This window comes from Pteropus medius, unplaced genomic scaffold (assembly GCF_902729225.1).
Source record: "Pteropus medius unplaced genomic scaffold, Ma_sr-lr_union100, whole genome shotgun sequence".
NCBI lineage: Eukaryota > Metazoa > Chordata > Mammalia > Chiroptera > Pteropodidae > Pteropus > Pteropus medius.
The window spans coordinates 9,308,989-9,381,077 of NW_024349801.1; the positions used below are offsets into that span (position 1 = coordinate 9,308,989).

The window sequence follows — 72,089 nt, forward strand, 5'->3', positions numbered from 1 at the left end:
TCACGGTGAACCAAGGAATCCAGCAGGGAGGGCACTGGGGAATCAGTACTCTGACTCTCTCTCCTTCTGCCTTTGACTGCCTGTGAGAACCTCCTATGGCTAAATCCAACTTGTAGCCTGAGGTCCAGGGAGTCCACTACTACAGCCCATAAAGACGAGCCTCCCTGAGCACAGAAGAGGGTGGAGAAGGGTGGAGACTGGACCTAGAAGAGCAAACTCAAATTTTCCATGTATATTCCTATGTATAAATGCTCTGACATGACGAAACAGGGATGTGACTGGGCACAGGATGGGGCATGGGGATTTATTTTAGATAGAGTTCAAGGAATACCTCTTTTAGGGAGGGACATTTGAGCTGTGGCCACAAAAGAAGCCACTGATGCACCGAGAAGGGGTGGATGGTTCTTGGCGGAAAGAGCCAAGTACAAGTGCAAAGAGCCTGAGGTAGAAATGAACTTGTGCTGGGAAAGAGAGAGTTTAGTGAAGGTGAAACTGAGTTGGATAGGAGGCAGGCGGTAGGAGACGGAGTCGGAGAGGCAGGTGGTAGCTACCTCATTAACAGCCCAGTCTTGGGTTCAGTTTCCTGAGAAGAAAACCCTAAGATGAGGGTTTTAAGTGTAAACAGCTGTTGGGGAGATGACTGCAGGAGACACGGGGAGGGGAGTGGAGAAGTAAAAAGGGAAGGGAAGGATTCCAATAAAGATAATGTTATTTATAATGTTATTGACTACCACACCGGCAAGTGGGGCTTGGTCCCTTGGGGCTTCTTGTGGAGGGGAGGAAGCAGGCTGCTTATTCATCAACTCCCATCTATGGTTCCTTGTGGGCTGCTCTAGGAGGTGGCACTCTCTGGCTCTTCTGAAGAAGAGAGAATCCTCAGGTGAGGAGTTGGGGGTGTCACAGTAGGATGCTGCTGGAGAGAGGGTGTGCACAGAAAGGGTGAGTACTGGGTGATTGGAGTGGGGTACCCTCAGAGTCTGCTAATGTTCTGAAAATCATTTGGACTTCTAAGTGTGATGAGAAGCCATCAGAGATGATCAATTATTCATATTTTCTCTCCGACTGGGCTGAGTTGTTACAGCATAGGGGTATAAATGGGTTCTTTTTTAAAATTAAGATATATTTTACATATGGTAAAATGTACCCTTTAAAATATGCAGATCAGTAGATTTTTAGTATATTCACAAAATTGTGCAACTATTACCACGATCTAATTCCAGTACATTCTCATCACATCCCAAAAAACCCCACGCCCATTAGCAGCCATTCCCCAAGGAGTGGGTTTATAAATGGCGGTGTGGGCGGCTGGTTGATAGCCTCAGTGTTTATAACAGAAAATCTCGGTGTAGAGGAAAGGGCATTGGCTCCTGAGTTAAGCACCTTGTCTTTGATTACCGAGCCTCTCTCTAGCCCCATGTCCACAAGTCACTTCTCTCCTTCAATGTTTTTAGCTATAAAATGGAAGTAGCAGTATCCACCTGCGTAGCTTATCTGAAGATTGGAGGAGGCTCACAGTCAGTACTCACACATGTTCCATGCTGTAATCATCACATGTTATGTGTAAATGAGGGTCAATGGAATGGTCGCTTTGGAGAGGAAAGGCAATCGCCTGAGACTACAAAGCCCAATGTTTGGGAATAATATGAGAGTTAGAAACATAAGTGGAATGTGAAGGTAGATGGAGAGTTTGGGTGAGATGAGGCAGGAAGTTAAGCTTTCTGAGAAGGGATAGTTGGGAGTGTTGTATGGAGTGTGGTCTTTCAGCTGAGCAGCCACGAGAGACAGAGAAATACATTTCTATAAAGTTGGTAGCACTTTCATTTCTGATGTTAGTAATATGAGTCCTCTATCTTTTTTTTCTTGGTTAGTCTAGCTAAAGGTATGTCAGTTTTGTTGATCTTTTCGAAGAAACGACTTTTGGCTTCATTGGTCAAGGTTTATTTTTGAAGAGAGGTTTTCACTCCATATCTGCTTCTAGTTAGGGGAAGTTTTTGCTGATTTCTGTAAGCACAGATGTACCACACTGACAGAGGTGCAGTGTTTTAAAAGTGATGGCTCTGTTTGTATTTGGTGAGTGGATTTATGCATGCATAGACTTGCACAGAAAATTCTCTCTTTTGGTTAAGTAGAGTTGGCTATCTTCTGACAGATGCAGCCTTGGGCTGATAATAAGGGAAAATTATTGCTAAGAACACCAAAATTTGTTACAATCATTTTAGTGCTTATCTTCTCTGCCAAAAACAAGTTAAACCAAATATAAATCTCCAAACGTAAACATCTCCTTTATGTTGTCACCTTATTCTCCAATGCTTTCTCAACATTTATCCTCTGCATACAGAGAGTACATGTGCGTATCCTTTTCCTTATAAGGCCCATCTCATCTCACTCCATGACTCCACTAAAGACTCCCTCTGCGAAGTGAAATTAGAAAAGAAATCCTGCCAGGTAACTATGTAGACATTCTCTTTTCCAGATATGACTGTTTCCTCCCTTCGTCATGGCTGCCCTACCATCTAGCCAACTCCTATATAGCCTTTAACATCTCTCAGAATAGAAAAGAATCAAGACTATTAGGCTTGTTTTCATTAGAAGAATCATTATGAAGGTTCTGAAGTAAGTGGACCTTCATCTGTTAATTAGAGAAGAGAAAAATCATGATCTTGTGTAGAAGGCAGGTAAGTCATGCATAAGGGATGGTTTGGGCAAGGTTTAGTGGCAGGAAAATACAGACTGAGAGCAGGGCATCACAGGGCAGCTCAAGATTTAAATTTAAAGTCTAAAATAACCTTCATCTCCATGCCAGATACATATTCATGTGTGCATGGATATGTACACAGACACACAGACACACAGACACACAAGCCTTCTTTTTGGCCCTACAAAAGCATATCAGTACATTTGACCTCTGGTCCTTTCTATTACATTTTCTTCCAATGAAAATAAAAATGAAAGCGAAATGGAAGGACCCAAGGTCTCATCCTTGGGAATCAAATCAGACTCTATAGGCATCCCATGGCAGAACTCAGGAATGATTGATGCTCATCCTAAGCCTTGTGTTAGCAAAAATGAGTCCTACATTTTGTGAATTGGTTATCATGTGTGTGTGTGTTAGATCGTCTATAATGACAAGCACCAATAATTCTTCCCATTCCTGTACACATATGCTACTACTTATATCAAGAGGAGGAATTCTCTTCCTTTGAATCTCAGCTGTCCTTCTGCCATATGGACCAACTGAATGCAACAGAAGGAATACTGTGCTTTAAGTCTCAAAGCTTCCACTCCCACCCTTTTAGGACCCAACTGTCATGTTAAGAAGACTGGGCTAGACTGATGAAAAATGAAAAACCATGTAGAGAGCAGAGGTTCCTTTGTGTTTTTAAAGGTCTTGGGTAATTTGACTTCTTAAAAAACATAGCTTTCGTTTTGAAACGAAAGTGGAACAACTGTGTTTGTGAGGGTTAGACAAGGATATGAATGAATGTTGGCCTGAAAAGTCAGATCTGCCTGTACATAGATTCCAGAAACACTCTTTCAAGACCTGGTTCGTGATGCTCTCGGAATGTCTTTGTTTTCAAGAAGATGAATGTAATGTTTCTTAGAGAAAAGATGAGTCAAGAGCTGGGTCAGATGGTCATTTCATTTGGTCTTGAACATTTCTTTGTATAGGGAACTGATCAACTATCAAGGTAGAAGTTATCTTTAGAGACCTCTTATGTCTGCAATCCACGATCTGACAAGATTCCAGTAGAGCCACAAAATAAGTCTAGGTCTTATCCATCCATGTTCCATTCCCTCCCCGCCCCCCACCACACGCACACACTAATCACTCCAAAGGAGAAAGTCAAGAAACTAGGCAGAGTTCATTAACTTGCACAAGTTTCCTGGGTAAATACCAATTGGATGTGAAATGAGACCCCAGTGAAAGAGAGAATGGGACTCTCCAGATCCTGACTTATCCAGCTGAGAAGGATGAGACTTTCAGGGAAGATCCAGGTTCATGAATTCATTGATTCAGATTTATTCCATTTATACTTGCCTTTCATTTATTGCACATACATGTGTCTATTTCCAAGCAGGTGCAGACATTAGGAAATGTTTTTAAAATACATTCATTCTGATCTTTAAAAAACCCTGCAAAGTAAGCATTTTTTGCCCCCATTTTACAGTCAGATTCAGAAAACAACTTGTGAATGGTCACACATTTTAGTCATTGCCAGAGCCAGAAATCTAGCAAAGTCTTCATATTTCAAAGATCATCTTGATTATGCTACCCTCGTGTTTACCAAATGTAAATCAGTTGCCATATCCAAGTTTCATGTATATTATAATTTACTTAATATTTTAAAAATGTACTCACTCTTTAAAGAAATTTATTTAAGGAGACTTTGCGCAGTTAGTGAAAAAAAAAAAACAACCCAACAGGACTTGCCACAAATAGAAAAGAGCAATGAAAATAAAACCCAGTTGTTGAATTCTGGCTGAAGAAGAGGCCGTTTTCGAGGGTTCGAACCTGAAGCCCGATATCTCTCTTAAAAGGAGAAACTAGCAAGTGTCACCCAGAGATGTTAGAAACATACTGACACCCCGCTTAAACTTCACCCTATGTGTATCAAAGAGAACAAATGAGGATTGAAAAGAGTAGTAAGTTCTCAACAGGAGCTGTGTTTTAAGTGTCCTTCTTTGAGTTTCCACCTAAAATCAGCTCCTATACCACTTTTGAGTAACACTACTCTGTATAATATCCCCTCCCTCATGAGTTCCTTTAAAGGAGGTCTCAAGAGAGACAGACAAAACAAAAGACAAAAACAAACAAACAAACAAAAAAAAGGACAAATACAATACAGTGTAAAGAGTATTATGTTATTATGTTATCATGATCTCCAAGCTTTTTTGACCAAATACCCTTATTATAAATTTCTTGACCATACTTCCCTGCATTTATTTATATTTCCTTTTCTTAAAGTAATATATGTGTAGTGGTATGCTAATATTATATGTACATTATAAAACATACAAAGGCAAGAATTAAAAAATAAATGTGTTCATAATTTTCCCCCAATACTCCCAAAGAAGGCCTTGCATCGCCTCATTTGAGAGACTCTGGTTTTAGGTAGAAGTACAGGGAGCACAAAGAGAGGGCACCCAACCCACTCACAGGGACGAAATGGAGGTTCAGAAAAGGGTCTCGGAAGAGTGTCACAAGAAGTAAATCCCGTGTCAACAAGATGGAAAAAAATGAGAAATGGAATTCAGAACCAAAAGGGCCAAGCCTAGTAGGCACGCACACACGTTACATTGCGCATTCTGCCAAGTAGGGAGCAGGGAAATGGAATGAGAGAAGAGGCTGTAAGGAAAAAGTAGGGATAATTCATGAAGAGCTTTATAAACTAAGCTGATTTAGGGCTCTGTCCAGGGGCAATGGGCCACCATTGAAGGGTTTTAGTAGAAAGCAATCCAAGCTCAAAAAGATTTTTCGTCTGTTCATATACATACATACATGGGTGTGCAAATTCACTCTAACTTCCACACAGACAAGGTAGAGAACCACCAGCCTATCAGACGACCACTTTGCAGCACTCATTCATTCATTCTTTCTACACACATTTATTATGGGTATACATGTGCCAGCCACAGTATTCGGATGAGATATTCGGTGGTGAACAACACAGACACATTCAAGTCATCAGGACAGATACGTTCAGTCATGTGAAGAAGATAGACTAAAACAAGTGAAAAAGCTAATTTATTCATAATCTCTAATTACAGTAAGAAATAATGTGACATCGAGAGAGTAATAGCCTTTGGAAGGGCAATATCCTGAGATAAACTTATCAAGGAAGGCCTCTGGGAAAGAGAAATGGAAGCCAAGATGTGAATAATATGAAATAACCAGTGATAAAGGGATTGGGGAAGAATTGTCCAGGTTATGGGAAAGTCACAGACGAAGACTGTGAGTATACAAAATCTCGGCATGCTTTGGAAACCAAAAAAACAACAAAAAGAGGCCTGGAAAGCTGAATTAGAGTGATGGTGCGAGGACGAGGAGCAAGACAGGTCTCATTAGATAAGCAGGGACTTGATGCCTGGCCCAGCCTCGCCGGTCAAAGAGCATTGAGAAATGAAGTTGGGTGTCTGGGAGGGAGGGAGGAAAAGCACATGACATTTTTAAATTCAATATTATTTTATATTAGTTACAGGTGTACAAGTGGATAGCATAGTGGTTAGACATTTATATAATTTATGAAGTGATCTCCCCAATAAGTCTACTTACTACCCACCTGGCATCATGTATAATTATTATAATCTTATTGATTATATTCCCTATGCTGTACTCCACACCCCTGTGACTGTTTTGAAACTACTAATTTGTACTTTTTAATTTCTTCCTCTTTTCCACCCAGCCTCACAACCCTCCTTCCATGTGGCAACCCTCAGTTTGTTCTCTATATCTATGAGTCTGTTTCTGTTTTGTTTGTTCATTTGTTTTGTTCTTTAGATACCACATGTAAGTGAAATCATATGGTATTTGTCTTTCTCTGTCTGACTTATTTCACTTAGCATAATACCCTCTAGGTCTATCTATGTTGTTACAAATGGTAAGATTTCATTTTTTATGGCCGAGTAATATTCCATTGTGTATATGTACCACATCTTCTTTATCCAGTCATCTATTGATGGATACGTAGGTGGCATCCATACCTTGGCTATTGTAAATAACACTGCAATGAACATAGGGGTGCATATACCTTTGAAAAGCTTACTCTGGCTATTGGGGGTCCTGGTGCTTCCTATAGCCAGTCTTTCTCTAGGTGTTGGCTTTGGACTAGAATGATAGTGATCAATAGACACGGGTAGGCATGTGAATGATACTATTGTCAACTTGGCAATTGTGAGGGTGAGAAGAGGAGAATTTGGGGAAAGACACAGAGAACAAGCTCATGATGTCCCAATAAAACCCTATCGGCATAGACTAACAGGGAGACACTCAGCCTCTGGGCTGTACAGGGGAAACTGTGTCACGTCAAGGCAACATAGGGCTCTTAGCATCTTCTGGAGAAAAGCTAAGTTCCTCTGATGATCCAGGGTGTCCTCAAATCCAGACGCAAAGGGTGGCCTCTAATCATTTCTCTTTGTCTCCAAAAATTTATGCACGCCTGATGCTGCCTTCCAAAAGAGCACTGAGCTATTAAAAACGCTAATGAAATCTGAAAATGTGGTATTGATCAGTCACCACTGGGCTCTGGAGTGACTCAGGGAGAGCCCAATGCAGACATGAATAATCTTACACATCTCCACCATCGCCCTTAAAAAGGTCATGTTGCTAGTGCTACTCACCAAGAAGTTTTAGGGACCAAGAAGTTTTGGGGATCAAGTTTCTAGTGCTACTCACCAAGAAGTTTTGGGGATCACCTGGGAAAGGGGTGGGGTAGACTCCAGCTGATTACTCAGGCCAGACCACCCCTTGGTGGAAACCAGCTTCGGAGATTCCTTGGCTGTCCCCATGAAGGTGATCCTCAGCCAGATCCGGCTCCAAAGTTTGTTTCCTTCTAGTTTCTTCCACTGCCCCTGAGTATACTGTGCCTTGAGCTGTCTCAAACAAAGAGACAAGGAACTGGCACATATTCAGGAAGAAAACACCTACAACTACCAACTGCCAAGTTAACAGCTTTACATGGTTTATCTCATTAGAGGCTTATAGCAACGTTTCACTGTGTGGAGTATTGCCCCTGTTTTATTAACAGGAAAAATTAAGTTTAGTGATGTCGAGAAATTTATCCAAGTGTCTCACAGCTAACAAGTGGTAGGTCCAACTAGATCTCAGATAACAAAATCACCAGTGTACATTTATAGAGGACTACATGTGCTCACAAATAGTCTACATGGTTATGCATACTGACCCATCTGGTCCTCATCTTAAATCCTCAGGAGGTACAGGACCCATAGCAACCCCTATGGTGAAGGCAGTTCTATTATTCATATAGCCTGAGGTCATCTGGATAAGAAAAACTGGGATCTGAACTCAGATATTCTGGCTCTTCTCCCTGCCTTAGATGTGCCCAAATAGGTGTCCTTTTCATTGTATAACTTTGACCACAGAATCACTTAGAAGACAGTAATTTTAAAGCCAGCATAAAGCTCCTTAGTGAGAGTCAAGAATGAGAGATAATCAAACAAACATTTTCTATAATGAATGTCACACAGACCCAACTGACTGGGTTTGCATGTGTTCACATATGTCATCCATGTGTGAGTATTTCAAAGGACAGATAACATGGAGTCTTGGAGACATGTCATGTAATTATGTGTGATCTTCAACACATGGCTTAAGCTTTCCGAGCCTCAGTTTTTTATTAAAAAGAGGCCAATCACTTCTGCATGAGATATAGCCATGGAAGTATTTTATAACATCTAGTGCATAGAGGCATTTGACAAATGTCAATTCCTTTCCTCTTTCCAAGGAACCAGGGTATAAGAAAAGGAGATAGAAGAGGAAGGTGAAGAAGAGAGAAATTAAGTGGCATGGAGAAGTTTTCTTTATGTTCAAAAAGGAAGCTATTACTGAAGACACAGTTGCCAAAAAAGGAATCCAAAATAATACAAGAGAACTCAGAAGAACTAGGCAATGTGTGGAATAAGAAGAGCAGCTTGGCAGAAGAAATATAGTAGGAGAATCCCTTGTTAGTCAGATAGTAGGAAGAAAAGAGCTGGCTTTCTTCAGTCTGCCTATGCCTCACCCAGACGCACTGGAGGCCACACACAACAAGGACAACAGGCTGTCAGAATGAGAATCTCTTTGGGGAAGGATGAATTGGACAACCAGTCTCTTACATATTCACTTATCCAGAGTAGAGAGAAATAGAGACAAAGAAAGAGAATGTTCGCTAGAGACTTCACTAGAGACAATTGGCCAACAAGTGGTAGAGACAAGATGAGGGGAATATATCCAAGAGTATCAAGAAAAAAGATATTTCAGAGCAAGAAGCCAGGAGGGAAGAGGGGGAGGTTCAAAACAAACAAACAAACAAACAAACAACCTTAGTATGATGAGGAAAAAGACAGAGTGGGTGAAGGATTCAGGGTGGTTTTTTGGGGGGTTATGCAAGAAGAAACATCAAAGAGTTGTTCAAAAAGCATGGGCTAGAAATGTAAATTCTCAAGGAGTTTTCTTTAAGGCAGAACAATAGTGTTAGGGAGCAAAGCTTCTGAGGCCTGTGAGGGTAGGCTCAAGGTTTTGTTTATCTCAGGGGTCTTGCTGCCGATCACAGTGCCTGGTACTTAGTAGGGGCTCAAGGGGTCAATACCTATGAATCAATACCTATGGGACAAGGGTAGTCTTCTTGATCCCCATGGACCCTGCTATCCTGGACCACAAAGAGAGCCCAGAACCCTAGCAGCAGTGTAGGGGTTTAGGGTACTGGGTTGGAGACAGAAAGCCCCCAAGTACTCCAGTGTACAGGAAAGAGATGCCCAGGGATCCAAAGAGAGAAGCCCTTCACTCCTTTGCAGGTACCTAAAGAGCTTGGAGTGCAGGTGTGGGCTCTGAGCTAAGGCAGGAAGAAGAGAAACAAGGAGGGGGCAGTGGTGGTTGGAAGCTTTCTCTCGAAGGGCGTTAAGCCTGCCTGGACCCCTTTCAGTCCTGCTCCCCGCTAGACAAAGCAGCTTTTCACCCCCTCTCACTTTCCCAAATGGATATTTTTGTTTGTCTTTCTCTCGACCTGGACTCTCAGTTGTCTATACAGGCTCACCAAGATATTAGCCCTGATCTCTCTGGGGAAGACAAAGGACCCTTACTGAGTACTCCTTATCTGCCTGGCACTGTGCTAAGTGCTTTACTGCCTCCTCCAGTCCTCGCAATAACCAGAAAAGATGTCCTGGGTCCATGATGAATTAAATGACAATTAGAGAAGATTCACAACTCGTCAAGATGACCCAGATAATCTGATTACTGCCTTTCTACCTTTAAACCTCCCCTTACAAAGTCACATGGGCATTCAGCCATGTCAACATTAATTGTTGGGCTGGTGATAGTGGTGGTGGTGGTGGTGATGATGAGGAAGATGAAAGTGATCATTTATATTATTTCACTGCAACAACCCTGACATTTACAGATAATGAAACAGACTCGGAGAGTTTAAATAATTTGCCTAACGTCACAGAGTTGGTAGATGAATCCTTAAAATGCACCAGAAAACTCTTTAAAATGCACTACCCTGCTGGCACACAACGGAGGAGACTGGAGGATGGGGGTAATGAGTTCAGTTTAAGAAATACAATTTCCCCCATACCTAGTTTATTGCATTCAGGCAAATTACCCATTATCTTGGTAACCAGTAACCAGAGCAGTGATCCATCACCTATGGTTTTTCTGCTGCCATCTTTCACGGGGCTGTTTGCAGGCTCATTTCCCTTATTCCAGATTCTCAGGATCACATCGCAGAGGGTAGAAAGGAAGTGAACAAGTCTGACAAGAGAACCAGCTTGGCAAAGAGCACTTGGGAGCAGAGAGTAAATCTCAGCTATTTAATATCAGTTTTCATCTCTTATCGATTCATTTTATTTTCCTTTTACAGAACAGGAGCGTCGCTGCAGTCTAGCTCATCAGTGGCCTTTAAAGGTTTTCTATTGATCTGTGAAACTATTGTCTCGGTTTGCATTATCCCTTTTGGAGACACCCTTTGTTTTTTGGTCATGTTCTATATTTAGTTTGCATCCCAAACATGGCTTCTTTTCTGGGAGTAAAGAGCAGACATTTTGGACCCCAGGAAGCAGATGGATTTGATTTCCTAATGCTTCTGGCACCTGTTTTTGGGCTCCAAGAAGTCTCCGGCTCCTAAGAGTGATGGCGAATGTTGGCAGAGAATTGAGGGTCTAACGAGAACCTGATGACCTCATTCTAAAGGGGTAAAGTAAGAGTGAAAACAAGGGCTTCCATTTCTTGAGTACTTTCTCCATGATTCAACCTCACAATAATCCTGAGAGGTAGTTTTACAGGTGAAGAAACTGAGGCTGAGAAATATTTAGTTGTTCATCTGGACATTCTCAGCTGTGAATCCTGATTTCACCAGTAACTACGAGCATGTTGAAATAATCTAGCAAAATTTTCACAGAGCTTCGGTTTTCTCATCTCCAAGATGAGGATCATGATAGAACATTCTAGAGTTCCTATGAGGTCCCCACTAGGTAATATCTCTGAGGCACTTAGTAGAGTGTCCAGTAATACTGAGCGGATATTTGGTGAATGAGGGGAGATCCCCTTCAACCCATTTTTTCAAAATAAGATCCATCCATCTACCCTGTCCCTAATCATTAGATGAAAACTTTTTTTTCCCTAAAGGTAGCAATTCAAGTGAAGTCTAGATTTCAGATGAAGAGAAAATATATTTTATAATGGCTAGTACAGTGTCTGCCATATAGAAGGTGTTCAATAAATATTGGTTGATTCATGTATCCATTCACCCCTGGGACCTGAGGAACTATATGTGTCCAGAATCTTCCAATTTCCTTCACCTATACCTTCAAATACAATCCTCCCCGCAAACACTCTTTATTGACTCTTCTCCAATATTTTTTCTTCCAGCTGACTTGAATCTTCATTTTCCCCAACCTCTCCCTGGCTTTTGATAATGTGCATTAGCCTCTCTTTCTTGCCAAAATGCTCTCCTCCCTTGGTTTCTGGGTCATTTCATTAGTTCATGCATTTGTTTACTCACTCAACAGTTTCTATGTGTCTTTGTGTGCAATGTGAGAGACTAATGGTAGGTGTGACTTCTACCCAAGAAGCATTCAGACTTAACAATAGATTCTGGTTCTTTTCTCTCTCTTCCACCCTTATCTACTTATCCACCTTTCTTAATTCTTTTAACTCCTGCTCAGATGTAATCTTATCTATGAAGACACCCTGACCACCCTTCGACAGGGACAATTATTTTTCTCTGAATTGTTTCCATTCCTTCAGCCTACTTCCATCATTGCCTATATCCCCTTGATTTGAAATGTTTTTGTTTAGTGCCTGACCTTCACTATGAGTTTCTCAGAGGCATGAAATAGGCAAGGCAAGGCTCAATAAATATCTATTGAGTCAAATGGAATATTTTCAGTAATTTCTTCACTTTTTTGCTTGCTTCCTTTTTCTCATTCTGTCTCAAAAATGGAGATGTGCTTCAGAAGCCAAATAATTGTCTATTCATGCTCCTTGAGCTTGTCTGTTGATCATAAAATGAGCTTGGAGAGATATATCTTGCTTATTCTACTGAGGTCGTCATCCATCATTTCACATGTAACCATATAAAATTAAATTTGTCTTTCTCACCTGAGCCCTCCACCCCCTAAGTCAGTATTTATATATCACTTAGCCTGGTGATCTCCTTGACTCCTGTCAGTCATCTCTTGTATTAGTTGCTTATGGCTACGATAAGAAATTACCACAAACTGAGTGATCGAAACAGCAGAAATTAATTCTCTCACAGTTCTGGAGGCTAGAAGTCTGAAATCAATGCGTCAGCAAGGCCATGTTCTCCCTGTTCCATACTTCTCTCCTGGCTTCTGGTGATGGCCTGTAACCCTAGGTGTTCCTTGACTTTCAGTGGCATCACTCCAGTCTCTGCCTCCATCTTCACAGGCCCTTCTTCCTTCTGTTCGTATCTTTACAAGGCCTACTTATAGGGATCCCAGGCATTGAATTTAGGGCCCACCTTAACCCAGGGTAACCTAATCTTAAATAATTACATCTGCAAAGACACCATTTCCAAATAAGGTCACATTCTGAGGTTCTGGATCGGCATGGATTTTGCGGGGGACATTATTCAACCAAGTACAATTTTCTATCCATTTTGTCTAACACCACCAAAATCAGATTCCCAAACACTATTTGGTTATATACTTCCAGGTCTCAAAAACCTAAAATGACTTTATATGTCTTCACTTCCTTCATCACCATAAGCTGTCTAAGCAGCCTGTTTCCAATCATGATACACAGTACCTTTATTTTAAGTACTTTAAAAAAATTGTGACTCTGAAAGACTATAAACTCCATGGGATAAAAGCCTGATGTCTTTTTTTTATCTCCATTTCCCAGAATATTATGAAGTTCATGCATGGGTATTTAATAACTATCCATTGAATGAATACATGGCGAGTTGAGTTATCAGTTTCAAGTCCTCTACTTGACTTTGAAGAGTCTTATTACCTGTTACTGCACCATCTGCTCCAGTCAGCATTTGCTGAGTAAAAATTAGGTGTTCTCAATAAATACTGGTTGGTTGATTGATTAATCCATCAACCAGGTTTCCTGCTCTGAAGTATTTTTAAAGTTGGTCCCCAAGAGGCTGGAGTTGAAGGCATAAAAGGGGTAAAAGGGATAGACAGTGAAGACACTTGATTAGCATTCCCACCTTAGAACTTCTGGGGCCTGCTCAAGGTTTCCATTTATCTGAGAACCCACTTCTAGCCCTTCTAGGAGAAAAGTAACAATTACTTTGGAACCACTAATGATGGGGTCTGGGACACAGAAATTTAGACATATTAATAGCAGGTAACATGGCTCTTTTTCTGTGCAGAAAGTGTCCCAGGAAGGCAGGAAGCTGATCCTAAATTGAAGAAATGTCAAGCACCTGTACTCTCTCTTGGATTACCCATAGGTCTGTATTGGTGAATGAAATTTGTGAGAGCTACATGGTCACACACCTTCTAACACATTCCAACTTGGTGCAACTTGCAGCCATGTCTCTAGAGAAAGGGGGGTCTAAAAATCTGGATGAGATTGCCCCTAGAATGAAGGTGAGACTACTGGAAGCAGTTGTTTCTGATGTAGCTAACCTTACTGTGCATCGGCTTCAGTAACAAAATGTTAATTACTACCTAGGATCCTAACAAAAAAGGAAGGAAGGAAGGAAGGAAGGAAGGAGAAGGAAAAGAGAGGGAAGGGAAGAAGGAAAGGGAGGAAAGGAAGGAAGAGGGAAGGGAAGGAGGAAGGAGGAGAGGTAATTTAATGGAACTAATCATTTACCAAAGGGGAATTTGGTCAGATCATCCTGGCCATTCCCCACCTGAGTCCAACCCATCCCCACCCAAAAATTGATGCGACCTGAAACAATGAAATTCAGACATCTAGAAAGTAAAAAGTCTCATGCATACCCTATTTTATTTTCTTGTGTTTTTTTCCTTTCCTAAGTGTCCTAAATCACCCAGTCTCTTAGCACTTATTCCTTTGGGGATTACAGAACTAAAGCAGGCTTTATTTTGTTTCAGTTCCCTTGTATCCATTTCAATAGAATTGCTAATACCACTCATTTTCAGATTTTGCATGCTTAATAGATTGAAAATATGAGGTCATGTGTCCAAAAAGATAATCATTCTGGGCGCTGATTGAATGGTTTCATTGTCTTGGAAATATATGGAAGGCAAAAAGGACTTTTGTTATGGCTTTACCTGATGAATGTGTGTGTGTGTGTGTGTGTGTGTGTGTGTGTGTGTGTGTGTGTGTGTGTAATTCCTGAAACTTCGCATGACTGGATTTGCCATTCCAAAATAACAGAAAGTTAACTTTGCTACAGGGGAAGTGAGATTTTAGTAGCAGATAAATTTGTATTTTCAAGAAATGCAAGCCATGCAAAAGCCGTATTGAGTATTACAGCTTAGATCTAAGTGAGTGAGAATTTATCACATCTTCCTGTTAATTACCTACATCTATTAGTTTCCTAAATTCTCCACACTTGGAGTTGGAGGGAGGAGCAACACCTTCCTATGCCTTTCTGCAATAAGAACACAGTGTCTTTTCATTCCTGGAGGCAGAGAGGGCCCTAACTTTGGGCACTCCCAGTGGAATGTGGAGTGAACTAAGGGTCACCATTCTTATAACTCTTTGAAGACCCAAAAGAATTGACATGAAGCATTCTGGGAAAGAACATCCAGCTTCAGACTCAAAGCAGGAAACAGCAAATGCCTAGAACTAGGAGCATGGATCATATGATTCTGGATGAAGCAATCCATGCATTTCAATTCTTCATGGATTGATTACTGCTAAGCTAGATGTGGAAATGCCAAAAGTGACCCCACCTGGGAATTGTGCTTGGAGAGCACCTCGTCTGCATGGCCCAGCTTCCATATGTCTTTAATTTCCCCACTAAATGGTTGTCATCTAACCACCATTGCACCCAAGACCACAGTGGACTGGGTTTAGGTCACCACTTCTGGCCAAGCAAGTTTTGTTACCTTTTTACTTTCTATCTTCCTCAGCTTGCACTACTCACTCCCACCATCCTTCATCATTAATATGTATCATATAACATTAACCATTTGACATTCGAAGATTAGTTCAATCTAATCAAAAAACTACGTGGAGAGACATAGCCTTGGGTCTGAGTCTCACTAAACCACTTATTAGGTGGGTGAATCTGGGTACCTTCTGAATCCCCCTGAGCCTTGATGTCCTCATATAGAAAACAGAAATAACAGCGTTTACCCCACCCAAGCTGTTGAAATTATAGGTACCTATGCCATGTGCCATAGTCCAGGGTTCAGGCAGGGAAAGCACCTTCTCTCCTAGACTTTCTAAATATTGTTTTTTCACTTTAAACATAATCTTAAGTAAAATTGATAAAACGTATTCCGGATTATCTGGATGACCTCTTATAGTTAATAACTGCTCCCACATCTTAGTGTCAGTGATTGCATACAAGTTGGTACTATACAGTACCACCAAGCCAATATATGATTTGATTGACTGTACTAGTGAGAAAAGAATAAAAGAGAAGTAAATTCAAAATCATGCATTACTGTCAAATTAATGCCACCTAGTTTCACAGTGCTCAGTATAAATGGGAAACAAGGGTGAGATACTTGAGTTATCACACCTTGTAGGTATGGTGAACTAATCTGGACTGAACTGAACATGTGTCTGTACTATAGTGTTCAGTTTCACTTTTACAAAGCAAGTTTTGAACCAGCTTGGTAAAAACCATATCCTCTGTCACATTTAATTAAAATTGTTAGTCTGAATTTTAAATATATTGTAGCTTTGTGTGCATTTAAATTATTAATTTGTTTCGCTTTATTGTTTCATAGGAGCAATAAGTATTAGGTTAAACAGAATTCTATTTTCTAAATATATAAATAACATTATACTTAAAAGAATGTGTCATTTTTTTTTTCTGTACTCTAAATGGATTCTGTGCATAACTAAGTTAGGGAAACGTTCTAATAATATATGTGAAATTCTACATGGTGAAAAGCCCAAAGAAGGTGCACAGAATTTCCGTTTCCTTTTAAGGGGTGTGTGAGATGGAGGCGTATCTTCAGCATGCTGGAGGATATAAAGAACAGAAGCATAATGGATAATCATAAATCTATATATTTATCGCTTTACGTGCGTGCACAGGAATATGCTAAAGATGTTGCATATACTATCTTTCTAAATCTTCATAAGCATTTGAAAGCATAGGATGTTATCCATTATATTATACCACCTTCCTGCCCTCAAGGATTGGACAATCTACTCAGGAAACGATTCATGAATATAAAAAATTAATAGGCGGTTATGAGTGTCAAGTGCTAAGAGAAAGGTGTGCGTGAGCACCAAGGAAGGAGGAATCTGTTGTCTAGAAAGTTTCATGAAATAAGTGTCAGAATTGAATTGGCAAGCTTGCTGCAATGTTCTATCTGTTCTCCTTCTGCCCCCTATTCTGGACCCCAGGAGGCAACTTTTATAGATGACAGCAACGGTTTCTCTTGCCATCTGGCTTCCCTTTGGGGTTCTGTCAAATGGTGCCAGCTTCTTGTTTCATAGAATCTTGGAGAGAAGCTTTCTACCTCTAGAAGTTATCTGCTTCTGGAAGTCTTTCAGTGAGTTTCATGGCCAGATCATCAGTAGGACTGGATATCTAGGATGTAGGGTCCTGTAGTAGTCCTTGACAGATCAATTTTAAAATAATTTTCATGGGTATCATTTTTAATATGTTTAATCTCTGGGTTATATATCATACATCGGTGTAGCTACTGGTATCCCCTTGGAAATGCAGCTTTCAGCTCTTCAGTGTGTAACAGTGCACATAAGCTAGCCACCCAACAAGATCAGAAAGTATCAAGGTGAAATTGGTCAGAGGAGAAGCCAAGCCAAGATCTTGGCAAAGGCCATGAGCAGGTCAGAGCAAGGTAGGAAGAGAGGGGTCTGGCTCTTTATTCTACAGCCACCTCCTGCTTGGTGAATTAGCTGCTTCCCTAATTAAAACCAAAGCCACTTCTAGGCAACCCTTTTCATACAGCTGCCCTCTCTGGGTTTTCAGATTTCTTCTTCCCCTTGGTCCTTCAAGCTGGGGAGTAACGTACCTTCTCAACTCCCATCCCTACCATGGTTGCCAGCCCTGGGACCTTGTGTTATCCCCATTGATTTCCTAAACCCTGTTCTCACCTCTGTGAAAAGTCCTTTTATCAAACTCTCCTATTACCTAGTTTGACTATTCATGTGCTTCCCTCTAACTTCTGAGACATGGAAAGATGGAATGTTGGAGGCCACTATTAGGGACTTCATGGTGGGTGGGAGGCAGGTACGAGGTGAACACTGAATAAAAATCGTGATAATTATTAGTATTAGAATTTTCAAGTCTACTCTGGTCATGTGCCTAGGACTAGGACTTTTAGGTCCCTAATTCCTCTTCATAAAGATACCATTGCATTGTTTTTCCCACTTTCCATGAGAGAAAACAGAGCCTCTGCTTAAGTCTAAGGCAGCTTACCTACTAAATGGAAAAGTCAGAATTCAACTCAGGTTCTGTCTAACTCTATTTCTCTATGTGCGTTCAGAATTCTGTCAACCGGTGAGAGTAATGGTCTAATGGGGATGAGATACCGGGCTCAAGTATCCAATTCTCTCTAGGGGAGACTCAAAAAGAAGAAAAGATTCTATGCCCACCTACCCTTAGTTTCAAGGGTCCTCCACTCATCCCACTCTTTAGAGGAAGGGCCAGTGGAGACATCCACTTTTTAAGACTGGCTTTCTTGAGCTCTTTTCTAGTCCAGAGAACACTGCACCATGTTAGCTGGAATGCCCTCTCCCCACGCAGCCAAAATCAGACTTTAGAATCTCCGGGCTCCTCTCAGTTACTAGCTGTCCATCTTGCACCTGGCTGGTTTGCATGCCTCCAGGCCCTGAACTCTGGCCAGCTGCTATATCTGAGCTGGGGCCCACCTGCTCCTCAGAGAGCCGCAGCCTACTGAATGAGCGTATATTAATGTGATTTCCTTGTGGTTAAGACTCTGAAAAGGCCTAGTGTGGCTATCAGAGAAAATCAGGGCATCAGGCATGCAGACCTGGCAAGGAATGTGCTGGAAAACCTGGACATGTGACAAGATTTAAGAGAATGGAAGATCTTCGATATTGATAATATTTATTGCATTTTTTAAATGTTTTCTTTACATGTTCATTATTAAATTTTTGCAAAAGTTGGAACATTTTAATGAAGGGGGAAAAGCACTCACAGTCCTTCATTTGGAAATGACTTCTTGAGTATAGTCTAGAAATTTTTTTATATATTTGTATAGAAAAAATATGTACACATACTCTTTTATTACAAAGTATATATCCTGTTATTCAAAGTGGGGTTTATGACCCATAGATCTGGAATCACCTGGGAGTTCATTAAAAATGCAGAATCTTAGGCCTTACGCCAGACTTACCAAATCGAAATCTGCATTTTAACAAGATCTCCAGGTGATTGAGGGCACGTGGATTATAAAGCTGTACGGGACTCAGAGGTATGAATGTACCATGAATCATTTCATTAAGCCCCTTTTAATTCAAAATCATGCTCTGCCTAAATTTTCATAGTTATGTATTCCAATGCAGATAAATATGATGCAAAAAATCCTTTTGCACCCATCTTTGAGCAAATAATAATGACAATTATTACCATTATTACTATCATTTACTGAGTGCTAATTACGTGCTAAGTCATGTGTTGAATACTTTATAAGAATTATCTTACCTCATCTTTATGATGGTCTACAAGGGAGAGGCTATTCTCATCTAAAAGTGATGTTACTAGAGTATTTTTAAAACGCAGTTTTTCAAATAATAATGATATTTCTCCTATGACTCATGGTCATGATTATAGAATTTATTGGGTACTTTCTCTATTCTTAAGGCTATGTTAAGTACATTATATTCATTTTTTTAAATTTAAACCTCAAACAACCCTAAGAGACAAGTATTATTATTAATCTTCTTACAAACCGAGGTAAATAAGGCTCAGAGGTTAAAAATTGTTTCCAAGGTCATATATCAAGACCATAGCAGAATCACAATCTGGGCCCAGGTCTGTCAGATGTCACTGCTCGAACTCTCAACTTCATGCTTGAGGAGGAATGTGCTAATTTATTTTTTCTAATTCTCCAGTGTATTTTGGGGGCCTCACCTCCTGGTCACTGCTGGGCTCTTAAGCAAGCCATTCTTTCCCCCAAAGCCTTTGTGTGTGAATAGACAGAGGGGATTCACAGCACTGCAGGGATGGGCTTAGGGGAACAGAGGATTTTTTTTTCCTAATCACAGCTCTATACAACAGGGCTGCAGGCATCAGGATCCTCAGACATTCAGACTCTGGCCCGTGGCAAACATCCCAGGACTTTGCAGGGAACAATGGGCACTGAACTGCAGGTGACCCGACCTGCTAATCACTGCCTGATTACCAGCTAATCAGTGCCTTGTTTGGGACACTGAATCTCAAATCTGTTTGGACTGGGCTGGGCCCTAGGAGGCAGTCACCTGGTTAATGCGCCAGGGGCGAGGCAGGGGGTCATATGTTCCAGCTTGGAGTGGCCAAAGGCCGCCTTTGGGGAAATGGTCATGGGGTCTGTCTCTCTCCCTGGCTGATCCCAGACAACTACAGCTCTTGTCAACAGCATGGAAGTGAATAGAGGAGGGAGAAATTAAAAGCCAACCTATGGAGGGAAAACTAACCAACCCTTCCAGGCACAGAGAAAATAAAAGACTCTTTTTCTCAGATACTCTCCAGAGGAGGTCTCAGAGATAATTCAGAGGAGGGTATTTTAACAGCCACCACCAACACCCCTCAGGGTTACCACCAATGTCACAGCCACCACCATCACTAATACTACACCCGGCACCACCACAACTTGTGCTGCTGCCATCATCAGTACCAACACCCCCACTGCTGTCATTACCACCTACAAGACCACCACCACCTCCAGCATCAGTACTATCATCACTATCATTGCTTCTCCTGTCACTTACATCATTACCACCACAAAACTCTGTCACCACCATGATCACCACCACCACGATCATCAGTACCACCCATCGGCACACTCACCATCGCCTCCATTACCATCACCATCTCCAACATAATCACTCCCACCATCGCCATTACCATGACCACCATCACTACCATCACCGTCACTGTGATTATAGCCACCACAACCAATGCTGCCACCACCATGACAACCATCACTGCCACCATTATCATCATTGTCCTACACTTACCTGTACTCCCACCACCATTAACATCATCACATCATCACTTTTCCTACCTCCATCACCTCCACCATTATTCCCACCACCAAAAACAACACTGCCACCATCACCACTGCTACTGGCACCATAAAACTGCCACCATAGCTGCCATTGCTACTACTGCTACACACTGCCATGTCCTAGGAAAGCAATTTTGAGTAGTATTTTTAAAAATGCTGATTGGAGTGTCAGACAAATTTAGGGTTTACTCCATGAAGTGCTAGATATTTGAGTTTGGACAATTAATTTAATTTGACTCAATGTCCCCAAATGCAAAAATTGAGATCATAATATAGCTAGCTCATAAGATTATGGCTCATGCAGCCCATTTATCACAGTGTTTAGCACGTGATAAGCACTCAACAAAAGCTCACTGTCATCGTTATTATCATTACTTCTGCCCAAACTTCATTTCAGCATACAGCTTCGCTTCTCACATCCTTGCTTGAGAATAGATGGGGAGAGGACAATTCACCCTTTTATCCCTGATATCCTGAGATCCTCCAGGCTGCCTGTTGTCCCTTAGAAGCACGGGTCTGATCGTGGTGGCATGGGTTGAAGAAAGTTTCAGTTTGAAATCAGTTTGAACCCACATCTTCTTTTTAAAAGCCAGAGACTTTGAGAACTTCTCTAACTTTCCAGAGACTCCTTTTCCTTTTCTGGGGCAAGGAGAATGATAACCTCTTCCTTGAAAGATTGTGAGGAGATTGCACGAGACACCATAGGGAAAAGCCGCTAACAACCAATAGGCATAGCGTCAGCATTTAATACATTGAGTCATTTGCCTGATATTTTAGCTTTGAAAAAATAATTATCAGGAAGTGGAAAACTTATGCCCGGCTCTAATGGGGAGCTAAAACCATCTCTTCCTCTCCCTCTTCCAGATAGAGCTGAGCCCTACACCTGACCAGTTCTCTGGCTGTACTAGTAAGGTCTAATAAAAGGTTACCTTTGCCCGGTTGCTTCAGTTCTAGGAAGCTGTTCAATGTTTCACTGTATTTCTCCAAACTCATTTAAAACAGTTCATCAGGTTAGGTCAGTTGAATTATTGCTCCTTGGGAGTTTTCCAAAACCTGGATTTCCTTCAGAGGGAGTTGGATTCTGTTCCATTCTTGGAATTCAGCTCCTTGCCCCTCTCTGTGACCCCTGATCACAAACACAGTGTAAATAACCTGCTGTCTCCTGCACTAAGAGAGAACTCCCTGGCCTCTTGCTTGCAGAATGGAATTGCTTCTCTCAAGCTTCTCAGAGCAAGAATGAAAGACGAGCTTTTTCACTTCTATGGCTATCGGTCACTGATATTTTGGTAGTATACATTAATAAAATGTATATGCCCCAAAATGTTTGCATGATAAAAGAAAGAGGGAGAAAAATCTCATTTCATCCTATCAAAATTGGTTCCTGCCTATCCTATGTGAAATTTACTTATACTCTGTGAACCATACGACAGTGAAAGAACTCTTAGCAGAATTTCCACCCATGACCATAACAAAGGCTGCACATGGAAGGTCAAGAGAAGCCGGGATGAATTACAAATTCACATACATAAATAGCTAAGAATTAACTTTGGCAAGCCTAGCACGTGGCCGAGCCCACACCAGAACCTCTCCCACTAACAGCAGGACAAGTGGACTGTCTGCCAGGAATGTGCTTCACATGCAGAGGTTTTCTCCTTGTAGAAGCCCCGATCCAGCTTTCAAGTGAGAGAAGGGACACAGGAAAGAAAATTGACTGGCAGACTGTCCACAAATTTCAATTCGAATAGTTTTAAATCTCCCCCTCTATCTTACAATCCTGAATCGTTTGTGAGGATGGGCTGACCCTTCCGTTTTCCTTCCACTTCCTGATAGAATTGAATACCTTCTTGAGGACAGTTGCCACGTTGACTGTTTCATTGCCATTTGATCCTCCCAACAAGCCCAACTGGTTATCTCCTTAGTTTTCACCCAACACTGTATGTTTAAGAACTTTACGTACTGCTAATTGGCAATCTCATCTAATTTCTTCTAACTGCTGCATACATAGTATTCCACAATGGGCCCCACAGCTTTTCAGTTTCTCATTTTCCCATCTGTGGACCCCCTGGCTGCCCCGCTGGTCTACAAACCACAGGTCTCGACTCTATGATATTCTCTTATATTCCCTCTCATGGACCCAAGTGAGGATGATTCGGGATATCCCACAAGTGGAACTCGATTCTAATGTATGTGGATACTCAATTTTATGAGATTATTCTTTAGGATGGCTTCACTCATCTATATTTCCAAGAGCAGTATGTGATGAATCAGGTGTTTCCACACCTCATGACGATATCCAGCTTTCTCATTTTTGCTAGTCTGATGAGTATAAAGCTGTATCTCGCTAGATTGGATTTTCATTTCTCTGGTGACTAATGAGTTTAAATACCTCTCCATATTTTGTTGACCATTTGAATTTCTACCTCTGTGGGTTGCCTGTCATATCTTCTGCCCCTATTTCTGTTGGATTTTATCATCTTTTTCTTGTTAACTTACAAGCGTCCTTCACGTATTCTCGATCGGTTCTTAATCTCTTTCGGACATGGCAAATATTGTGTTCAAATTTGTATGTTTTAACTTCATATTGCTATCCTTTATTAAAAAGAATTTTTCAATTTTGGACTAATCAAAACCATCAAATTTTTTCCTGATAACTATGGTTTGTGAGTTTAAGTCTTGATTAGAAAGTTCACTCTGCCTCTAAGTCATAAAAATATTCTTCTCTGTTTCCTTCTGTTAACCTCATAATTTTGCCTCTCATTTAACCTCTTATTCATCTGGAGTCCACCTTTGCATAATATAGGGATATAGATGTTATTGTTCTCCATATGGTGAATTTCTCAATACCATCCACTAAATAATATAACCATTTTCTGTGATATATAAGCTGTGTTAATCATATTTCAAGTCCTCATTTATAAATAGGCCTGTTCTGTTACTTGTCCTCTGTTCTTGAGCCAGTACCATACTGATTTTATTATTATGGTTGTGTAGGATGTCAATATTTTGTAAGGTCAACCCCTCCTCCATATTATTCTTTTTCATGGTCAACCTAGCTCTCTGAGGAACTTCACTCTTCTGTATTCATTTTAGCATAAATAAATAAATGCAGGTGGAGTTTTTATCGTGATTGCACTGGATTTGCTTTTCATTTGTTAAACTAAGCAGGCCATGTACGTTTCTCAAGTACAGAACCTGAGTCTTCGAGAAGCATGTCCACTGCACTTCTGAGTCAAGACGAAGATGGTACTCCAATGAAGGAGAGCGGCTCTGTCTTGACCTGCACGCCCCGGGGAGCCCAGGGTGACCGCAGATTTGATTCGAGCAGTGCTGTTAATGCCTGGTCCTTTCTTGAGTAATAACCCTGCTCAGGAAACCATGCCTCACGGCTCAGATTTCCTTCATTTAAGCTTGTGGCTTCTTGGCCTGGAGCCTGTTCCCTTCCCAAAATGTTTGTTAGTATAGTGGCTTTTTATGGCACTTTATGGAAAAATTAAAGAGGAGGGGGGAAGACGACTGTGTTCTGCAATCCGGCCTGTCTTTAACCTTCGTTTACTGGAACTTGAGTCCTCTGCATACCTTGTTAGCAGAAAAACTTCAAATATATTTTTTTCCATCCAAGCTCACAATCGGAATGTTCTTTACCTCTTAACTTGGGCCAGGACAAATGTGGTCCAAGATCAGAAAAACAGCCTGTTATTCAGAAGGGTTGTACAGCAGCCTTTGCACAACATTCACAACTGCAGTTATCTGCGTGGCATGAGAGAGAGCTGGCCTGGTGAGAATAAGAGGGTGGAGGCCCCTCTGTCACTGCAAAGTTGATGTTGGGGGCGACATTGGTGGACTCACTTCTCGTTTCCCTGAGCCGCCTCTCCAGCGTTAAAGTCACACCTGGAAAGCTCTTGGGTTAGAGAGGAGCCTTCCAGGAAAAGGCAGTTTCTCTGCCTCTGGAAAGGGAGCCAGCAGGCCTACAGTCTGACCTGTCTCTGCTCAAGGGCAGGAAGTCAGAGATGCTGGCTGTAGTATTGGCGGAGGAAGAGGGACCAAAACCAGGTCTTCCAGAAATGTCATGTTTTTCTTAGAACTAGGGCCTATATCACACACAAATTTGAGATTATCTCTGAGAATTATCTAAAATTAACTGTGGTTTTCAAATGAAAAACATTTAGGGGAGGATCAGATAAGAAAGAGGCCTATTTATAATACTTGCCATGGGTGGAAGTGGCGGTGGGGGAGAAGCAAGATGAGGGGGAGAGAGAGAAAGAGAGAGAAAGAGAGAGAGAGAGAGAGAGGGAGAGAGAGAGAGAGAGAGAGCGCTTTGCATATCAAAAGTACTTCAAGCACCTTAAGCCATAACACTGATTCTTTCTCTGCCCTTCATTAAAAACAAAGAACTTTTATCCTGCTCATCTGTTCACCTCTGGTTTCCTAAGATACTTCTGTTCAAGGAGGAATGTTGGCTTTTCATCTCATTCCAGATACGGACAGAACTGGGTGACTATACTTTGGAGCCACTGAGTTCGGCATAAGTCAAAATGTTTGCTCATAAGGTTTGAAATGTTAGCCAGTGATTTAAGCTTCTGAAGTGGTTATTTATAGGCTGGAACTACCTGGAACAGTTGGTAGAGTTAGAAATGAGAAAAAGGGCAGAATCTAGTTGATGAACTTCTGAAAGTTACCATATGAAGTCCGTGTGGTCACATAGACGCATAAAGAAAGCACTTGAGTGCCCCTCAGCATCTGTGCTCTGTGCTTTAAAGAACTTGATTCCATAAAGAATGAACTGCCATTATTCCCATTCCATAGATGAGGAAATTGAGGCACAAAAAATTTACTTGGCTCGAAAGAAAACAAGCCCAACTTGAAGCAGACCTGAGTTCAGAATCTTAAGTAACATGACAGATGACCTTTATGCAACCATTTTCATCCCAATCCACTTGACCCGATTCCTCTCTTCCATGGATGTGTACATTGACAGGAGGATGGATCCCAAGGTTCTTGAGGAAATCAGTAACAACGGTTAAAATAAAAACCACCGTTAACTGAACATCCAGGCTATGACAGACCTTTCATGTATGTAATTCATAGCTGCCATGAATTTTCATTTTACAGATGGAAAACTGTGTCTCAGAAGGAGCAGGCTCCATGCTAGACAGAAGCTGAGTGAGATTTGAACTGCCAAAGTCAAAGTACCACTCACTTTCCATTACGCCATGATACCTCCTCACCACTGAGGTATGTCAAGTATCAGAGCTCTCCAGGGCTTCGGGTGGTGTCTGCATTGCTTTTGCCTCCCCCACCCCCCCACCCCACTTCCACCACCTAGACACAAGTTAGCAAGGAGCAAATGAATCCCAAACCCCAAAAATAGCCCAGTAGGAAGTATTTAACCGACATACCTTCAGCCTTTCCGGCATGGGCCAACTCTTTGCCTCACCTTTGTTCCTGGCCAGAGAGAAATGGCATGAAATGAAGGACAGTTTTTATAACCTCTTTCAGCTCTAAGCCATGTTTCCTGTGCACTTAGCAGGTCTTAATGGAAACCAAACATTCTCTTAGGCACCTATATTCTTAACGCTCTAAGTCAAGTACCCACGTGGTTAAGAGAACTGCACCAACAAAAACATTTTTTAAAAATATCATAACACAATATGAAGTGACCATTGCTAATTCAAAGAGGCAGACATATTTCCTAAAGGTTGAAAAGAGGTGAGTCTTTCACAAGATTCTAGCTCAAGGCCACATTTGCAAAAGCATAATCACCCCCCTAGCAAGGTTTTGTTTATCTGGCCATTAAAAAAAATGTAAAACAACTTTTACTTTCGGCTCTCTGAATAAGAACTGTTTTTCCAGCTGTGTAGTCTGAGGAGGATACAAGAGGCCTGGTTCGTTTTTCTTTTTCTTTCTTTTTTTTTTTTTTCCAGAAGAGGAGGAAAGTTTCTTACACGATTTTGTGAGGGCTGAACTGCACACAGAGCAGTTTATTTATACTGTTTTATCACACACCTGTTTGGATATGGGCTGTTTTCTGGTATTTAAACAAACCATTTCTTGCCAATTGCTTTATCTGCAGAGTCTCATGCTTTTGCTGCAAATGTTTCTTATTAACTCAGAAAGAAACACCAATTGCTCCATGAGCATTATTAGAGAGGACTAAAATAACCTAATTGTTACTTATTTCTAACGTATTATCATTGAAGAACTATAACCCAGGAATTCATTTAAACTATGGTAAAAGCCATTTCACTATACTTAAGGGGGGGAAGGGTAGCAAAGTCTTTTGGATGAAATCCTTTAATAGAAACATTTAAAAAAAATCTATCTGCTTATTTTGAGCGAGTATGTTATGGAGAAAGAAAAACATTGCCATTTTAGATTGTAGCAGGCTATGTTACCCACTATGGAAGTTCTAGGGTACACAGATATCAGCCTTAGAATTTGAGTAAAAGACCTAATTTTACTTCTATGACCTTCTAGAATCATCTAAACTCTAGGTAACTCTCTCAGTAAGGTACAGATCATAATAGCTAACCAGTGGTGAGACATTTTAATTCAACACACAGTTATTGAATAGCTGTTGCAGGATAAGTCTTGTGCTAGGTCCCTGGGTACAGAGAAAAAATGTGACAAGGCCTCTATCTCCAGGAGCCTACAGTTCATCATCCATCACACGGCAGGTCTCCATTTAATGTTAGAGGAATTTAAATATTGGTGTGCAGATTCATAAATAGCTAAATATAAGCCCAAACTAAATCTGTAGAATTAAGATCTCAGTGTTTATGTGAGAGGGATAATTTTATCCTGCAGTTAAAAAACAGGTTGAAATACTAGCTGAACAAACTGTATTAGTTATCTATCTCCACATAACAATTTATCCCCAAAATCTAGTGGTTGGAAACAATAAACATCTACTATCTTGCAGTTTCTGTAGGTTAGGAACCCAAGTATGACTTAACTGGGTACCTTTGCCATAAGGTCTCTCACAAAACTGCCATTAAGGTGTTGGCCAGGGCTGCAGCCTCATCTGAAGGTTCAAATGAAGGGAGATCTTTGACGTTCAATCACGTGGTGATTGGCACCATTCAGTCCTTTGTGGAGTGTTGTGCTGCAGGCCTTGTTCCTTGCTGGCTGTTGGGTGGGGGGCAGTTTATTTTTTTAATTATTTATTATTTATGCCTATAGCACCTGGTCTTCCTAGGTGGTCTCCCATCCAAGTACTAACCAGGCCCGATCCTGCTTAGCCTCTGAGATCGGACATCGGGCTTGTTCAGGGTGGCATGGCCATAGACCATGGACCGTGGCTCCACTGGGTCGTGAACCCAGGATCTTCTGCATGTAAAGCAGACGTACTAACCACTACACTATGGAACCACATCCCGGTGGGGCAGTTTCTTGACATGTAGCTTTCTCCACAAGGAAGTACGTTAAAGTGACAACTGACTTCCTTCAGAGTGAGTCAGACAGAAAGAGAGAGTGCTTTGACATGACAGGCTCAAAATAGATCATTGAAGAGATTTACATAAAGGCACGACGTTATTATATTTGCATTCTAAAATATTGCCTAGCTGGAGATCCTAGCATAATTTAAGCATAAGTGTCATTATCATTTATTTTCCTGTTTTCCATTGTCATTGCAAACCCAAAGACACAAATCTGTGTGAAAGAACGCACGGATTCTGGTTGCCTACCCAGTAGAGGAGCATTAACAAAGTTCCTAGATCTTTGGATTCAACTCACCAGATTCTAGGTTCAAGTTCTCAGAACCAGACCAGCAGCACCAATCGTAGCACTCCCTGATTTGAGCAAAATATTAAAAATACTCCCATGGTCACAATTAACTTCTTGGGATGGATTTCCTAAAAATCATAGATCGAGGTGTGAAGGTGGAAACAGAGCTGGCTTTAAAGATGACTAGATTCTTCCTACACACTGCAGAAATACTCAAGCCGACTCTTGCCCCAGCCAGATCCAAATATTTCTTGTACATTCAAACATAAGTATATCCTTCAGGAAAAAAAGATATTAAGAAAATAAGCCTCAGAGTGAGAAGTACTAACTCAAAGAACTCAACTCAATTACTCTGAATCTTGATTTCTTCGCTTGTAATATTGGAATGAGATTAATATCCACCACACCACATTGTAATGAGGAAAACAGAGTATGCTGCAATATGTAATCTCATTAACACAGTGCCTACCACAAGTGTTGCTTAAAAAAATAGTAACTTAAAAATAATAATAATAACGTCTCTATTGGTTAGCTATCGTTGTATAATAACCGACCACAAAAATCTAAATTTTTATTACAAAAATAACTATTTCTTTGGCTCACAGGAAACATGCATTGGCTAAAATGGGCTGATCCAGGCTGGGTATGGAAAGTGGCTCTGCTGGTCTTGATCGGGCTCATTCACACGTCTGGTGATCAGCTGCAGCATCAGCTTGATTCTGCTCCATGTGTTTCCCCTGCTCTACCTGGGATTAGTAGGCTATTCTGGTCATGGTCTTCTTATGGCAATGGCAGAAAAACAAGAGCACAAAGAAATACACAAGGCATCTTAAGGCCTAGGCTTGAAATTGGTACACTGTCATTTTATTGGCCAAATTAAGACAAAGGGAAATGCACTCTACTCCTTTAGGAAGAAGAATTGAAAAGAAGTCACATGACAAACCACATGATACAGATAAAGGTAAGGAATTAGGACCATTAATATAATCTGCAAAATTGTGATGGGCTATATCACAAAAAATGTGGATATGCTGACCAGTATGATTGGTTTTTCTTTATTTTAAAAATGTTAACATATTTTACTTGTTTACAGAACAAAGCTTTTTACTAGGACAGATTCACATCTGCATTCCCCTTAACAAGACAGTCTCTAGAACAGTGTCTAATGTATAGTAGGGGCTCCATAAAGGTTTGATTTAATACATAGATAACATTTCATACTTTCTCATCAGAGGAGTGTTTCAATCAGACAAGTATCTACTGAGGGTCTTCAAGCACATTTGTAGATTATGGAGAGTCACTAGAAGGCATAGTAAACTTTGTCTCTCACCTTACACAGCTAATAATCTGGCAGGATAAATACACCTTGTATCAGTCAGCTTTTGCTAGGTTATGCTATAGGAACAAAAAACCCCCAAGTCTCAATGGCTTAAAATAACAAAGGTTTATTTATCCCTCATGTTGCATGTCATCTATAGGTTGAGTAGGTTCTATTCCCAGACTTTTATCTGTGTTTCTTCTTCAATCTGCACTTGAAGGAACAGTCTTTATCCAGGACATGCTTATTTGTTATAGAAGGAAAGGGCACAGTAGTCAAATCACGCAACAGTTCTTTTAAAAACTCTTCTGGAATAGGACACACATCACTTCCTCTCACATCCTTTGGCCAAAGCAAGTTTCATGGCAAGGCTTGACATAAATGGAGTGAGGAAATGTACTCCTTCCATAGGAAGAAACTGCAGGCCATGTGATAATAGGTGAGGATACATGATCCTCTTACAGGAAGAGGAACCATAGTAAAATTAAAATAATTTCAGATGTGATTTGCACTGTAAAAGAGAAATATGCAATCCTGGCCACAAGGTACTCAAAATCCAATTACTTGGGCAGACAAGGAATGCCATTAAATTGGCAACTAGTGAGACATATCACAAAAGTCTGTCAAAAGTGGGTATCTCAGGAGTTCACAGACTGGTTAGGGACCTGTGAACCAGAAATACAGAGGAGACAAAACTTTAGCTTTGCTTGAAGGATAAGTAAGGATTATAAGAATAAAGAGAAAAAAAATGGTGTCAGCCTTGGTGTGAAAGATGCATAACAAAGATGGGCAAGGGAGAGATCTGTGAAGCAGAGAAATTTATGAAGTGGAAGATAAAATTTGAATAAGAAGCCCACTGACAGGATTTGGCCCTGAATGCCAGTCTAAAATTGGTGGTTTAAGCTGCTGGGTGACACTTAACAAAGAAGAGAGGAATTACAAAGAGAAAGCAGTATGCTCTAGGACCCTACAAAGTGATATCCATGGGCCAGAGCCTCAGCATCAGAAAGTGACATCCATGGGCCAGAGCCTCAGCATCCCATGGGAGAATGTCAGATTGCAGAATATCGGTAATCTTCCAGAACTACAGAACTAGAATCTCATTTTCACAGGAATTTTGGGTAATCCTAATGCACGCTATAGTTTGAGAAACACTGCACTAGAAGATTATTTTAAATTTGTTAAAACAAGGAGAGATTGTGGACAGAGTGGCCAATTAAGGGTCTTCTGCAGGTATCTAGCATGAACCTCTAAGCATCTTGTTGATAATGTCAAGAGACATGGAAAGAGACAAATGTTATGGATGAAGAATTAGTAGGGCATGATGCCTGCATGGATATAATAGATAACGCTCAGGCGACACAGAAACTAGGTGACTGGACTAAGAATGCTGATGCCATTATGGGAACGGGAAAGTCAGGAGATGGGTCAGCTGATGCGAGAAGAGTGAAGAAAAGAGATTTTACACATACTGAGTTTGAATTTCTAGAATGGCCCAACCATAGAGACCTCCAAGTGATGGCATGAATAGTGTCTGGGGCAAAAAGTAGAGTGTGTGCTTCACGACGGAGGGAGCATTCTTTGGTTCTCACTCCACTTGCAGTGCCGAGAGCTGTATCAGGCATAGAGTCCGTGCTCAGAAAGCACTTGTTAAATAAACTAGTAGCTGGGAGGGATTTGTATGAAGGTGCCAGCCAAAGCCGATAGAGAGGTCAGTTAACCAGGATGAAAAGCTCAGGGCAGCACCGCTGTACTGTGGCCCACGGACCACCTGCATGCAGGTCCCCTTGGAAGCTTGTTAGAAATGCAGTCTCCCAGACCCCACCCAAGCCCTACCAATTCCCACTCTCTCAGGGTGCACCCTGAAATCCGAACATTTACCAAGCTGCCTAAGAGATTCTGAGTCATTGTCAAGTTTGAGGACCACAATTCTAAAGACAGAGAAGTAAAAGAGAAGGAGAGCTCAAAATCCAAATTTGGACAATGTCCACCACTAGGAGACAAGGAGTGTGCAATTGAGAAAGAGAAATGAGTGAAACAGAAGCGGGTGAACATTACCACAATCCATCAGGATTCTCTCAGCTTCCAAATATTTCAATTTTCCTACAATAAATCAATAATTTCGCTCTTTCTACTTCTTGGAAGTAACAATTCCGTACGTTTGCTATCGGGTAGAGAAAGCCCTATTTCATTTTCTTTCAAGCACAAGATGAAATCTGCCCTTATAAAATTTGCTTGACATGCATAGGTTAAGCTTCCAGTATGGAGAGACTTGCACAGAGACCAGGGGATATAAAGATTGGTAAAAATACATTTCCTGCTCTTGAAGCACTCATTGCCTGGTGTGACAGACTGACAAGAATTACAACAACAAAAGTCCATGGGCTGAGAAGTGGTCTGAAGATGGCTTGTGCAAGGATTGCCAGGGCATTGAGGCAGAGTGGGGTAAGCTTCCTCAGGGATTCAGGGAAGGCTTCTCCGAGACGGTGGCACAGGAGGGAAAAGCAGTAATCTGCCAAATGGACAAGGTAGGCACAAGACGTTCCAGGCAGAGGTAAGGGTGCGGAAGAAGAACCAAGACTCGTGCGGTCTGCACAGGCTGCTGGGCACCTGAACAAGGGCATGCAAATGAGAATGGAGAAGAGATCTCAAGTCTGCGGGTGGAGCCCGGCTGACCCTGCCTATCCTATCAAGAGCCATCAGGGTGGCACAAGGGTGGGGACAGGAGGAAGGCGGCCCCTCCCTCCTGTGCTGCCAGGACCTCCAGCCCAGTGCCTTGGAGGGCAGTGCCTGGAGAGAGGGAGTGAGCAGAGCAAGTCCCAGCATCTCCGCCCTGTGATTCACTCTTGGCCTGTGAGGAGAACCCGGAAGCTGCTATGGGAAGCTGCTGGGAAGTGAGGCCTAAACCCTCCTATCCCCACACAGAGGCTGGGCCAGGCATCAGGAGAGCCCCACGGGGGCCCTCAGATGCCATCAGATGGAGGAGAAAGTATCGAGACATGCCAGTTGAGTCTTACCAAGGACTGGGGTTAACTGGTACATGATGAGACTTGCTGAAGCCACACAGTCAAATGAGAGCAGAACTTACAGTCAGACCCAATCCTCCCAACAAGTAGCCTGGTGTCTCACAGAGTTGCCTTCTGTCAAATGAGAATAAAGGAGACCATCTCACTCAAGAATTCAGGCTTCAAGTTCTTTGGATTAACTAATTGGTCCAGCCCAGAGGTCAGCAAACTAAGGCTCACAGGCTAATTCCATACATGGCTATTTATGTTTTGTCCATGGCTGCTTTCATGTTGCAGTGCCTAGTAGAGTCACTGCAATAGAGAACATACAGCCCACAAAGCCTAAAATATTTACTGTCTGGACCTTCAGAGAAAAATTTTGTTGACTCCTGGTCTAGCCTATTGCTGCTCCAATTTCAGCATGCCTCAGAATCTGCTAGGGGACTGAAGTAAAAGAATCAGTCCATTTACAGTAAAACCCAGGAATCTAAAGGTGAGCAAGAGTTCTGGGGGTTTTGATGCAGGTGGTCCAAGACCACACTTTGGGAAACTTTGCTAACTCTGCACTCATGGGAGGTAGGGCTGACTGCATGAGCTGCAGTGACGAGGGGCAGGGAAAGCAAGTCTGCATCTGGGCCTTTGCGGGTACAAGGCCTGCAGGTTTCTTTGCAGAAAAGTCCAGGGTGCGGTCTGTGGCTCACTGAGACCAAGTTCCATCAGCTGTCACAGAGCAAGGCCCATGAGGCCTCTGCAAGGTTTCTCCCCAGAATATTGAAGGGATGATACAGTGGCCACAGAGGTAATGGTCTTCACTTATTAGATGTGTGTTTAATAGTTCAGGGGATATAAAAATTTGTGGAGTCATTTCTCTTCTGGGCCTCGGCTTCCTCATTGTCAAATGAAGCACTCAGCCTCCATGTTTGCACAGATGCCTTTCTGCTCTGTGGCTGCTAATCTAACATAACACTTATACACTCACAGCAGCATCCCTAAACCACCCCCCATGACACTGTCAGGACACCGCAAAAGCAGCAAAGTGACTTAGCATCACCTTTCTTCCTACCAGTCTTGATAGCCTAAAGTTCATGAAAAGAGACTAAAAGAAAAGTTGGACTGAAAGCTGCATAGAAAAACTTGGACATCCTTCGCCACCAACTGGCACTTATTAACATTATTAGCCATTGTACCGTCTTGTTTTTACTGAGCACCTATTTTGTTCCAGGCTGTCCACTGATGGGCCCTCATCCTTTGATGTTTACAATATTCACTGCTGTAATTTGGTTCAGTATTTAGAGGAAAAGAGGAATATTTATTTTTTTGTTAATTAAAAACACATGAGGATATTTTAATACTAGCTGTATTAGGTAAAAAAGTCAAAGTAAATATCCAACAACAGAGGACTGGTGTTTAAATAGATAAAAGGCTTTCAAACAATAGAACAATATGCAACCATCAAAAATTATATCTACAGCAGGATTTCTCAACACTGACGCTTTAAATTTACACTGGGGATTAGGTACTTTGTTGTGGGGAACGGCCCTGCGCATTGTAGGATGCTTAGATGCAATCCCTCCTCTAAGATAATTAAAATGTCTCTAGACACTGTTGAATGTCCCCTGGGGGGCAAAATTATACCCCTCCCCCAAATGAGAAGTGCTGGTCCACAGTAAATTTTCAATAGTCTTAGAAACCACATAAGCTATAATAGGCAGGAAAACCAGAAAAGTCAAAATTAGACGGAGTATAATCTTACCTATGCAAAATAATTTAGAAGGAGAAGGAGGAAAAGAGAAAAGAAAAGATAGAAGGATGAGAAGAAAGGAAGAAAATAGGGAAATAAAAAGGACAGAAAGGAAATAGACCAAAAGTTTAAAAATCATTGCTTCTGAGTAGTGAGATTATAATCATTTAGATTTTGCCATAATAGTCTGCATTTTTCACAATGACTGCACATGACTTCAAAAATCAGGGAGCACACGTAGAGAAAACAACTTAAAATACCAAGAAAATGCACAAGAATAGATGTTATTTCAGATTTATTTAGGTGACTATTTTGAACGAAGCATGTTTTCTTCGACTTCCCACTTCTGAAAATTACCTCTTCTTTCAGATTCATCTTGGGCAGGTAGATATGAGCCACATTTCAGAGCTGCTGAGTCTGTGGTGACCTGGCAGGATGTCGTAACAGTTCAGCTCAGAGGGGATTTTCCCCAATCCTTAACAAACCGTTGGTTCAAATGGAGTCATGTTAATATTGATACAAACTTTTGTTGACTCATTTCCATTGGCGTATCTTACAGGCCCTCAGATCTTTCTAGAATCAACCCCAATCACTTCTGAGAGGCTTCAGGGAATGTCTTCTGGCATCTTAAAACGTCTCCCTTGGGAATCTAGGTGACCATGTGTTGATACCACTGTCTAAACCGCCACTGGAAGGTGGCAGTTCACCCACAGCACTGCTGCCTCTGTCCACCCTGATGTCTGTGCTGATGCTGCCTTCTCCAGGTGCTCCCCAGGCAGGTAAGTCCTGAGATGCCACACTACTTATGCCATCAAGTTCCCATGTTCGACCCCTAGTAATCAGGTGAAAAAGCTCTCTGACTCTCCCATCTCCATTTATAGTTCCCAATCTCTAAATCAGAGTTTGACAAACTTTTACTATAAAGGACCAGAGAGGAAATCATTTAGTCTCTGTGGTCTATCCTGTCACTGTAGTCACTGTCACAACTGCTTCACTCTGTCATTGTAGCAAGAAAACTGGCATAGGCATGTCTGTGCTTCAAATAAAACTTTATTTATAGACTATGAACTTTGAATGTCACAGAATCTTTAAGGGCCATGTAATATTCTTTGAAAAAAATTCAAACATTTAAAAATGTAAAAAAAAAAAAAAAAAAATTAAAAAAAAAATTAACTCGTGGGCCACACAAAGTGTTAGGTGTCAGGCTGGATTTGGCCTGTGGACCATAGTTTGTCAAGCCCGGCTCTAGTGCGAGGGGAAATGCCGGCAGGAAGACCTGGAGGAGAATATGGATGAAGCTCAGTGGAAAGACTGGGGCGGGAATGCAGCAAGATTCACTTGGCTTATTTGTTCATTCATTCATTCATTCATTCATTCAGTGGCATTTGTCCCTTTCTGGCCACATGTCAAGTCCTGTATTTGGCATCATTGTATATAATATATTTAACTTACACAACAGCGCAAGAGCACAAAGAAGATATCATCATTCCTACTTCACAGATGAATAAAGGGAAGTTCAGAAAATAACTCGTACCAGACAAGGTGACAGATGAGAGAGTACATAAGCTTTGGAAATGGACAAAGTTTGCTTTTTTTCAAATCTTGCCCCTTTCTCATGACTTTTGTGAACTTGAGGAAATTACTTGGTCCCTTCAAATTGAAAATCTTCATTTGTTAAGTGGGCAATACTGATCCCCACCTTTCAGGGTGGCCAGCGGGCCAGCACAAGGCAGCCTCGCACAGTCCTGGAAAGAAGAGGTGAGTCCCGCCTTTGACTATTCTTCTGACCTCCAAATGGCTGTGATGAACAGATTCAGGATTCCAATCCTATGTCCCAAGTCCAAATCTAGTGGACTTTGCATTGAGTAAAAGGAGAAACATACTTTTTAGTGATTCACTAGAAGATTCTTGTCTAGGAAAATAGAAGATGATTACTCAAGTACCCTCAAGAAGTGGAAATATGTTTAATTTTTTTCATCCTTAAACATTCCATTTAGAAATCAAGCAATCTCACAGATTGAAGATTAAGAAATGACTAGAGCCTTCTCTCTTTCTCTCTCCCTCTCTCACTGTCTCCCTCCCCTTCTATATCTTACTCCTCTTTTCTGAGATTCAGTTTTTTCACAGTGACCTGGAGACAATACCTCCTTCTAAATGTTGTCGCCAGATGTCCATAGTACAGTGTCTGCACAGCTCTGACTTAGCACACTGGCTAGCTCTTTGAAATCACTCAATCAATAGTCTTTATTATTACGAGAACCGAAGAAGAAAGAGTAGATCGAGGTAATGGGTGCAGATTTCCACCCCCAGATTATTCACTGGGCAGTCATATTCAATAGTCCATAAACAAATCACTAGAGGCGTATCTCAGAAATACTACAGGTTCAGTTCCAGACCACTACAGTAAAGTGAGAACCGCAATAAAGCAACTCATAATCATTTTGCTGGTGGAGGGTCTTGCCCTCAATTTGTAAAAACCACAATGTCTGTGAAGAACAATAAAGCAAAGTGCAATAAAATGAGGTATGCCTGTATTTGGATTTTCCTTGCCTAGGACCCCTTTCATGAAGTGAAATGATGTGAAAAGTAGGGAGATCTTGAGTTATATAAATAACAGAAGCTATGACATCTCTGCCCACAGTTCATTTCCAGCTCCTGTTCTACAGGTGCCCGTGTCTAGTGTCAGGTGTACATTAACCCTGCTCCAGCAGCAGCTCCACACAGGAAGCCCATTGTCCCTTCGGCACAAGGCTAGAAGGAGATGCCGTGGGGGAAGTCCTGTTACAAATCCAATATTAAATTGTCTGCTCACTCGAACCTGGAGCACATTCTGAGGTTGTAAATCACCAGCTCATGGCCAAGAACAGCCAAGCATGACCCTCCTCGGCCCCCCTGCCAGCCCCAAAGATTTACAGCCCTGCAACTCAGAAGACCCAGGGCCTCCCACCATCACATGGGCTAAGTTTGTAACTGTGAATTTCTCCTTTTGACTCCAGTGCTATATCGGGAAAGTTATCTTTTAGAAAAGCAAATAAGAAGAAGGCCCCTTGACTCCAATAGGCCATTTCTGAAGGCATGTATGCCGCCTCAAGAGCAATGAAAAACAGCTGTGAAACTCTAGCTGCTGCTCCAAGAAAGAGAGCACAGTGCCTGTGTGGGTTCCCTTCGGTCGCCAGGTATCTCAGAGTGACTTCTGTTTTTTAATGACAGGATAGGGCATGCTTTCTCATTTCTTATATTCTTGTGTCATCCACTGTGCCAGCAGAAACCCTAGTATCTAAACTCTAAAGAAAAGCTGAATGCAACCAGGAGTTGAGCCAGAGTTACGAATAATTGCTAATGGATCTTTCTGGGCTCCTCAGAAAATTTTATAATGTAGGAGTGGATCTAAAATAAAGAAAAATATAGATAATCTAAAATACTTATGATAGGATGAAAAGAAAGCCTGTTGGATTCCAGGGAAAATTTAGATTCATGGTTAGATTTCAATTTTTCAAAAGAAAATAAAGGGAATGTCTTATTTGTTTCTTAGAATAGAAATGTTTGCAAGCAAGATATAGGAGAAACTAAAAACTTGTTTTTCTTAGTATGCCAATTCTAGGCAGGAAAGGGAAAAAAGAGATTGAGAGAGAGAGACAAATCAGAAATGACATGACGAAGGAAGGGAGGAAGGAGAGAGAAATAGAAGAAAAAAGAAAGGAAGGAAGGGAAGGAGGAAAAAAGGAAGAGAAAATAAGAAGAGAAAGGAAGGAAGGGAATAGGCCAGAAGGAAAGAAGAAGAAGGAAGGAAGGTAGAGAAAGAGAGAAAGAGAGAAAGAGAGAAAGAAAGAAAGAAAAAGAAAGGGAATGGAAGGAAGGAAAGGAAGAAGGAAGGGAAGGAAGGAAGGAAGAAGGAAGGAAGAAAGAAAGAAAGAAAGAAAGAAAGAAAGAAAGAAAGAAAGAAAGAAAGAAAGAAAGAAAAGAAAGAAAGAAAGAAAGAAAGAAAAAGAATTAGGAAGGAGGGAAGGAACAGATGAACAAACAACCAACAAGAACAGGCTGAATTCTCCATCAGGTACAGGACACCTAATATCTAGGACCCATAATAGTCTTAGACACCCACAGAAATTATTTAATTTTAATTTCTTTTAACATCAGAAGAAAAAGTGAATATAATTATAATGAATATGTAATATCAAATCCTGCCTAGATTATACTCATCTTTATACCTATGCAGTCATAAAATATAATATTTAAGATTTGCAAATGCAGTAAGTTATGTTAAATGATCTTGTGTTTCTTTCCTAGTCTCTGTTGTAACACACTTGTGAGTTTAGATTACCCAAAACCTCTCAAGTCATATTTATGATTATTAAACTTTAGGGAGCCTGAAGACAAAATCTGAAGGCTAAATCTTTATGCTCAAGAAATAGGCTTCCTTTTTCTAATATTGTCATTGCTTGATTTCATTCTTGTGTTCCAGAATAAGGAGCTGTTGCTAGTTCAGGAACTTAGAAAAGTCTGACCTTCTTGGGCATCATTCATCCTTTAAAACTTATGTTTTCATTTTCAAGACCTGGTATCCAGGCCATTGACCGCATGCCTTGTCCACTGCAGACCCGGGAACTGGAGGAAGACCCACGAGGAAGTCTTTCTAAAGCTTCCTTCTCTGAGTACCTGAGGCTCTGCCCAGATGTCCCGGCAAACAGTCACTTCAATGACAAACTAGCCCATTGAACCTTCTACAGATTGAATTCAGCAAAGCAAAATTTATTGCAAGAGGTTGTTCTTCTGAGTTTGCCTAGAAAATGGCATGGTGCTATGAAACTCAGCTCAACTATTTAGTAGGCAAGTGACTATTTAAGCAAGTTGCTCTGTGACTTGCAATGTGACAAGCAATAACTCCTATGTAAGGTTGTTGCCAGCATTAAAATTAAAGAATGTATATGAAGCCCTTGGCACATGCTTGACAACTATAGGTATTAATCAAGTGGTAGCTATTATTGGTATTACTCTTATTTAATTTTCAGTTCAATTATTAAGGAGCTGATACTTATTGTATAGAAATGTAAAGTATTGACAAATATAAAGCAGCAAAAAAGAAATCAGTCCTAATTGCTTTGCCTAGAAGCAACCAGTTTGACATTTTAACAGACCCCTATCTCACTCATATGTCTAAAAGCATTTCAAATGCAAACTATTGAAACTAACAGGAGAGTTTTCCAAAGTTGCTAGATTCAAGCCCAATACACACAAATCAATTGTGTTTTTATTGCATGTAATTACAAAATATACTATTAGATTTGTGTGATTTACAATGGTAACTAAATAATAAACAGAAAAATTCTAACAAAAATGAATACAACTCTACAAAAAATACAAAAATGTTTTCTTAAGTCATAAAAGAAAATCTCAGTATATGAAGATACAGATCATGGTCATGGTGAGCAGATCACAAACTGTCAATTCTTACCAATTAATCTGTATTTAAATTCAAAGTAATTTCAATCAAAACCCCAACAAAGACCTTCAGAAGGTGACACCGAAATTTCATATGGGAGATGAAAAAGGAAAGAACAGTCAAGATCATTTTGAAGAAGTAGAATAAAGTAAGACACTTAACCGGATATCAAGATTTATTATTAATCTATAGCAATTGTTGCATTGTTATAGAGAGGAAGAATAGAACAATGGAATTGAATAGAAAGTTCCAAAATCATGCCAAACATTTATAGAAACTTCTCATAGAATATGATGAGCATAGAAACTGGTGTGTGGGTGGGGGGAAGGACTATATAATCAATAGTGCTAGTACAACTGGTTTTCCAAAAGAAGATAAATAAATTAGCTCCCTTCACCATAACACACACACACACTCCAGACTGTATAAGACTTAAATATAAAAACCAAAATTTAAAAAATTTAGCAGACCATATAGAATATCTTTACGTCTTGTGATAGGGAAAGATTTCTTAACCATGACTCAAAAAGCATAATACATAAAGGAAATTACTGTTAAGTTTGGCTTTATTAAAATTTGAAAATCATATACAACAAAGACACCATATGTAAAGCTAAAAGACCATAGATATTAAGCCCTAAGATATTAGCAACACGAATTAACCATCAAGGTGTTAGTATCCAAAATATCATACAATTAATGAGAAAAAGACAAAGAAGCCAATCATAAAATGAGCAAAATATATGAATAGGCAAGCCATAGAAAACTCAAAAGGCCAGTAAGTCAATGAAAAGACACTCAATCTCACCAGTAATAAAGGAAACACAAACAAAATCAACACTAAGATACCATTTCACACGCATGAGAGTCTAGAATTGAAAAGTTTAACAATACCAAGTACTGATAAAAATGCAGAGCAAAAAGGAAAGTCTCATACGCTCCTGATGGGAGTTTTAAATTTTCACAATCACTTTGAAGATAAGTTTTACAAAATCTAGTAAAATTAGAGATAAGCATAACTGAGACCCAGAAATTTCACTTCTAGAAATATGGCCTGGAAAAAAACTTTGCATGTGTGCTCATGATATGCAGTTACTAGAATATCTACTGCTATAAACTGGAGTGTTCGTAACAGCCAAAAGTGGAAAGCCACCCGGATGCCTATCAATAGTAGGATGGATAAAAAATTTGTGGTCCATTCATACAGTGAGATGCTCCTCGGAAGATAAATTAACTAGAAATACATGCATTGAAATAATCTCCCAAACATAATACTAAACGAAAAAAAAGAAAGTTGTAGAAGGTTATTGGTTACATAAAACTTAAAATATAAATATAATACTATTATGTTGTTTATGGGTATTTATATATTTAGTAAAAGCATAAAACTGTGAGGCAGAATGATAATCATCAAATGCAGGGTAATTAGTTCCTTTTGGCAAAAAATGGAGAGGAATGGAATGGGGGAGATGCAGTGATTTTAACGTTTTTTTCTAGCGATGCATTATTTAGAGGGAAAATTAAAAGTGAATATAATCAAGTAAGAAGTTAATATTTAACAGAGTGACATAACATTATTCCCGTATTTTTCTATATACTTGAGACATTTCATAACATGGCAAATATGTATATTTTCAAGCATATGAGAAATGTCTTTTACAATTATAATGAAAGAAATAAAACCCAGTTTTTCACATATGCCAAGTGAAAGGCATATTGGTAGAGAAATGAAGATCTGGGAGAGAAATAACTTTGTAAAGAGGGAACTGCTAAATGGAAGGGTAGTTTTTCTTCTTGACTGCCTGACAGCCTCTGGAATTTTCTGCTATTTTATTTCAAGCCATTCGTACCAAGTATCATAGCCTGGGGCAACCCAGAGTCACAAATATGGCACCCTGTTCTAGGCATATATTTCCTTCTTTCCAGTAAGCAGTCCCCTGTGAAGAGCTATCACAGAGCCTCATTCTGCATTTCATCCACCACTACTACCAATAAACACAAAACAAAAATAGTGAGACCATGATCAGCACATACCAGATGGCCCTGGGTGTGTGGTAAAATGGTACGACTTATATTTGCTAAAGGTGATTTGGCTCTGACCTTCCCTGAGGCCAAAACAAGGAGGGAAACCTGATCGGTCCCAAACTTTGCAGTATCCAAAATACAAAATCAAAGAGTTTTTCAGGAAAGCACAATAATTTCAGGAGATAAGAGTCTGAAAGAAAATTCTCCCCATGATAATTAAAAGAAGTGAAAAATGAGAAACGAAGTCATCTACCCTACACACAGCTTGGACACTGAGAACTGAATCTCCCCGCCACACCCAGAACTTACCATCTACATTGCACCATCATGACATGACTGTTCCGGGGTCGTCATTAATACCTTCATTATTTAGGGAGACTCTTCCCCATGCAATGACTGTTCATTGCGGAAGCTTTCCCCAAAACCTATCAGCTCCTTCAAAGAAAGCATTAGCAGATGACTGGTGCCCTAAGAGTCTTCGAATCCTTCCTCTTACCTCCACCCCATCCTAGACTGTTGGTGTATGAAGTTTACCCAATTCTAATTAGGGCCCACACATTAAAGGAATTGCGTTAAACCAAACTTCCAATTCTCAATAAATTACGATCTTGCCTTCTTTCTCTGAGATACTGACAAAGCTCTGTCAAGGCGGCATTCTTCCTTACCGAGCTAAGCAACGAACCCAGCTTTGTCTTGTCAACAAGTTGTGTGGTGATGTTTGGGGAGCTGGCCATAGACAATCATTTAAACTTTTTAAAAAGGTGCAAGAGACTGAACATCCTCCTCTCTTTTCTAGGACTGTTGAAAAGACTCTCCAGTGAAGGAAAAAACAGCCTTGCCACTTGCTCTCAGGATGCTTGGCCACTACCTAACACCACGGAGCCTCATATGCCCCCAAGGCTCATCTGCAGCTCCCTCCTTACCAGCTCTCCAGGTTCCAGCTCTCACCCAGTTGGATTTCTGCAAGCTTTCTGGATGCCTGCAAGAAGGACTGGGCACGTCTGTGACTTTGCCTCTCCTGGGTGCTCTTGCTGAGAATGATCAGGGTGACTATAGACTGTTCCTTCGCCGCCCTGACTCTTGAGAGCTCTATAGCACAGGAGAAGGATAAAGCCAAGAAACGTTCAACCCAGGCTCCCGCTTCCTGAGAGAGAGGTGGAGAAGGCTTCCAGCGTGGATTTGCAACATGTATTACAGGGGCAGAGGTGGTAAGGAAAGGAAGAAGAAGGAGGAAGAGGAAGAGGAGGAGATTCATTGTAATGTCAAAAAAATGGAGGAAATGCTACTGTAAAACAAAACTGGACACTCTTTTACAAGTGCAGCATCTCTTAGAGCTTCCATACTGTAGCTGCGAGCCTGGCCATAAGTTCAGATCACCTGGCAGGAAAGGGGTAGAGAAGGAGAAGAAAGCAGGGCCCTAAAAACAAATATGCCAATGCCTTCACTCCAAGAGATCCTAATTTAATTGGTCTAAGGTCATGGATAGTTTTGAAAGTTCTTCAAGGGATTCTAATGTGCAGCAATGATACCCCTCATTACTTTTTGTGTGCTAATGTGTTTGAGATCTATATTTGACCACATTTATCTGCCTCTGTTGTACTCTGACAGGACAAGTGTCATTTTCAGTAGAAGACACTTGGAACTTGGAATATTCCTGGCATAGATTTTTTTTCTTTAAATGAAAAGAGGACACAGTGTGAGTGCTCATGTCTAATACTAGGAAATAAGTGTCTTCCTCAGCTTCGAACTATATTAATAATACCAACAACTGGAATTCAGTGAACTTTAAAGAATTGCATTTAGGATCTCATTTAATCATGAACACATCTCTAAATTCTTGGCACTTCTATTATTCCCATTTTACAGATGAGAAAATTGTCTCAGAGAGATCAAGTGACTTGCCCAATGTCATGTGGGTAGTAATTGTCAGAATCAGGAGTAAAATTGGATCTGAATGCTTTTAGTGTGTGCATTCTACAACCAGTATGCTCCACTGTCCCCGTTAGAAAAAACATGGCCCGTACTCTCATCCAATTATTAGTTCTGGAATCCCAGAACCCACCTAGTTCTCCATGAAGGGAAGAGGCTTGGCCACTTTTCTGTCTCTGAAATGAGTTCTAGAAAATAGCTACTCTGAACCCGACTCCATAGTTCTGTGGGGTTTGTGATTAGCCAATGTGCCTCTGTAACCTGGCCCCCTCTCCCACTCCACCCTGAGAAGAAGGGATGACCATCATGCTCCAAACTCTTGGAGCCCCCGTAATGAAGGCAGCATGGGGCAAGAGCCCAGGAACCTCTTGGCAGTCTGGGCCTTGTGGTCACAGGCCAAGGCTTACACAGGCTGTGCAGTGATTTGCAATCAGTTGCAAGTGATTATATATTGTTTCTCATCCATAGGCAGGAGGGAGCCTGACAGGATAATGAGATGCAGCTGATGGAAAATCACAGCTGACTGTCAACCACAACGGGTCTGCCCAGCCCTCCAGTGCTGTAGTGGAGTCCTCCCCACTGCAAAGGCCAGCAGCAAATCTGAAGAATTTTAATGTTAAACCACCTCACTGTGCCAAGGGAAATTGACCAGAGGGGCCTCAAGTTAAGTATTAGATAATTGGATAAGGATAAGACACAGGGACTCCCTCTGGACAAACCCCAGCCTGGGGCTCCAAATAACCTTCCTAAAAGGGAAGCACACATCCTGGATAGGCAGCCTGGGGAGAGGACTGGAAACCGGAGCAACGAAGGATGGGGTCCCTTTATTTTGCCTGGCTCCCAGAGAAAGGAGGTTCTTTGACTCTGGGTGTTACCTATGCAGGGCCTGGGAATGAGGCTGAGGGCATTCCTCACTGTGCTCAGTGAGAGAATCTGTTTAAACTACTTTTATATGGATCACTTCGCTAAGGGCCCACTTGAGCCCTGTTTACCTTTCTGTTGTCTAGAAAAAACAGCTGTTTGCTCAAACTGAGGTCTCCTTCTTCCATGATGGTTCCTCCCCAGTAAGAGATATTGGGCTTGAAATTCCCAGCTACTTAGGAGTTGATCAAGTCTTGAATCCTGGTCAAGGCTATCTATAACACAGACTGGTCTCATCCTTAGCCCCTGGCAGCATTAATCTGTTAATTAATCTGTCCTGCATTTCCGTAATTTTCTCGCTTCCAGAAGTATATATAAATGGAATCATACAGCATTGAACTTTTGGGGATTGATTTCACACAGCATAATTATCTGGATTCATCCATCAATCAATAGCTCATTTCATTCCTTTTTATCACTGTGTAGTATTCCATGGCATGAATGACGGACATCCCACTGCCTCTTTAACCATTCGCCTGCTGAAGTTGCATCCGGGTTGCTTCCAGTTTGGGGCTATTTTGAATAAAGCTACTCTGAATATTCACGTAAAGCTTTTATGTGAACATATATTTTCATTTTTCTGGGATAAATGTCCAAGAGTGTAATGACTAGGTAAAAGGACAATTGCATATTTAGTTGTATAGAAATCGTCAAACTGGTTTCCAAATGACTGTACCATTTTACATTCTCACCAGCAATGTCTCAGTGATCCATTTCTCTGCATCTTCACTAACATTTGCTGGTGTCATTATTTTTTATTCTAGCCATTCTGATAGATACATGGTAATATCTCATTGTGGTTCTAAATTGTGACTAATGATGTTGAACATCTTTTCATGTGTTTATTGCCATCTGTATAGCCTCATCAGTGAAATGTCTATCTGTGCCTTTTGTCCATTTCTAATTGGATTGCTTGTTTTTTATTGTTGAGTTTTGAGAGTTCTCTATATTCTGGATACTAATCCTTTGTCAGATATGTGGTGATAATCTTTTCTCAGTCTGTAGCTTGCCTTCTTAATGGTATCTTAATGGTATCTTCCACAGAGCAAAAGTCTTTAATTTTGATGGAATCCAATTTATCAATTTTCCTTTTTGTAGATCATAACTTTGGGCATCAAATCTAAGATCTCTTTGACTAGACCTAGATCCTAATTTTTGTCATATTACTTTTCTAGAAGTTTTATAGTTTCGTGTTTTCTATTTACAACCATGATCCATTTTAAGTTCATGGGTCAGGTATGAAATTTAGGTAAAGATTCTTTTTTTTGTTTTTGTTTTTGGTCTATAGATGTTCAACTGTTTCAGCACCATTTATTGAAAAGATTGACCTTCCTCTATTGATTTCTTTTCGCACCTTTGTCAAAAATCAGTTGGGCATATTTCTGTGAGTGAACAGTTTTTAAAGTTTAGGTGAAACAACTTGCAGAACAATATGTGTGATATGATCCCATTTTTATTTGAAAACATAAATATATATATGTATTCACATATACATATGTGTGTTCACAATGATGTTTATTGTGATTATCTCTGCAGGTTGAGGCATGAGGATTTTCATCTTATATACTTAAAAGTAATAGCTAGTTTATTGAGCATTTATTATATGACAGATGACATTCAGCATTTTATAATCGACTAAAGTGTTACTGTAATAAAATAATGATGATAACAATTATGATTACTAAATCATTACTAACTCTCACATAGCCAGGTACTGTTCTTAAATGCTTTACATACATCTCATTTAATTATCACAGCAACCCTATGAATTAATTTCTGTTATTATTCCTACATTACAGTAAGGAAACAAAGGCTTGAAAGAGTTGTGTGCCCAAAGCCACACAACAAGAAAGTTTCAAAGACATAGACCCACGTAAGGTATTCTGAGACAACAGCCCTCTGACCTCCTGCATTATACTGCCTACCCGTGTGTTGTTTGAATTACTTAACGACATAAAGTCATATCTTTTGCAATTATGAAAGGAAAAAGATTGCTTAAAATAATGCGATCTGACTTGCAAAAGAAAAGACATGCCTTCTCTTTGACCAATTTAACTGCAATATCAATTCACCAGTTGTCTGAGTCTATGGTCTGTGAGAATATTTATTTTAGTTTTTTTTTTTTAACCCTAAACAAACTTCTCAAACTTTTAGAATATTCTAATATATTATATTTCCAAAAAATCATTTTTAAAAGAATACAGATTTACTTAAGAATCATGCTTGGCTGGTTTCAAATGGCTCCTGAGAATTAAGTGGTCTCCACCACGTCTCCTCTATATTCCAAATAAACAAAACAAAGCCAGAAAGTTCTGTGACAGGACATGACCCAAACACTCAAGTCTTTATGGCCTAAAGTCACCTCGCCAGAATGCACCCAAAGGCAAACAGAGAGCATTCTTTAAATATTTCTGGTAAAAAACAACAACATGCCTTTATATATTTTATTCCTTTTAAGTAGCAAGCCCTTAAAAAGGAAATAATAAATATGTGTTAAAATGCACATTAATGAAAATATGTAAGTATTTGCCGGAGTAAAAATACCCTCAAATGCCCCAAATCCCGAAAATGAAGAAAAATGGTGACTTGTTTAAACAATCCAGAGGGCTTTCTCTCAACCTTCATTTTTCACTTTTTCAGTTTACTGACACTTCCCCCACCCTCAAACCACCATAAAAAAAATAAAAATTATGAATTAAAAAGAAATTTTAAAAATCAATTAAAAATACATATGTAATTATTTTTCCAGGTGCTTTTACTTTCACCCTGGATATATTTTTCCATTATCATATCTTTTCTGTTCTGCTGGCCGCTGGCTTAGTTGGGGCACGTGTTCCTTGTTTTTATTTGTATTCTTGTAACAATCTTCTGACTTCTCTTAACTCTAGTCTTTCTCCTCTAATCCATCCCACCCACACTGGCAGATCAACTGTCAGAAAACACAGCTCCAGCCATGTGATGTACTTGCCCAAAGATCTTCAATGGCTCCCACTGTCTGCCGATTAATTATCTAATGGCAATCCTCACTTTTGTATGGCTGCCTGCAATGTATAAGCACTCTCAGGGCAGGCACTAGTAGTCTAATCTTTGCAACACTGTGAGTTAGGCAGTATGTGCTGGTGGTAAATGTTTACCAACCGGCTCTCAGGGGCAAGGAGGGAGATAACATGTTCTTATCTCTGCATACCTGCGTTTATTAGAAATGTTGCTGATATAAAGAATAGAAGGCACAACATTTTTAAACAAATAATAAAATATTCAATATATATATATTGCAAATCCCATATTGCACATTGATTCTCACAAAATGTTTTTGTTGGTATTTGTTTTTTGTTAAACACTTTGATCTGTAGCCCACCTCTGGTTGCAATAGACAGGTAAAGATAGTTCCCAGATGAATGTTTGTTGATAGGAGTGAAATGTGGTATGCTGGAACTTTATTCATTAATGACATGTGTGACTTCTTTGCTGACTCAGATAAAAGCTTTCAAATACTGGAAGAGCATTTTCTCAAATTTTTGTGCTATTCACGATGTCATAGTTGAAGACAGTACAATTTTAAAGTTACTCTGCGTTATTAACATTGTTTCTAATACATTCTTACCTCTGGAAAATCAAAATAACAATAAATTAAGCCTTGATGTATACTGTTAGCCTGTTTCCATGGTGTAAATATTCCCATGGCTGATTTCAAAGCTACCAACCTAACATCACAGAACACAGAGTTGGGAAGAGATGGACAGTTGTAATCATTATATAATATTTCTACCATACAGATGTGACAGAAATAAACTAAAGAGCATGGTTAAATGTAAAATAATTAGGAATGGTCAATTAATTTTCAACGAAGGGACTAGAGCATTTTAGTGGGGACAAAAATTTATCTATATGGGAAAAAAATGAACTTTGACTCATGTCTCACGCCGTATACAAAATCAACTTAAGATGGTTCACAGATCTCAACATAAAAGCTAAACCTATAAAGCTTCCATAAGAAAACTAGCAGACTATCTTCATAATATTTAAATGAGGAAAGGGTATCTTAGAACACAGAAAATATTAACCATAAAGAAAAATTTGAATAAAAATGAACAGTAAAATTATATACATCTGCTCTTCAAAAAACACCTTTAAAAAGTGAGTAGGCAAGTCACAGACTTGTAGAAAATAGTTCTAATATATATGTCTAACTTAGGACTCACATTCAAAATATAGAAATAAATAAACAATCCCTAAAACTCAATATTTAAAAGATAAATGACACAGTTTAAAATAAAATGGACAGAAGGCTCTCAAGAAATTAACGAAGGGAAATATCAACGTCAATAAGAACATGGAAAAATAATCAAAATTAGTCATTAGGAAAATACAAATCAAAACCATGAGAAACTATTACACATCCACTAGGATGGCTGAAATGTAAGAGATTGAAAACACCAGATGTCGGTGTGGACCTAATGGGAGTGCAAAATGGTAGAAGCACTTTGAAAATCAGTATAACAATATCATAAATGTAAACTTCCACCTACCCCATGTCCCAGCAATGTCACTCTTAGTTGTTTATCCAAAAGAAATGAAAACATATATACACAAGAAGACTCGTACAAGAATATCTATGGGAACTTCATTAATAATATAAATAACTATAAATAGAGCCCAGATGTCCATCAAAATGAAATGGATAAACAACTTATGACCTATCCATGCAATGGAATACTATGCAGTAATAAAAATTAACAAACTACTAATACACACCACAACATGGATGACCTCAAAAATACTATGCAAACAGAAGTCAGATCCAAGAGTACTACTATGTTGTTCCATTCAACAGAAGTATTGAAACAGGCAAAACTAATCTCTGATTAAAAAAAAAAAGTAAGTCTTAAAGCTTTTTTCTTCTTACCATGAATAATTACAAGTTAGTGTAAAACCCTTAAATGAAAATGTGCACGCGCGTGTGCACACACACGCACACACACACACACTCACACACACCTTCCGACAGATGATACCAAACCTGATTTAGCCTTCTCCTTCACCAAGATGCAGAAATTGAATTTTTCTTTCCCTGAATCCTATGTACTCAAGAATGCCAACTGTAAATCAATACCTGCGTCTTAAAGGTGACATTTCAACAACTGTACATCCTGGAGCCTTACAGGATCTCAGGATCATTTTGTTCCTGTCAACTGTCTAACTTTTTAAATAATTTATGAGTATCCAATTCCACATCTTGCAATAGAGGATGAACTTTCACTTTGAATGTGTATGTCCTCATTCAAATAGCCAGTCATTCAGTCACTAAATATCATTGAACACCTATTATGTGCCAGGCACCGTATTGTGCAGTGAGAATAATGTAGTGGAAAGGACAGTCATAGCCTGGACTTGGACCTTACGTGGGGAGGAGGTGAAAGTAGATATCAAATAATTGTTCAACTTCAATTCAGTGTAGGTTTCTCACGAATGCATTTACCAATAAGTCCTGATTTTGTGTTGGACCAATGGAGTGAGATTAAATATCAAGGAGTGCTTCCTGAAGGAAGAGCTTTTAAGCTGGGGACCAAGATATACTTAGAGGAGGCTAATGTTTCAAGTAGCAGAAGCATTGTGTCAATGGTCCTGATACACAAGGGAGCATGTTGTTTTTAAAGTACTGAGATAAAGTTTATCATTGGAGAAATTAGAGATACAAAGTGAATCTGGTAAAATTGACAAGATCTGAAATTAGCAGGGCTCTGTTAAGAATTCTTACTTTATCAATAAATCAGTGGCTACTATTAAAAATTGGCACATTGGATGAGTATGATCATCTAGCTATGGTGTATAAATAGGCTGAGAAGTGTGTGTCCAAGCTGTGGGAAGGCCAGCTTTATGTCAGCACGGTATGTAATAAACAAGTGTCCCGGTTAATTTCTAGTGAAAGACATGCTCTGAATTCTGTGGACTATAGAGATCACTTAGATGCCCTACTTTGAACAATTAGCAAATGTACTGGCACTGCTTTTTAGACGAAAGCTCTTAGAGGTTCAATAAAAGGCATTAAAGAAGAGCTAGCCAGAAGGGGACACAAGGATGGACAAATCAAAGAAGATAGTCTCAGGAGGCAAACAGGTATGTGCTGGTTCTTGTTTTTTAAAGTTTTATTTAAAGCCAGCAATTAATGAGAGTTCATTATGCCTCAGAACTGTACCAGTGCCTTATACTTATCACAGTTAATCTTCACCTCTATGCCACAAGACTTGTAGTATTATTAAATATTTTTGCAAGAAAGAACCAGAAGTTTAGAGAAGTAGACTAACGTATTTGAGGTTGCACAATTCATAAGAGGCAGAACTTGAACCCAGGTTTCTCTGAGCCTGTGGTCTCATTGGTGGAGGGAGGCAGTTCTTAAACACTGATCTGTGAACAGAGTAATCGTTAAAATGAGTGTGAGGAAAAAGGGACTAAATCTAGACAAAAAACCTATTTTGTCTAGTCTCCCCTTCTCCAATGGGTGGAAGAAATATTACTTAACCTGTATTAAATGTTGAACGTTTTAGAACTTGCAGCTGTACTCATTGCTTAATTATTCACAGATCGCTTAGGGCCAAATGCCATCTGCTGTGGCAAGAATGGTTCTTTGGTTACCTACAACTCCAATGCAGACAGGAAAACTTAATTTCACAAACACAGAGGAATAGCCCCCATTAGGTAGAACGGTGGACTAGATAGGATTTCCAAAAGAGACATTTGCATTATTTATACTATAAATTATATTTCTGTACCAAAAATGATGCACAAAGTCCCTTGAAGATATTTGATGATCTGATCTAGTCTTGCGTAATTAAATGCAATTAATATGTAGTTATTCCAGATTCTGGAATTAACAAATCTCTCAGCAATTCTTGTTGGCAGAGAAGCATCCACATGGATCCCAACTGAGAATGTTCTCTTCTGGAGAGGAGGGATCCAGACTTGGCTGCAGCAAACTTTAAGACTCAAGGGAGACTCTTCAAGAAGAGTCTCTGTGGTAAATGGGAGTATTCTGGAAATGTGGGGTCTAACAGAATGCCAAGGCATGATTACTTTAGCAGAATTCTTCACTTTCAGAGAGGCAATCAATGGTCTCTGGGTACACTCAGAAAGAAATGTTACCTTCTATGCTATAATTGAACTGATTTTATATTTTTACGATAAAGAACATTAGCTTTTACAGCTTAAGAGGAAATCTCTATGGGCTGCTTTTCCTCTATGTCTGTCAATAACTTCTCTTTGATGAGGAGTAGATCTTTAATTGCTGGTCCAACAATATGTCTTCTCAACCTACGGAGAGACAGGAGGCTCTTTCTTCTTCTTCTTGTTGGATTACCATGATGATTACATTCTCCACCATGGAAAAACTTGCTCAGAGTCATGCTAGGAAACAAAATCCCAGGGGTATTAAAACAAGACAGGGTAATGCAATGTGTGGAATTTGGATTAAGCTCTAAAAGGTTTTTAATTCCATTTCCACTGTTTACTATTTGTGTGACCTTAGACAAGTTAAATAACTTCTCTGAACCTCAGTTTCTTCATGGATGTTACATTTTTTTCAGGTTATCATGATCATAAAATGAGATTTCTACACTATAGTAGGTATTTTGTATAGTCCCTGGCAACAAGTTCAATCTCACAATTATTCTATTTTTTAAAAAAAATTGATACCAAGCCCTTACATTGTATTCTAAATCCAGAATGTCTCACCTAATTTCAATTAAGACACTGTGGAAACTTAAAAGAAATACTAGGTTGAGAAAGATTCTGAACAAAAATAATAGATAACCAGCAATAACAGGGGATTTGCCATAATCATTTCTGAAGATCTTTCCTGAGTCATGTGGGCTCTTGCATAATGGCCAACCATGAATTTGACAAACAGAATGATTGTTTTGGTCTGTGGTAGGTCAGAGAACAATGGTAGATCAGAAGGCCATGGAAGGGATTTAACTTGGGCAAATCTTTCAGCCTCTTCTGACGAGTTAAATGTAGTCAGCCTTGAGAGAAACTGCCAGTGGTGACTTCTGAATTTCCAAGGACCCCCACACAAGTCAACATCTCGGGTGTTAATAGATATCAATGTTTGTTTTGGAAGCAGTAAACAGAATGAGAACTTCCCTAGATTCTTATACATAATCAGTTCTTGGATTTCACTATTTTGAGGAATGAGGTTCTGAGACTAGATAGAAGCCCTTTTTGGTAGCTGCTTTAGGCCAGAGACCAAGCCAGACTTTTAGCTTGGAGCCAACACATTGAAAAGAAAAAAAAATAGTGCATAACATGTGTTTGTATTTATTAATGTGAGTAAGCCTTTTGCTTTGATTTTCTTCTCTGGTTTCTATGCAGACCCTCAAAATGCCTGCAATCAACCACACTTGTTAATGATGGCAGACATAGGTGAGATCTCTGAGAGGCTTGCATTTCTATTATTTGGTGAAAAGGAAGAAAGTATTGTCTATGAATTGGTCTATCCCTGGGCACATTGCTGGAAAATGATGAGGGAAAGATTTGAACTCATGTCTATAAAATCTTTTAACTACTGCATGGGCTTAAGCTAAGGGTAAACTGTATTAAGCCATTTGCTCATTCAAGGATTATTTACTTTATATTGACCCTGTGGCCAGCACTGGGATAGATGATGAGGATATAAAGACAAATTCAACCAAGTGGTACTCCCTGGAGAAGTCACAGAGGGAGGTCCAATACATAAACAAATCATTGTGCAACTATGTGGTAGGTAAATGAACAAAATGTGTGAGTAAAGGATGCCCTGGGGGCTCAGAAGAGGGAGCTCCTTCCTGGCTTGAGGAGAAACATATTCCAGGGGAAAGAATTAGATGAATAAAATCAAAGAGGCAAGAAGGAGTAGGTGAGGCATGTGTAAGGAATGGCCAAGAGCTAGCTGGTATGGTGGAGACAGGGAGACAGGGAGACAGGGAGTGGTGGGTGAGGAGAATGAGGTGGGCCAGGTAGACCAGGGAGCATCCGTGGATTCAGCTATGAAAGTTAGCCTGTACTCTCTGCACATGTCAAGGGTTTAGGTAATGTTGTTGCAGAATAGAATTCGAGTTCTAAAACAATCTCTCTGACTCCAGAGCATAAGTTAGTCTGGAGGAGGTCAAGAATGGAGACAGGAATTCTACTTAGGGAAGTCCTGGAATAGACCAGGCAAGAGAGACTGGGGGCAGGAACTGTGGCAACTATAACTGAGATCAAGTGAATTCATAAGGTAATTTATGAGGCCAATCGGCAGACCTTGAGGGCTAATTTGAGATTTATTAGAAGAGGAGGGAGAAAGAGAGGAAAGCTCTCGGGTTACTCTGGCTCATGACTGTTGGGACATTGGATAATCCTAAGACCATCCCATGGAGAAGTAGAGGTCTTAAAGGTGGAGAAGTAGAGTCATTAAAAAGGCATTCATTGTTCCTCTCTGCAAGTACCTTGATTTCCGGACTACTCCCAGAGTCCTCCTTCCTCATGATCCTCATATAACTGCAGAAATTCATGAATTGAGATGAAGGCTTTTTTCTCACTCCTTGTTGTTGGTCCACAAGGCATGGTCTGACTATTTAATGTCTAGCTTATGGTCCAGTTCTACAGCCAAACCATAACCTTATCTTCAGAGGAATCGGGTTGTATAGCCACATAAACTGTTTCTGACAAAGCCACCTGGCTTTTTCTAGCTTCCAGGTGCCATGATCTCTGGATAGTTGAGTTATATCTTCCCAGTATAGGAGGTTGCACCAAACGCCTCCTTTATAATCAGCGACTTTCAACATACATGCGTTGAGATTCTGATTTGTCATTCATAGGAACATGTAGATGTTTTGCTTTGGGCTTGCTTACCTTCCTCTACCCAGAGCAGATTTACTAGGCTTGGATCCTGACTAACCTGGAGAGAAGCCTTTTTAGCAAGGGATTTTCATGGGACTCTGGAGATTTTATGGTTCAAGTCCCTGCTCTTTGCAGGCCATGAGGACCATCACATTTTAAATATATAGGGCCCTTTCCACTAGCTCTCAGGAATGAGAACTGGCTTGGCGGTCATCTCTGACACAGGTGGTCTGGTCTTCTAATCAAAACAGTCTCACTGCCATCCCCTAACCCAGCGGCAGCTCCAATAATTTTGCTAAACTATACTTACAACCTCTCATTTTTTGTTTTTCTCCTCCCCTTCAGAGGCAAGTCCAAACTTTGCGAAGCAGGAGTCACTGTGTGATGTCCAACAGCAGAAAAGAGACCATTACCATAAGCCTAATGGGGAGAAAACCTAATGAACTGCGCTCACCCTGAACTGCTAGAACCTGCAGCTAAAGAGTCTAGAGCAGGGGTCCCCAATCCCCCAGGCTGCTTACTGGACCGGTATGGGTCTGTGGCCTGTTAAGAACTGGGCTGCACAGCAGGATATGAGTAGTGGCCAAGCCAGCAAAAGCTTCATCTGTATTTGTAGCCACTTCCCAACACTAGCATCACCGCCTCGGCTCCACCTCAGGTCATTAGGCATTAGATTCTCATAGGAGCATTGGTCCCTGGTTCCAAAAAGGTTGGGGACCACTGGTCTAGAGAATCAAAACACACACACACACACACACACACACACACACACACACGCACACACACAAGCACACAGACACAGAGCACATATACAACTGTTCAGAAAGTAATGGCTAGAGAGAAAAAGAATGGCAACATCAAGTGATGGACGGATGCGGAGCAACCAGAACTCTCGTACATTGTTAGTGGGAGTATAAAATGGTAAAAACCACTTTGGAAAGCTGTTTAATGGTTTCTTAAGAAGTTAAACGCAGAGATACCTAATCACCTAGCAATTCTACTTCTAGATATTTATCTGAGAGAAATGAAAACATAAATCTATAAAAAACCTCGTATAAGAATTTTCATAGCAGCTTTACTCAGAACAACCAAACACTGGAAAGAACAAATGACCATCTATAAGAAATTGGATAAACTGTGATATATTCGTACAATGAAATAGCACTCAGAAAGAAAAGCAGGATAAACTACATGCATGCTACAATGGATGAATCTTAAAAATAATATGCCAAGTGAAAGAAGTCAGACAGGAAAGTACATACTGTACATTTTCATTTATATGTAATTCTAGAATATGCAAAACTAACCTACGGTGATAGAAATCAGATCAGTGGTTGCTTCTGGGGTAGAGAATTGACTGGAAAATGGCACAAGAAAACTTTTTGTGGTGATGGAAACATTCTATGTCCTGATTGGGGACAGTGAGTTTACATAAGTTTATGTGTTTGTCAAAACTGAGTCAACAGTACACTGAAGAGCATTTTGCTATATGTAAATTGTACCCTAATTTAAGAAAATCATAATGAATGCTTTGTTTCTCAAGTCTCAAACAAAGAAAAATCTAGATTTTGGAAACAGGTCTGGAGAAATCATATGGTCCCACCCATTTTGTAGGTGGAGAAACTGAGTCCCCAAGGGGAGAAGTATCATGTTCAAGATCACATGTCCTAAGGCAGGACAAGAACTCAAGGCCTTTAATATACAGGGGGACTGAGAGCCTCACTGAGTGACCACTTCCAAAGGGAACACTGAGAATAACTTCAACCCTATATTCTCCTTGCTTTTATATTATCAATTAATTGGCCACTGGACCTCCCTCAGCCCGGTGCACCCTTCTATCTACCCTGAACCTGCCCCCTGTCCCTCCACAACGTCTTCTGGTGGTACTTCACCAAGGGGGAGGATTTCCCGAGCTTTTTCTCCATGAAGACCAGTGCAGAGTTATGCTAACTAGAATTAACTAGAATGGTGGTATTTCTGGATACAGGAGCTCTGGTTTTCAGGTCATCCTTAGCCTACTGGAAAATCCCTAAAAAAGATTCATTAGCTCTGATGACATGCAGACGAAATCTTACTAGCCAGAAATCAAGAAAAGTATCCTGGGGCCAAATTTAGGAGAAGCCAGAGCTGCTGCAGAGACTAGGGAAAGGTTATTGAGTCAAGCAGAAAATGGAGCGAGAAGAATCCACTCATCTCCTTGCATCACATATATGAAGACCAGGCCGGGCTGCTTGCTCTGTTCTAAACAGCCTTTCTGAGTAAACTCAAGCTCTTCTGGTGACCTCCCCCACTGCTGTCTCTATGCGCTTTACTTTAACAGAGTATCACTTGGATACACGTAGAGTGGTGGAGAGGGTCAACCAGGTGAGAAGCAGTCTCCAGCCTTATCACCTCTGAAGGAGACAGGAGAAGAGAGCCTCTTAAACCATGGTATTACTCTCAGACAAAATTTAAACTCTTAATTAAATATATCAGGACGAGAATGCTCCCTGTAGAATCTGGATGCATCACATATCGACTTAGATGGAATGCGTTTGGCTGATTTTTTTTCCTCAGTTCCTCCTTTGTTCGGCCAATAAAGCCCTCAATAGGGGCTCCACCCCATCCCCTTCACTGAAGACATTATCTCTTTATAAATCACGGAAAGACAGGCTTTAAGTTCGCAGATGAAGGCTCTCTCTTGGGCAGAGGAAAGCTATTTACCAGCTATGCAAAACTTTTTGTAACCTCCAAAGGGCCATCTCATATATCAGTGCCAGGCACTTAGTAGATGCTTAAAAAAACACATTGATTGAGTAAAGAATGAGTGAATATTTGCTTTCTGGAATCTGTGGCATTTCATCTCAATGTGTTCTGGAGGAAGGAACTAACTTGAACTTTGGAGCTCAGCCAATCCATATTTAAGGGCCCGAGTTGCCATACTATGCATGGGCATAGCACATAACTTCTCTAAGCCTCAGTTTGATTATTTTCTACATGAAGAAAATACTGAAATGTAACTTAAAACAGGAGCTTTTAGCCCAGAGTCCATGGATCTATAAGGAGCCTTTAAAACTGAATATAACTTTTGATTCATATGTATTTTTATAAAGGAAAGAGTTTTAGATTTCATCAGATTCTTTAACTAGGTCAGTGACTTCTTAAAAAAAAAAAAGAAACCACTGTGGCCTTAGACTTTATCATGAAGATGAAGATAACGTATATAAAGTTATAAGAATGCAAGAATCCATTGCAGCCGATGTGCAGTGCCTGTTTTGGTGGAGTGAGCCTTCTGAGCTTTGTACAATGCTATCCTTCTGAGTGGCCAACTAAGTTATCTCAAGAAATTTTTTTCTCTCTCTCCGGCCTTGGTTTCTTGTCTGTAAAATGAAAAAGTTGGACTTGATATTCACTCAAATCTAGCGGATGTTAACATCCTGACTGTGCGTACAAATACCAGCATGGTTAGCTCTGTGCATCATTTCCCAGAGGGCTCAGGAGGGTGGCCTCTGTTTTTCACCTCCAAGAATGTCTCAACTGGCGAACAGAAGTCGGTTTTGGTACAAAGACAAGTAGGAGTCTGGGAACAGGGTGGGAAGGCATTCTCAGGACTGTACAAGGAGCCAAGTAGACTGGGGCCTTTGGCTCTTCCGTCGGAACAGAGGTGGGGTCAGGTACCAAGGTTTTGGAGGAACAAATGAGTTCAGAGAAGCAGAGTGCAGAGGGGTGTCACAACTTCTCTGCTTTTTTTCCAATTGCTCAATTAGCTAAAAAAGGAGACTGAGATAAACACTCAGGTTTAGAGGGCTAACCACTGATTTGCATAAATCTAGATAGAAAAGAACCCCTTAGGCTCTCTTCCTCTTTGGCTTGAAGGACTCTTGAAGGGCTCTCATGAGAAAAACACACCTCCTATAGACCCTAGGTTGGGGCAGACTTTCAAACTCACCCTCTAGATGGCTTTGGGGAAAGAAGCTCCCCTTCTCCACCCTTCACAGCTGTGTTAAAGGCCTGAGCATCCAGGGGAAATGCACAGAAAACTCAGTCATTTTTGGTTAGTTTTTACGTGGGTAGAAGAGGGTGGCCTGTACCCATTAGGTGTTTCCCAGCATAGATTGACTGACCATCTAATATAAAAATAGATTGGATGGGAAATTCTCGCACTGGCTAGAGAAATTGGAGGTGCCATCCACTTTCAGGATGCTGTGAGCCTCCACCCTTTCTGTGAACTAGATACCTTAATACATAGATACCTTAATACCATGTTAGAGAGTGCCCTACTAATGTCTTTCATTGTATTAAAGCAGGTTTAGTAATTCATCAACCCAGTGAGTGTTTTGGATGCCAGAGCTCCCTGTGGGGGCAAGGGCTACGCCAAGTTCTTCGCCATCCACATGGTTAAGGGATGGAATATTCCCTGCAGGGAGCCACCCCACCTCGGAGAACTGCTAGACCCTGGCGTGTGGGAAAACCTAGGCCCCTCCACATTTATGGGGTGAGGGGGTGGGAACTGCCCCACCTGCTTGTCTGGCTGCCTGGAGTCCCATCCTACACAGGCTTGGTAGCTCCCTAAGAATTCCCATAGGCCAGGGCCCCAAAGGTTGTTTAGGGGACACGCCCATATGGACAGAATCTGTACTAACCCATTAGGCTCTGGATTGCGTGACCTCATAGCACTTCTCCAGCTTCTGGTGTTTGCCTTGTCCTGTCTGCTAGATTGCGAGGCTCCCGAGGACAAATCTAGGGTAAAGCCCACCTTTCTCTGGGAAGCTCTCCAAACCAACACCTTGCCCTCCACCATGGAAGTGAGCCTCTGATCCCAAAACTCACCATGTGATTCTCAACTTTTCTTGTGGTAAACGTCACTTAAAGTTGAGTTATAACTACTCACACATACATCTTATCTCTAGCTCCCCTACTTGTTCATTCCAGCGTCTATTTCTTTCTCATTTTAATTCCTTCCCTCCCGAGCACTTACTTGTTGTCAGTCTTTGAATTCATTTGTTAAATTATCATCGACTCGTTCATTCAAGAAAATGTATTGAGTACCTCAGTCCCTGCCATCACTGAACTCACAGTCTAACTGGTGAGGCAGACAGTAATCAAATCATCCTTTTAAATGGATGGATGGATGGATGGATGGATGGATGGATGGATGGATGGAAAATGGGAAACTGTGGCAAGTGCTGTGGAAAGAGAGTCCATGATGCAATGAGAGTGTAGAATATCATGATATGACCGAAGCAGGTTAGGGAAAGCTCTCCTGAGGGAAGCAGAAGAGTAAGTAAGAAGCAGCTTGGCCAGGAAAGGAGAGGAGAGTATGCCGGGAAAATGGAATGACATGTGTAAACGCCTATGGCAAGAGAGACCATGGTGTCTGCTAGGACTTGAAAGAGTACTAGTGTGGCAAGTACAGAGAGAGCTAGGGGCAGTGTGGTGCAAGACAGGGCTGGAAGGGGAGGAGGGAAAGTGATAGCCTGCACGATTAATTGAATGCATGATTGGATGAATGAATGGGTGAGTGAGTGAGAATGCCTCCTGCCTCTTCATTGGGAATAAAGAAAGAGTATTGGTTTGAAAGCCAAGATTCTCGAGTACCAATCTCCTCCCTACCACTAGCTGCTCTTGATGTGGGATAAATCAGTTGCCCTTCTGGGCTTCAGTGTCTTCATCTGCTATGATGATTGAAGAGGAGTGGGTCATTGCAGTGGTTTTTTATTTTTCCTGTAGACATGCTTGTAAAGTTGACTCTAGGATATACTGATGGGTGCTCTAAGCTTCTACCAATGTTTCACAAAAGCAGATACTTCAAAGGCCACAATGGCCCCATGAACACAGCAAGCCAGCCTGGTGTTAGGCAATGGGGGTTGACATATTGCCCTACATCTCCCTTCCACAGCACCATGCCTGGTAAGACAACATATCCCTAGGTCCCACCGGCCTGCGAGTTGCCCATCAGGGCACATGGGCACTCTACATAGTGTTATCTAAACTAGGAATCATCTGAGAACAAACTTCATGCAACATCATTTGTGCAAAATAATACTGACAATAACAGTTTAAAATTAAAAGTCATAAGTCATATGAATAGAAGGATCTGCCTGCTTTTTTGTATCATATGCCAGAAAGACCTTGGTACCCCCAACCTGTGATGCAGCCTTCCCAGATGTCCAGTCTAGACACGTAGCTGATCCTAGCCATGGCTGTGCATTTGACCATTTCTTTATAGACTGCACTTCCGGCCCCTTTGGGTCATTCACCAAACTGTGTGCCAAGCCCTGTGCAAAGAACTGCTGAGAGGACTCGAGCTCGCTCTTGCCCTCCAGGAGTTTGCAATCTAGTGAGGGAGACAAATGAGTCTCCATCTACAATATAATACAGCATGGAAAGGCCCTGATCAAGGTTCCTTCATTCAGTCAGGCAGTGAACAAGTACACATTGAGTGCCAACTATGTGCCAGACCAAAAAATCCCTGCCCCCACTGGAGCCTACATTCTAGTGGGAGGGAAGACATAATAAACTAAATAAATGCATACATGATACAGAGCATTAAATGGCAACACGGAGAAAATCCCAGCAGAGGATGAGGGTGAGAACAGCTGGGGCAGAGGGTGGATTGCCATTTTAAATAGGATAGTCAAGGTACGCCTCCCTGAAAAGCTGGCATTTGAGCCCACGGAGGAAGGAGGCATAGGGAACAGAGAGCACCAAGACCCTTGGTTGGAGGATGTCTGCATGAAGAACAATGCCCCTCACTGATGGTGGGGAGAGGGTGGGAATAGAATGATTGAAATTAAAGTTTGAGGGTGCCAACCCAGCTTCCATGGGACTTCTAACACATAGAATCTCAGAGTGTCTCAAATACTTCCTAACCTCCTACCTAACCGCATATAGCTCTAACCATCTGTCCCATAAATTAATATATTCCTGTGGAGACAGAGTAGAGCACCAACCCTCCTCCCCTCTGCCAAAGATGTTCTAAACCCAGAACCCATGAATATCTCACAGGGCAAAGGGGACTTTGCAGATGTGATTAAGTTAAGGATCTTAAAGGGGGGTCATCCTGGATGATTCAGATGGGTCCACTGTCATCACAAAGGTCCCTATGAGAAGAAGGCAGGAGGATCAGAGTCAGAGGAAATGTGACAAAGGAGGCAGAGATCAGAGTGACACAGGGCAGCAGGCTGAGAAATGCAAGCACCCTCTGGAAACTGAAAAAGGGAGGGAATGGATTCTCTCCTGGAGCCTCCAGAAAGAATGCAGCCCTGCCTTCACCTTGATTTTAGCCCCATAGATCCATTCTGAACTTCCGACTTCCAGATCTGCAAGATGATAAACGTGTGTTGTTTTAAGCTGCTAAGTTTGTGGTAAGTAGTGACAGTAGCAAAAGGAAATTAATACAATTCCAAAATTATTTTATTTAACAAAAAATATACATAGTGCAGGGGCCCAGTCTATGCTTTTGCAGATAACAATTCATCATTTAATTCTCATAAGAAATCCTCAAGATAGGTGCTATTAGCATCTTCAGTTTACATAAAACATAGTTCAAGCACAGAAGGTTTAAGTAACTTGCATAGGGTCACAAAGCTCTAAGTAGCATAGTCGGGATTTGAATCCAGGTCATCTGACATTGATCTTTGTGACCTCAACAAGACCCCTGCCTTTCTCAGGCCTGGATCATCACCTCTGCCCTTCAGTCCTCTCGCCACAACCACAGGTGGACCCTCATCCCACACTTGCAGACCCATGGACAGTGCTCAAAAGAGACCTCAGAAACCACTGAATAAATATGGAAACTAATATTTGGTTTCCCTTTCTGAGTGAAAAGACAGAAGTAAAGAGATAATCAATCTTTTGTTTTATTTTATAATGTAACCCAATACTTTTCATAGAGATACCATTTGCATATCATAAAATTCACTTTTAAAATGTACAATTCGATGGTTTTTAGTATATTCATAAGACTGTGCAACTATCACCACTAATTTGAGAAAATTTTCATCATCTCTAAAAAGAAACTCCATACCTATAAACAGTCACTCCCCATTTCCCTTCCCCCCAGCCCCTAGAACCACTAATCTACTTTATCTATCTATGAAGTTGCCTATTTTGGACATTGTATATGAATGAAATCATACAAAATGTCATTTTTTGTGTATCTGGCTTCCTTTACTTAGCATGATGTTTTCAGGGTTTATCTATGTCATAGCATTTATCAGTACTCCATTTCCTTTTATGGATGAATAATATTCCATTACTTGTGTGGATATAGCACAAATGTGTTTTTCTATTCATCAGTCGATGGGCATTTGGTTTGTTCCCACCTTTTCACAATTACAAGTAACGCTGCTATAGACAGCCATGCAATCCGTTTCATCATGCCTAGTGAGAAGGGACTTCCAGAGGGGACCCAGAAGCTTCCGGAACTCTGTTGGCTGAACCCTGTGAGGAGCTGCCCACATCCCTACCGTGAGATGCTGACACCCTCTGGAAACACACATTGGGATTCAAGGAACAGTGGATCCACCTGTAGGGGCTGCGAGTTTTGTGTCCTAAAGGCGGCCGGAGGAGATCCAGGAGCCTGCCATTGCCACCCTGCTTCTCGCTCATGGGTCATAGGAACTTGAGCACACTCTTCCCCTCTCTGGGCCTCAGTTTCCCCATCTCTAAAAGGAAGGGTTTCATGAAATCGGGGTGTTTATCCTGGCATAGGGAACAACTCCACGGTCCAAGCCCAAGCTAAAGTGCTGTTACGATTATTTTTTTATTTTAAACCCACAGAAATGCATTATAGTATACTGATTTATGGTGTTCAGTGTATGTGGGTTACATACCCTGAACAAAATACTACTATCTTTTAAGTGCATTATAATATATAATGATTTATGCCTTTTTTTGTTTGTTTTTGACCTTCGCTTTGAATAGAATCATATAATGCTTCTTAAGACAGTTAGGGAGTAGGAAAAACAGTTCCATCCAAAAGCTCCAGTAACCAAAGCTTTGGGCACACGGTCTTATCAATAACAAGGAAAAGCTACTGGAAACCTTAAAAATAACAAGGAAAGGACTGCATCACACGGTCACCAAGAGCTCTTCCAAGATCATGTCTGCCTCAATCCTGTCTTCTTGCGGCCTCCAAGGAGGCATGTATCCCATGCCTTAACGTAAAGCCAGGAATCCCAGGGTTGTGGCCACATCCCCCACTTCTGTCCAAAGGACATGTCACCCAGCAGCGTCACCAGGGACAGCAACACAATAACATCCATTTCAGTAACACATCAAGTAAATGCTGTTTTCATTCCAAGTTCAGTGGCAGGAATCAGTGAGGCAGTGGCCTTTTCCTGCCCCAATGCAAGTTAAAAATATTGCCTGCTTCCTTGCTAACTCCCATCTTAGCCCGCACATTTAAAAATACACCCGTCAGTGGCTCTGCATTTGAAAATGTATTTTGCATCTGATAATTATGATGCATTTAAAGGGCAAAATTGGAAAGCGCAAAATTAGGCTGGCAGACTTAATTAGCCCATTCTTTTTTTAATGGGTGGGATTTGGGTAACTGTCTGCTCCAGGGGCACAAAGACCCCTAATGGGGTTGGAGGAAATTCACAGGCTCCTCTGTCAACCCCATCACTCAGCAAACTGCATGGGGGATTCACCGTGCATGGAGAAGTGTGAGACCCACGAAGCAGAAAGGTTACATGCTCTTGTCCTCAAGAAAATGACGTGAGTGAGATTACGAAGTAATCTATCAACAGATAATAGAGGGTCGTGCACATGGCGTCCCAGAGGCCTGATGCAATCACAATGGCAACATGGGTTTATGTGGAAAGAGATGAACTCCGCAGCTTGACGTGTTTGCTAGGATAATTACCACCTGTATCTTCACCTGAAGATCGTTTCCCTCCAGATCCGATCTTGCTAAGCAATCACTGGATGCCTTCCTCTGCACACTTTTGCCGGCCACTGCTCCCAAGTCTGCCAGCTACTCATGGAGGGGTGCCTTGTGCTGGCAAGGACGGGTTTGGAAACTTCCAAGGACCTTCCAAGTGCCACACGCCGGATCCTTTGCAATTTGATTCCGCGCCTCTGATTCAGTTATCTTGACAGCTGTGTTGAGCTCTCCCTGCACCCAGACAGGGCGGATCTGTCCACAGCATTCAAGAGGGAGTTTTTTCTCTTTTCAAGTCACCATGGCCCTTCACAAGCCTCAACAGGCCACGGGAAGCCAAATAGAGGCGGAGTGATCCCAGATATGAGTCATCCTGATGAATCAGATGTGCCCCGGCTTTTTTGTCAAGCTGTGGGTTTCTTCATAACAGAGACTGTGTTGTTCTTTTTGCAGCCAGATCTAGAAGCCCTCTGTATGCTGAAAAGGAGGCTCTACTGTGCCATGTCCGTTAGACAGACCCCAGGATGCGCCGCCCCCGCTTCAGGCCGCATGGAACGTTCTGAAACAATCTGTGGGGCAACCGCAGACCTATGGTGAGGGCCTGAGATCTGAGTCTGAACCCAGACTCTCAAGACCTGGGTGGTCCAGACAAGACACTTCACCTCTCGAACTTGCAGAATCGCTGTCAAAATTCATTCACTGAAGAGAGTGGTTCTCAACCAGGGGCCATCGTGCCCACAGGAGACATTTGGCAATGTTTGGGCACAAATTTGATTGTCACAAGTACCATCTTGACCACCATTATGTGGCATTTGGGGCTACACGAAAATCCTTTGAGTTGCTAACAATTGGTCAAAACTGAAGCACTCATTTTCAATATTTCAAAATCTTTATGAAGAAAATGTGTTTGACCCCAAATTACATATACAGAGAGCTAGGGGGACAGAGCAGAGAAACCTCACCCCTGCTGTACCACCAATGTTATATGATTTTAATCTGGGTAACATGTCCTCGTGACAATTTTTGGCAATTTCCTTCCAAAAAGCCAAAACAGAAGAGGAAAGAAAGTGAAGGTCGCTAGAGAAGGTATAAAATATTTCTGTGTCTAAAGTCTAGTAATTGGAATTTCCCCATCTCTGAGCACAGTTGCTTTACCCAGAGTCCAGTCGATGACAAAACAGTAGCCTCAACCAGGATTCCTGAGAGAGAGAAACAGGAGCTGCACAGAAACACACAACTTGGCAGACCCACAGAAGAGTCAGAAAAATCAGGAAGGTCTCAGTAGAGATCTTGGGGCCTCTTAACTCCTTGCGGTAACGACTTCCCTCTTCAGCAAACAGGAGTCCCCCACCCCTTGTATCTGCAACACAAAACGTAGCAGAGGAGAGGACAAATACTGTTCTGATTACTGTGAGGTAGGAAGAAGAAATTCAGCAAAAGCCCACCGTGGAATAAATAGAGCCCAGGCAATGTTCGAAAGGTTTCCACACACCAGGTTTTTAGGGTGCTTGATTTACCATTCAAGGGAACACAGCTGTGAGGAGGGGACCGGCTGGGAGCCAAGGAGGGGAAAGAAGGGGAGAGTGTGAACAAGGAGGAAGAGGATTGTTTGCAGACTCGACTATTAAATTGACATGGAAATAGTTCCCTTCATTCCTCCCTGCACAAAATAGTTGTCTATTTCAGATGGATCACCATGCACTACCAGAGAGAGCCCTTAAGTGCTGTTTATGCAGCATGCTAATTGCGGTAATGGAACCCGCCCTTAGTCTCGCTCAGCATCAGTCCAGTTTCCCTCATAAGCTTCCTTAGTTGCAGCCCTATTTGTGGATCTTCCTCTCATCCCCCAACAATGAGCAGAAGTGGGAAATATGTAATTATTCATTTTATTGCTGTTGATGCGGCCAAGACTGAGTGGCCATCGCCGCTCCATGCTTGGGCAGCGGGGATGCCGTCCAAGGGGACTGGGTCTGTCTGGAGTCAGAATGACCTGTCTTCAGGATGGGACGTGAGGCTTACTGTCACCAGAGCTTTGGCCACTTCTGGGAGCTTTGATTTGGGGTCAAGTTTATATTGTCGTGGGCACTGTTGCAGTAGGCCCTGATGGGTCTCACTTTTATCCTAAAATTAGCAGCAGGAATAATAGCCCATGCCCTTCCCTTAAGTAGCTGTCCATAGCTTGGTGAAATGCACCTCTCACTGCATAAAGGTCAAGGACAACCAGACGTTAAGCATGCTTGCCTTGTGACCATCGACCTCTCGAGGGTATATAGTCATAACTTGCTCATGGGTGCTTCTTATTTGACATCCATCACGCCCTATTACACCTTTAGCCCATCAAGTCCCCATCCAGATCCTATTTTAATTCGAGAACCGGTTTCTCCCAATCTAAGACCACGGTTCTTCTTTCTCATGGCTACTGTGATAAACTGCCTCAAACTCAGTGGCTCACAACAACACGCATTCATTCTCTGACAGTTCTGAAGGTCGGAAGTCCAACACGGGACTCACTGGGCTAAAATCAAGCTGTCAGCAGGGCCGCATTCCTTTCGGAGGTGCCAGGGAGAATTCATTATCCTGCTCCCGGCCATTCCTCCATCTTCAAAGCCAGCAATGGCAAGTCTAGATGCTTCCTACTTCCTATTGCCCTGACTCTTCTTTTGCCCCCATTTGCACTTTTAAGAACACATATGATTACATTGAACCCACACTTATAATCCAAGATAATCTCTTAAAATCTTAAAATCAGCAATTTAGCAAATTTAATTCCATTTGCAATCTTAATTCCTCTTTGCTATGTAACCTAACATAGTCACAGATTCTGAGGAGTAGGATATGGACATCTTGGGGCCATTATCTGCCTACCACAGTGCCTCTTCTGATGGTCTATACCTCATCTCCTCCATTTGGCAGTGGCCCAACTAATCTTCCAGGTAATCTTGAATCCTAGGACTTTCCTGCTCATAGATAGAATGTACACATACACATATGTGTACGTGCATGTGCGTGCGTGCGTGCGTGCGCGCGCGCACACACACACACACACACACACACACACCATCCATCCCGGCCTCCTGGAATGAACAAGAACTAGAATTCAAGTTGTATAAGCAATAATATAGCTATTGTGGGCAGATTAGAACAGCACCTGGTGTATTGCAAGCATTCAATAAATATTTCTTGAATAAATCAATCGGAAGAATAACTTCCAATCCAGGAATGGTGTAAAATTGTAATGCCTGGGCCCTAGAGTCAGAAACAGGGTTCGTTTCCTGCCTAGCTACTTAAGAGGGCCCCTCAGGGACCCCTTGTAACTCAGGGACCCTCAGTGACCCCATCTGTAAAGTGAGGATAAAGTCATCTATCTAGCAAGGTTGCTGTGAGGATGAGTATGTTTAGTAGAGGCCTGGGTGTAATAACACAGAGGCCAGTGTTGTCGTCTTTCATCTTGGCAGTTACCATCTTGGACAGTAGAACAGACACAGAGGCAAATGAGTACCTCACATGTTAAAGGTGCTTAGGCAGAAATGTGTCTGCATTCATAGTTGGGAGACAAATTAGGAACCGGCCAGTCTCAGCACCCCTATCAGAGAGGCTTCATAGCTGTGTTAACACTTCAACTGAATCTGAAATGATAAGTAGGAGTCACAGAGATGAGAGATGGGAGGAAAGGAGAGGCATTTCAAGAGAGGGAACAGTATGAGCAAAGTGTCAGAGGCATGAACAGCTGTAGGCAGTTTTATAGGATTAAAACAAAGGGAGCCGTGGGAGGCCTGGGGTATGAAGGGGGTGGGGCCGGAATGGAGAAGAGGGAGGAGGCCTTGAGAATGCGCAGGCCCTGTGCGTTGCACTAAGGAGCTCCGATGCCTGGAAATGGCCCTTGATAGTCTGGGTACGCCACAGCTGGTTAGCACAGACACAGTCATTGTTTCTGATTCCATACTTTTTCTCTCTCACTCATTCACACATACTGGCACACATATTAGACACTCATACAATGGTTTTGAAAAAAATTCATACACATGAGACTTGCACAGCCATTGGCTGCACATACAATATACCTACTGGGATGACAGATGCATTTTGGGCCTACACCTTGTGGACATACAAGCCCATAGTCATGTATACACGTAGAAGACACATACCCCAAACAAATGAGTCACTGACTACGTGGCCAAACATGCATGTATACCTGAAGGTATGCATGGAAACATGCAAATATATATATATATATACACATATATATATATATATATACACACACACATATATATATACATACATACATACACACACATATATATATACATATATATATGTGTGTATGTATATATATATATATACACACACACCCCCATTGACCATGCATATATAGGCACACTTAGTCAGGCAACACACGCCCAAGGCATTAAACACACAGGCACGTGAAGAAAGCACATACTGTCCATGCGTGTATGCAGAACACTGTCCATGCACGGCTTCCCACACACTTACTAAATACATCCACGCTCAAGTATTCACCAATACTGAACATATACTCACACTATTTAAACACACACACACATTTAACCACGTGCACAAAGAGCCCTCTTTTTTTCTGGAATGTGTCTGGGCTCCAAGGCAGGCAATTGTTCGGCCTGAGGGAGACTGTGGTTATTCTCCCAGCCACAGCAGGCAGAGCAGCTCGGGGACCTGTTTTGGATTACACAGTTTATACCTACCTCTCACCCCTTGAGTAAAGATGGTGCAGAAAATAAGCGCTTTTGCATTCCCTGAGCACCCGGCTTCCGTCTCCCTACCAACCCAGCCCCGCTGAAGTCCCTGCAGCCTGTGACAACTGGATGTCATCCAAAAGCATTGCTGGGTCTTTTGCAAGAGTTCCCCATGTGCAACTCACTGCCTAGCCCTCCCTTCCAAACGGAGCTGGCAGGAGGCCAGGCCACCCCGGGGTTGGGAAGGGGGCACAGAGCCAAGCGCTCAGTGGCTCCCAGCGCCGTGGGGCCCTTATCGGTTGCTCTCCCTGGGGCCCTGTTTGCGTGATGAGCCCAGCCAGCACTTGAGCTTTGCGGAGAAGAGTCCCGCACAACATCTGCTTGGCCTATCTGGGGCTAGTCAGGCACAGCTTCCTTTTCTGCCTGCACTCATCTAGGGATTGGGTTCCAATGAGCTGGAACCTTGTGCTTTCGCCTGAAGTTTTGACAAGTTGTCGTTTCCTGGCAGCAGCGAAGATGGAGCCGTGACCTCCATCTGGGTTAATGAGTGGACGACTTACCATGCACCTACCACAGTGTCCCAGTTCACTTGCCCTGCTCCAAGGAGCTAATAAACAAGGTCACGCCTCAAACTGGGTGCACGGCCTCCTCCCTGGAGACCATTTCATGCCCTCAATCAGAGCAAACCTCAACAGCTGTAGCCCAAGCCCCTACCCTTTGTTAGAAAAGGAGATGAATGGAGGAATCAGCGCAGGCTAGCAGAGAGATGTCAATAATGTAACCCAGATGTTATCCACGGCCCCCACTCAAGGGAGATTTAGTTCAAATTAGTCCAAACCCTAATTTCACAGATTTTCGAGAATCCGTAGTTGTCCCCACAGTTGCGGGGAGTTCCCCCAACAGTTATTTCCTCACATTTCTCCCAGCTTCTGTGCTCACAAGCACCTGAATTTGGCTTCAAATTCCACTCTCAGCAAGCTAACTGAGGAGCTCATATTTAAAGAGATTTTCAAAAGAAATCCACTCATCTGCAACATTTTGAGTGTAGTGGCTTTCCAGAAAGGTTAATGATCACAGGGAGGGGTACATCGCAGGGTATATGGCCGACCAGCTTTAGTGCCATACTCATTTCTCCACCTTCTTCTTCCTTTCCTCTCTGGAGTAACACACAAACCTGACCCCGTCTCCACTGGCCTGCTCACATTCAGGCCCAGGAAGATAGTTCCCATCATCTATCTCCAAAGAGATCTTTTTGAATTATCTTCTCTCCTAAGAGTGGATATCTATCTGCTCGTAAGAAATTCTCACGACAACAGCCAAAAAAATAAAATATTCCCCATGACATTATGTAAGAAAGCTGTGTGTTCAGTAAAGAAATTCCTTAAACAAAGGTGAATAATCATCACAAAAGTACACTCCCAAAGTAAGAATACTTTCAATATTAGAGAGAAGCCTGACAGGTATCCAGCCAAATAAAGTGAGATTACAGGAATTGGGTGTCCAGTCTGACTCTTGTTTACCCAAGCAATGATGAGACAGCTAAAACTTGAGTCAGAAGTCAGCTTCCCTGATTGGGGCCCAGGAAATTTTCCTCCAGCCAGGGTCTGGGCCTTTGTTCCAGGCTGACAACAGAGGCCTGAACTCCAAATATACACCCACCCACAAGTCATTGTGGTTTCTCTAGGCCAAGAGGGAGAAGAAGGGGCAGAAGCAGGTTACAGACCTCCTCTGAAGGCTTGACTGGGGGCCTTTCATACGCAGGAGGGTTTCTCTGCAACAAAGTCTGCTTGTTCCCCCGCAAGAGCCCTGGGGACTCTGTGCCAAGACAGAATGACTCACTGGCTCCCAAGCTTTGCCTCGCTCTGGGAGACACTCAGCCAGGGTCCTTCTCCCCGCAGAGCCTGAGAGCAGTTGCTGTCTGGCTCTAGGTCCATGTGGGATCTGCAGAGTGAGCTGAGATGGAAACACAGCACAGGGAAGTTTTCATGTGTGTGCGAGCCTTCAGGCCTCAATTCTAGTGTAGGATCCCCCCGCCCATGTTTGCCAAGTTCCTTCAAGAGTTCAAATAGCATCCCTTTCAACACAGGTCTTAGCTCCCTCCATGAGCCCACTTGACTGGAAATCTCTGAAAGCAGTGGCCAAACTTGAATGCAAAAATTTGGACCCTCGTGCAAAAGATGGTTTGATAAACATCATTTTAAACAATTTTGAAGCTTCCAGAAAAGCTCTGTTGACAGGAGAAATTTCTTTCTTCGGATCAGTCAAGATCAGTAAGAAACACAAATGAGGTAACTTTGCTGGTGAAAAACTGAATGAAAGTTCAACCAGTTGGCCTGATGGAACTTCAGAGTCATCATCTATGAGATTAAGACGACACTGGCCCCACGATCCTCATGAGAATTAAATGAGGAAACAGTAACTACCATGACAGATAGTTACTCCAGGCCAAGTGGTGCACGTCATACCTTACAAACATCATCTGACTTCGTCCTCATCATTTCTATCATAGGGCTTCAGCAAGTGTCAGTACCTTTATGTGCATTTTGAGGAAACTGAGGCTTCAAGCGATTGAGTAACCCAAGTTCACACAGTTAATAAGTATTGTATTACTCAACAAATTAGTAGGGCAGTAAGATAGCAAAAGGAGAGTGCTCAGCCAACTTAGAGACCCAAAAATGTTTGAGTGGTTTGTAAGTACTTTAGAAGCACATGCATTAATTAGCAATGGGTATGCTAATTATAAAGCTAGTTTATCTATTTATTAAAAACAGTTTCCATATGTCTTCAACCATATTAATCCTCAAGCACATTATTTCAATAAGAGAGATGGCACTTAATCATTCAATAAATATTTACTCAGAACTTCATTTGGGCCATGTCTACTGTTGGAGCTGGAAATAAAAATGATGACCAAAAGGGGCCTGGGACCTAAATCTGGGGCAGATTTATCAACCTTATCAATTGCTGACATTTAGAGCCAGATCACTCTTGGTTAGGGGAGCC

General features: G+C 41.3%; 1 long non-coding RNA gene and 1 pseudogene across 1 annotated transcript; one reads left to right on the forward strand and one right to left on the reverse strand.

Annotated features, from left to right (window-relative positions):
• Positions 1-25,715: 25,715 nt before the first annotated feature.
• Positions 25,716-42,969, forward strand: LOC120622801 (uncharacterized). The gene is made up of 3 exons (XR_005658564.1): positions 25,716-25,776; positions 34,893-35,112; positions 42,595-42,969. It is a non-coding gene; the product is annotated as an uncharacterized LOC120622801 (long non-coding RNA).
• On the reverse strand, positions 27,715-27,830 carry LOC120581050 (uncharacterized; annotated as a pseudogene).
• Positions 42,970-72,089: the final 29,120 nt, after the last annotated feature.